Raw genomic sequence first — 72,089 nt, forward strand, 5'->3', positions numbered from 1 at the left:
ATGACATGAAGAAAACTAAGGCAAACATAACTATGTTTGAGCTTAGTAAATTAAAGCATCAGCAAAAATTACTTCTTAAAGAATTGAATGATGTTCCCTCTATTCCCCTTCCCAGTGAAAAAGCTGCCAACGATTCAGGCCAACCTCCTTCAGGTATGGTTGAAGCTACCGATTCAGTTCTAATTGGAGATAGATCAAATTCTCATACTCCACCCTTCCTGCTGACCTATGAGATTTATAACAGAAACCTGCACAACTGTTTAATTGATTCAGGGGCATCATCTAATATAATGCCAGCTTCAGTTTGCTCTAAACTAAACATTGGACCCCAGAAGTCTGCTATTCATATTGTACAGTTGGACAGGACCAAAGTGAAGGTTGTGGGAGAAATTAATTCCGTAACTATCAGGTTGTCTGCCGATCCCAGGATTGTACAGAGGATTGATATCTTAATTGCTGACATACCTGAATTCTACGGTTTAATTTTGAGCAGAGATTGGTCTGAAAAATTGCATGGGTATATTTCCACAGATTGGTCACATATGTGGCTTCCCTACAAGGGAAATCCAAATCAAATAAGGATCGATCGAGAGAAGCATATGACCCACACAGTTACTGAATTTGAGCAAGAAAACCAACCTGTAGCGTTCAACAACAACATTTTGGGGAACTATTCATCAGAGTCATTCTTTGGCAACTTTGTTGCCCAACCATCTCCTTTTTCAGTTAATCATTTTACATCTCAGATTGAAATTTTTCACAAACTGATAAGTCTAGATGTTTTAATGATGCTGAGGAAAATGTAAATATTTTTGTTAATACTCCTTTATTTTGGTCTTTATATTTTGATGGCTCTAAGTCCAGCGAGGGCTCAGGAGCAGGTTGCATTTTGGTTAGTCCACAAGGAGAAAAGACAATGCTGTCTTGTAGGTTAGAATTTGACTGCACTAACAACACAGCCAAATATGAAGCTTTAGTCCAGGGATTATATAAAGCAATCGGCCTCAAAGTGCAATATCTAAAAGTATTCGGCGATTCGGAAATCATTGTCAAACAGGTGAGGAATGCAATTCATTGTCTTTCAAGTCACCTCAAGCATTATCAATCGCTAGTACAGGATCTTACCTCACACTTTTCAGCATTTAACATTTCTTCCATTCCTAGGTCGCAAAACTCGGCAGCCGACCTACTAGCCAATGTAGCTTCTAAGCTTTTACCTTCTGAAGACTATAGCCTTGATAGATTTTCTGTAGAATTACTTTTTAGGCCTTCAATTCCTGACAATGTCACTAATTGGAGAGTATTTAACCATGATGAAGATATCTTGCAGTTTCTAACTTCCGAAAAGTCCTATGACAATCAAATTATTGAGGAAAATGACCATGATCTACAGATGAAAGAAACACCTCAAGAAAATTCAATTCCTAAACCAGTGGTAAAGCTCGAAGATCTTTATGATATCAAAGACAGGTTTAAACCTGTAATTAATACAAAGCTTCAAAGTTCTACCCTTAGGTTTGAATTGATAAATCTAGGTACTGACCATGCTCCTCAAAACATCAATTTAGGATTAGGACTTTCTTTGGAAGAGAAGGAAGCATTTATTAAACTATTAAGAAAAAGCAAACAGGTCTTTGCTTGGAAGTATGATGATTTGAAGACATATGATACATCTATTATCTAGCATACCATTCCAATGCTTCCTGATCAGAAACCGATTCAGCAAAAGTTAAGAAAAATACATCCAAATTTGGAGAGCCAGATAAAGTCGGAACTTAACAAGCTCTTGAAAGCCAAGATTATTTTTCCGGTCCGACACTCAAACTGGGTCTCTAATATGGTGCCAGTCAGAAAGAAAAATGGCGACATTCGAATTTGTATTGATTTCAGGAACCTGAATAAAGCGAGCTTGAAAGATAACTTCCCATTACCTACTATGGAGCAAATACTCCAATCAGTAGCAGGCTCTGAATTGATGTCCTTTCTTGATGGATTCTCAGGATATAACCAAGTTCTGGTTCATCCTGATGACCAACTTAAAACCACATTCAGAACAAAATGGGGAACATATGCATATCAGAAAATGCCTTTTGGACTTATAAATGCAGGAGCGACATTCCAGAGAGCTATGGATATAGCCTTTAGAGGGTTGATTAATCGAACAATAGTCGTCTATCTAGACGATATTACTGTATATTCTAAGAAGAGATATAATCATTTGCATGACTTAAATCAAATCTTTCAGCGATGCAAGAGATATGGTATTTCTCTGAACCCAAAGAAGTCTTTCTTTGCTCTTGATCAAGGAAAACTCTTAGGCTTTATTGTATCCAAAGATGGCATTTATATCGATCCTGATCGGATCAAGGAGATTTCTGAAATCCCTTTCCCACACAATAAAAAATCGATGCAATCATTTTTAGGCCAGATTAATTTCGTTAAACGATTTGTTCCAGATTTTTCTCAAATTATATTACCACTTCAGACAATGATTAAGAAGAATTCAGTCTTCAAGTGGGGATCAGAAGAAAAGCAAGCTTTTGATGTAATCAAGCAATCAATAATCAATGCCCCAGCCTTGAATACTCCAAATTTTTCTAATCATTTTACATTGTATACCATTGCATCCGATGTGTCTTATGCTGCAGTTCTCACGCAGCCAAATGCTCACAATGTAGAAGCACCCATATCATTCTTCAACTCAAATCTTCAGGGTGCCGAATTAAATTACTCCGATGTAGAAAAACAAGCCTTTGTTGTATTTAAAGCGGTAAAACATTATAGACCCTTTCTTTTAAAAACCCATACAAAAATAATAGTTCCTTTCCCGGCAGTTAGGCAACTATTAATCCAAAAAGAGCTGGGTGAAAAAAGGGCAAATTGGGTCACAGCGCTTCAAGAGTATGACCTAGAAATTAAGCTAGCAAAGATTGTTAGGGGCCAAGGTTTTTGCAGGATATTGGCAGGAGCATCCAACATTCTAGAATCAAGTGACACAAATCAAACTCAAGAAATTAATCAGATAAGTGTTACTGATTCTGAATCTCAATATGCAGATTTAATCTTTTATCTAAAGAATGGTTATGCACCTCCGAATTTGTCTTACAAAAACAAAAGGGCCATTAGATTAAAAGCGAAGAATTTTACAATCATTGATGACGTGCTTTTTAGACAAAATTATGATTCTATCTTGTTAAGATGCCTTGAAAAACCTGAAGCTCAAAAGGTTTTGCAGGAGTTACATGACGGACCAGCAGGAGGAAATTTCGGAGCTGACACAACAGCTCACAAAATTATTCATGCTGGTTACTATTGGCCTACTTTGTTTAAAGATGCTCACGAGTACGTAAGGAAATGTCTAAATTGTCAAACTGCTAGCGGAAGACAACGTAAATCAGCCTTCCCTCTGCAACCAATCAACATTGAGCAGCCATTTGAGCAATGGGGATTGGATATCATTGGGGAGATTACTCCAGCATCTTCCAAACAGCATAAGTATATCCTTACTGCTACTGATTACTTTACAAAGTGGGTTGAGGCAATCCCTTTAAAGACAACAAATTCTGAAGCAATCATTGAATTCATAGACCAATTCATTATTACCAGGTTTGGTGTCCCAAATGCTCTTGTTTTTTATAATGCATCTTATTTCTCAGGCAATGCTATGTTTGATTTCGCTATTAAAAGAGGATTTAAGTTAAAATATTCTGCTAATTATTATCCCCAAGGAAATGGTTTAGCAGAATCTACTAATAAGAATCTGATTAAAATCATTAAGCGAACCATCGAACAAAATCAGAGAAATTGGCACAAATCCTTAGTGTTTGCATTATGGGCTGATAGGATAACACAGAAAGCTTCTATTGGAACTTCTCCATTTAATCTTGTCTATGGAAAAGAAGCAATGTTACCCACAAATATTGTTCTTCCTTCTTTAGCCCTAGTGCAGTTTATTGAGGAAACTCCTTCCTCTTCTATTCAGCTTAGACATGACCAGATCCTAAAATTAGAAGAGTAAAGAGAAAAAGCCAAGGTTATCCATGGCAAACATCAGCAAGTCATCAAACCAGCTTTTGATTCAGTCTCATCCGGTTCAAAACAATTCCAAGTCGGTGATTTAGTTCTGAAATGGGACAAAGCCCATGAAGACAAGGGTAAACACTCCAAGTTCCAGAAGTTGTGGCTTGGACCATTTCAGATCTGTGAGAAGATAGGCCATTCAACCTTTATATTGCAAGATTTATCAGGTGTGAGAGATTCTCTCCCTGTTAATGGCCTTGTCTTGAAGAAATTCTTTCACTGAGGAGGTAACCCCTTCTCCTTTCATTTCAGTAGGATTTTATAGTTTGTAGGATTTTAAGAAATAAGGTTGTGAGATGTCTCCCATTGACCTTTTGCTGTGTTTGAAAAGTTGTCTCCATAGAACGAGAATGAACATTTGCTTTTAAAATGATAGAACTTTTAACCAAAAAGGATAATTTCTAGGAAATTAGATATCTTTGTATTCTGAAATCACAATTCAAATTTTGTCAACTCCTCTCAAAGCATGGAAATATTGTAAATCATTTTCTGTTTTTTAATTGGTCTCTAAAGGTTATCCATACTAAGATAGGAATCAATCCAATCTCAGCATCTTCAACTCTTACTCTGTCATCCATTACTCTTAAGAAGAAGATTGTTCACCCCATTCACTAAAGTTTATGATTATTCAGAGTGTAATTCTAAAATATAAGATATTAAAGATAAGAGGTCTTATCACAAGCCTGCTTACCATGTTCATAGAGAAATAGTTTATCTGACATTACCAATACTGCAAACCAAAACAGGGTAATGGCTTGAAATTACAAGACAAGGGGTCTCATCACGAGCCAGCTTGTTCGGTTAGACTACTATCAGTGAGTGGCATTTTCAACAGCTGGCCACCAAACCAGGACAATGGCTTTTTATCTTATCAATGACAAAGAAGAAAAAAGGAAATGAAATACAAAATATAAAAAAATATTTTGAATTCATTCTGTTAATCACACTCTTAATTGGATGGGACAATGGACAATCACATGGTTAAAAGGTATCCCTGTCGAAACTATAGATGTTTGCTGGCAGCAGAGGCTCTACCTATGACAGATGAGTTTACTATAAAAGGCTGATTTGGAAAGGTATTCTATTTTATCATTACAAACCAATAAAGACCTATTTCAAAGCTTAGAATGTTTTTATTTTCTTAGAAAAGAGGAAGTCAACAAAATAGTTTCATTTTTCTCAGAATATATTGAAATCTAGTTATATTAGAAATTTCCCCATTGATTGAAACTCTATTTTCTGAAAAAGCTTAAATGTTTCTATTTTTTGAAAGAGATAACTGGTTCTTCCAGCGAATCGCCAATTGTTGTGCTCTACAACAACCCCCCATTTCATATCATCTTTACTTATAAATATTAACGTATGAAATGGGTCCCTTGAAAATTTAATTGGTATCAATATTTTTATTGTTCAAAAGAGGTCCGATAATCAAAGGAACTCATTTCATAAAACCCTTTTGAAAAGACCCTAAAAAGAAATAAGGCAAATCTTTGTCATTGCGATAAAGCGATCGTAAGATCGCATATCGCAATGACATAAGAAATATAAATAAGCGGCACATTGATTACCCCCAATGCGATATCGCAATCGGCGATCGGCAACATTTCATACACATCTTAAAAAACACACATAACATAAGCCCCGACGTGATGCGATATCGGTGATCGGATATCGGCGATACTTCATATGCGGTCAAGGCAGTTTAAGTCATTTACTCCGATCCGATGCGATTGCGCAATCGGCAGTCGGGAACATCCCATGCACATTAATAAGGCGCTTAGGTCTTACCCCCGATGCGATGCGATATTGGCGATCAGGAAATCGGCAATTCACTCTAAATGCACCTTGTCATATTTCTTCGCGCTAATCCGATGCGACGTCGCAATCGGCGTTCGGAGGATCCTATGCTTATGATTATATAATGCCCATTCTCCCCATGCGATGCGATATCGCTATCGGCGATCGGAATTTCAAAAGGTATAGCTTGAAGATCTAAAGTGTTATTGATTTCCGATCAATAAAGCGCGGATTTCGAAAAAGGCGTTAAATGGAGGGATAAGGTGATGTATTCATATTTAAAGTTTTGCCCCTTCGATTAACGATCACCTGCGCTCAACCGCCAAATATCCATTGCACGCTTAAGGGAGTCATTCAACCGGATAATGGTGTAATAAGCATTTAAGGAGTAGCAAGCCTTAAACGACCATTTAATATATCTGCAATATCTGCCCATTGATTGGATCCGCAGCCATTTTTGAGAATTAATCTCTCAGCACGCTTCAATTGATATATCTTTCCCACCATGAGTCCTCATCATTATATTTCTATGTTACGGTTTTTCTTGCCTTTGTGCAGGATTCATCTTCTAACAGAAGCCTGAGCATGATGGGAAAGAAATCTAAGAAGACCGCGGGTTCCGCTGCTTCATCAGTTGCAGGACAAGCTGCCACAGATAAAAAGAAGGGCTTAATATCGGATACTACATGCACGGGCCTTACTAGAGCTACATGGCAAGGCACATATAATTTGATTGAAGCCGAACAACCAGAGAAGGCAGTGACAGAAGCTACTGCGGATCCTACTCGCAAGTCTGAGTCCACTCTCAAAGACTTAGCCGACTCTTTCCTTCACAGGATAGCAGCCAGAGAACAGATTCTCCCCTACACAGACGTCGTGCGATGGGCAATTGAGGAAATTCCAATCCTCGACAGAACTCTTTGCACCAGAGATGGGAGGATTTTTGGATCGTTCAAACCAGAACATCTAAGGCAAATGTATCATTTGCCTGAGCCAGAGAAAGTCTATAACAAGACCTTCCTGGAGAAATTTGCAGCCGATAATGAAGTAGAATCCGAACCCATCCGGGATTGGAGGCAGAATCCAGCCAAACACAAGCACGAGTCTTCCGGTAAGTACTCAGTCGATTCTTTGGCTTCTCCCTATTGTTATGCAGGGATAATGATGTGTAGGCTATGGGGATTACATGACTCTGCTAATTTTACCATAGAGATGGTTCCTCTAATGGAAGCAGCAGTAAACAACATAATTATGGATTGGGCTACTATTCTCTCTGATAAGTTAGCCGTAGCTATTCGTGATTTTAGAAAAGGTTCTGTTGTTACTGAAAGGAAAATTCCCCCGTTTTATTACAGTGCATATATTTTAGATACGTTATGTTTTAATTCTGAGTTTCCCGTCCTTGGTTGGAGGTGGACTGCCCAAGACCCCTCACCCATTCATATATACCACCAGAAATTGTGGAAATCCTCTTACAAGGACCATTTGTATCAAATCTGCAATGGCTTTATGGTTCCCATTCATTATTCTATTTTTGATAAGCCCATTCCCAGGATCTCCTACCTAGCTTCCTTTGATTTGCCGGCGGTAGCAAGTTGGTTTGGAGAAGAAAGATTTACCTACATTAGAGTTTTTGGTAGCCAAGCCAGTCCGCATGCTCTCCCTTTGTATATTCCAGATAAACTGCTAGCAAGAGAGGTCTCCTATCAAATTATGGCAGAGAGTATTACACAGACTCTCAAGAAAGAAAAGAAGAGGGGCTGGCCCTCTTTTCCCTTGAGAATTGGTGTATATACTCTGCATGATCTCAAACACGTAGAAAAGGAAGCCACAAAGATGCAGTCTTTAACCCTGGCCACTATCCCGAATAGGCTATATGATCCAAGCAAACACGCCTATGCTGCATTAGAACAGGCCAAATTAACCAAATTTGACCATCAAGAAGATTGGTTTGACGACCTATTTGTTTCAAACGAAACAATAGGTCAAGCTAGAGAACTTGCTCGATTAAAATATAATGATCAAGGGGTAACTGAGTTCAATAAACTTAGGGAGCAGAGGTTGCAAACTCTGCCTCTAGATTTACTGGCAACAACCCCAGCGACGTCTTCAAGCGAGTCTGGTCGGCAACAGTCAAGCCAGCCTCCTGTTATAACAAAAGATCAAAAGAAACAACAGGAGGAAAATCAGAAGAAGCAACAGGCAGAAATGCAGAGAAAAGAACAAGTGGAAAGGCAAAAGAAAGAGGTAGAGGAACAGCAGAAGAGGGAACAAGAAGAGAAACAGAAAAAAGAACTGGCAGATAGGCAGAAAAGGGAACAAGAAGAACAACAGAAGAGAGAACAAGAAGAACAGCAGAAGAAAGAGCAGGAAAAAGAGCAGCAGAAGCAAACCACCGATGTCAATGTAGACACTACCATAGACCCCAAACTATTTCAAGAATGGCAGCAATTTCATTCCATCATCAGTGGATTGGAATGTTCAAAAGATGGGGACACTTCTAAGACAAATGATACGCAGGACATCACTTCTCCTCAGGTTCTAAGTGGAACCAGCGGCCCACCCATTTCCCAAGATGTTGAGGTAATTCCTAAAGACCCTTCCGATCAAATTGTCCTCCAAGTGGAAGATATTCCTCCCTTGGACGTTTTCTACAGCCCACGGCATAGAGCAGTTGTGAAGCGATCAAGGAAAAGACGAAGGATTGATCAACCTTCTACCTTTCCAGAACAAACAGTCACGGGTAATGTAGTATGGAAGGAGGAATTGGACCCCTCCGATGACCTAACAAAGCTGTCACAGTATGCAGGTGCCTATTCTGCAGCAACTATCGACAAGGCATCGGAGGTAAGTCTTCTATTGAAGACTAAGGACCAAGATATTTTTGCATTACAGGCAGAGGTGACCGAGGCAAAATAGAGGGCAGCGCAAGCAGAGGAGCAGTTGCTGGTACAACAACAAATGAATGATCAATTAACCCAGCAATTGCAAGAAGAAATGCAGAGGATCGACCAAAGCGCGATCCAGAAACAAAAGGAGTTATCGGAGGCATTGGCACAGTTGAGGACAGCAAATGAGCTGATGATAAAAACGAAGGACGAGCAAATAGCTCAATTATCGTCACGGCTCGAAATCATAAAAGGCACCCAAAAGGTGGAGGATTTCAGAGTAGAGGCATCACAAATAAACAATGCTTTAATATCACAGATCAGAATCCTGTGTAATCAACTCACTGAGGCATAACCATTATGCGAGCTAACCACATCCATTAATCAGCAAGTAGATAAGGCCAGGAATGAGTTGGACCAGGCCGATGAGCTCATAAGTGGATATCTTGACTGGCAAGATTCTGATGTGGGAAAAGCAGCGAAGTTGCCTAGAATCCAAGAAACTTATAAGGACATACTCTTTACAGAATGGCACACTCAAATGATGAAAGCAGAAAGGGCGGCTTCAAGATGCAAATCCACTGCAAGAAATATGATTGATCTAGTCAACAACACCCTCTACCTGGCAAATATGATCTCCCAGTGTACACCTGGAAGAATAACAACAGCAAATGTGATTGAGCAGACAAGTTATCCTGACTTAGAGGAGAAGGGGAGATTAATCGCTGGGGTTAATACTTTGACTTTCGATGCATATTGGCTCTTTCTGATCAAGCCACACACACAAAGGTCTGCCCTCAAGTGTTTAACTGATGCACTCGGGTGTATAATTCCCGATATTCAAGATGCCACATATGCTGCTCAGCTCAGTTCGCGCCTCAACAAACCGCCTGAAGTAGAGCCAATGCTGGCGATAAGTCAGTTCAGGTTTAAAGGCAAAGAGCCTACCCGATGAATCATTGCCGCCGATTGCCAGATCGCTCCAAGAAATAGGATCAATATTCATTGATACCAATTATGTAGGATTTCTGTTTATTAGATATTTAGATTAGCTTAGTATTTATAGACCCTTTCATTGTTTTGGAAAGGGTCGTAAAATTTTGTAATAGACTTAAAGACTGAAGTTTGCACTATTGTGCTTCAGCCTATATTCTTTTATGAAACTCGACCAATCGTTCTCAATTTGACAAGGAAGTTTCTTTATGCAATTGCGCACTACTGTCTTTTGTTGGGGATGTTTTCTGAGTTGAAGGAAGAACTGTGACATAGCGATTGATATACGAGAGTGTTAATCAGCATATATGGTACTATTATCTGTATCTGTATTCATTCCTTTTGTATGAATTGTTGTGTAATTATTCTTGCTATTGTTGAATACATGTATGTGCTATAACAACAAATCTCTATCTCATTCCACTATTGGATGTATTGCGATATGCCTTTTTCTTTAATCATGCATGTAACAATGATATAAATAATGAAGTGTAGTAATTTCGTTGTTATCGCTTTGCGTAACTATTTATGCACAACAGTCTTGAATGATTTAATATCTATGTTTTAGAGATGGAGTCATCTATATGCCTGTCTTAAAAGCACAGACCATCAAACGCTACGCTTTAGAAAATCGATAAGTTCCCGGGATAGATTATAGTTATTATATTTTATTGATAGTTTTAGTTATTCGTTTATCGCCAACATATTCTATAAGCCATTCATCCATCCAGTTTACCTATAATTTTTGGGAAACTGGTCCCATTATCCCCAGTCGGAGCCACTATTCCAAACGGAAAAGGAGCTGTATCAAGGTCCGGACCGGGTGGTTTCCCCTATGTTGTTGCAGCGATTTTCGAGGCTTCAACATGTCCCTCCAAACATCAGACCTTACAAGTATCCCTATGCCCAAAAGAGTGAAATTGGACATATGGCTGCAGAAATGCTAGAGGTTGGTATAATTCAACCTAGTCAGAGCTCTTTCTCTACTACAGTAGTATTGGTGCACAAGAAGGATGGTTAATGGCATATGTGTCTGGATTATAGGGAGCTCAACAAGCTCACTATTAAAGATAAATTTCCCATTCTTGTCATTGATGAATTGTTGGATTAATTACATGGAGAAATTTACTTCACCAAGATGAATCTTCATTCAGGATATCATCAAATTAGAATGAAGATTAAAGACATTCCACAAACAAAATTCAGAATGCACGAGGGTCAATATGAATTTTTGGTCATGCCTTTTGGCCTTACTAATGCACCTTCCACATTTCAAGGTTTGATGAATTCCATTTTCAAACCCTTCCTTAGAAAATTTGTGTTAGTATATTTTGTATGATATACTAATCTGCAACATGTCTTGGAAGGATCATGTTCAACATGTTGACAGGGTGCTCAAACTATTGGAGGAGAAAAAATTATATGCAAAAACCTCCAAATGTTTATTTGGAGTACAAGAGGTGGAATATTTGGGTCATATTTTTTCTCATGAGGGTGGTAAGTTAGACCCTAACAAAATTAAAGCCATTGAGGAATGGAAAATCCCCACAACCATAAAGCATCTTCGAGGATTTCTTAGGTTGACAGGATATTATCGAAAGTTTGTTAAGCATTATGGGAGAATAGCAACACCTCTAACAAAATTACTAAAGAAAGATGCAATTTCTTGGACTCCAGAAGAAACTAAGGCCTTTGAACATATTAAAGAGGCAATGTGCCAAGCATCGATCCTAGCTACGCCAAACTTGAAAAAAACCTTTATTGTGGAATGTGATGCCTCAGGAAATAGAATTGGTGATGTTTAGTGCAAGAAGGAATACCCATTTCTTTTGAAAGTCGTCCAATCAAAGGGAATTATTTTCATAAAACTATTTATGAGAAGGAAATTTTGGAAATACTACATGCAATAAATCAATGGAGACCTTACTTAATAGGAAGACGCTTCAATATAAAAGAAAATCATGATAGTCTTAAATATTTTTTGGAACACAAATTATCTTGAGAAGAACAATAAAAATGGGTGACAAAGATGTTGGGTTATGACTTTGAAATCATCTATAAAAAAGGGAAGCAAAATGTTGTTGCAAATGCACTCTCAAGAAAGGATGAGGATGTGGAAGAATTTCTTTGTGTCATTTCTATTATCCAACTTGATTAGATAACCAAAACAAGTTATGAATAGAACAATGACGAAGAGCCGTGGACACTCATTCAAAAGCTACAGCAAAATCCCAATACATCTTATACATTTAGCTGGAAAAATGATTGCTTATGGTACAAAGATTGCTTATATATTTGTTAGAATTCCCAACTCAAGAAAAATATCTTTTTGGAATTGCACACCTCCCCCATAGGAGGGCACTCAAGATTTTTAAAAGCTTACCACAGGGTCAAGAAGGAATTTTTTTGGGATGGCATTAAATCTGATATTCAAATGTTTGTGATAGAATGTTTGGATTTCCAACAAAATAAAGTTGAAACAATTAATACACCAAGTCTGTTACAAACTTTAGCCATTGCAAGTTAGTGTTGGGAGGAGGTCTTAATGGATTTTATCGCAAGTTTACCCAATTCTAAAGGAAAATGATGCCAATTACTACTACATTTATGGAAACAATTCAAAAGCTACATGGGAACCCAAAGATTATTATAAGTGACAAAGATCCCATTTTGATTCGAAATTTTTGGACGAAATTATTTTCTTGTCTTGGTACTCAATTATCTCATAGCTCATCTTATCATCATCAATCTGACGTGCAAACTCAGATAGTGAAAAAAGGTTTGGAAGGATATCTTCGTTTCTTTGTATCTGATAAACAAACACAATGGGTCAAGTAGTTACCTCTAGTTGAATGACGGTATAACACTTCCTTCCATACTGCAACAAAAATGACCCCATTTAGGGCACTTTATGGATATCATCAACCATCCATCACATCATATCTAATTAAATAAATCACTAATTTCCCAATAGCTGGTTTCTAATGGCTAATTTTGGACTCTGGTGCATCCTTGCTATTTATTCATTAGGATCTATGGATTTTTCACCTTTGTCCTAAGGATGAACCAAATTAGTTGGTTTGAAACTCCGACCAAATAATATTGATGCTTGCTACATTATGAATCACAAAAGTCTAAGATCTAATATTTATATCATTGGTAAATGTTTTGTAGAATATTTTATTATAAAAAATTAGAGAAAGAAAAATAATAAGGTAATTTAAATTTCATGTTATAGTTTTTTAAAACTTAATGATATATTTAATAATATATTTATACAATAAATCTAATTTATTTATTTATGTTGATGTAAGCATGTAATTGTTTTTATTTTATTAATTATGATGATGCGATAATAAAGGACTAATTTTTTTGGTTTTAACGTGTTATTTATCATCCTAATGAACATTAATCATTATTTAATTTTCTAAATATTCTAACTTTTAGTAAGTTTTAATAATATTATTAATTGTTATATTTTTCTTATTTGGTTTTTTTTGTTTAATTTAATGTTTTTTCTCGATACTTGTTTATAAACAAATTGATTTGGTCTCTTTTTTTTTTCTTGATGATGGATGAAATGTTCATAAATTGATTTGGTACTTTCACTTATGTTTTTCCTTTGACGATGAATGAAATGCTCATCTTAAATATTAGACTTTTCAACTCTTCATCGCACAATGTTATCCAAAAAAAAAAAAAACTATTCTACAGATTATCCAATTTCTTTATTAAAATAAAATTTAATAACAACGTTTTCCAAAATATCATTATAATGGTTAATGTGGATTTTTTATCACAATTTATTTACTTAGAGTTTAGTTTTATTTAACTATTTTCATTAAATTTTAGTTTTGCAATTTTTTTAAAAGAGGAATTGATAATTGAACTAGTTTTATGCTCACATGATAAGGTTGATTTCTACCACTACTACTATAACATGACCATCACCAATTAAATTGTTCATAGAAAACTTACAATTTATTCCCTTTATCTAACACTTTATCTAATACTATTTTATATTGTTTATTTATTTTTCTTGCACTTATACAATTATCTTATAACTTAAATTATGCACATAGTTAAACCTATAATATTCAAATCTCTTTGAAAGATCTTTCATACCATTCATCTCTACATACATTTCAATATAGTTTATTATTAATTATCATGTAATTTAGTTTGTTAGTAAATATAGCATTAAAATTATATTTTAAATTTGTCATTATAAAGATGTCTCTTCACCTTAGTTGTTGTTAAACTTAAACTTCTCTTAGGTTGTCAACATCCTTATTAGTTCCCAAAGGATCATTTTCTTCTCATTTGTCACACAATGTGGCATGACCATATATATTAATGAGTTTGATAATGCATATTATACCCTATAGATTTACCACATATACATATCATTTCGCCCTGAAGAAGAAAGAATGATTCAATTTTCCTATGCGCTAAAAATCTCAACAAATAATGAGGTTGAATTTCTTGTGCTTTGGCAGGGTTTGGAAATGCCTTCCTCTAGATGTCTTCACCAATTATCACTTTTTGGAGACTCTATGATAGTGATCCAACAAGTGATTAAACTTCAAGGAAATAATGAGCACTTCCTCCCCACAAATCTACATCGAATCAAGCTAGCTATGGACAAATGTGATCGGATTGAATTCTTCCACATTAAGAGAAACCTCAATAAGGAAGTCGATGTCTTGGCCAATTAGGGAGCATAGTTGGAACAAGGAATATTAAAAGTTGATAATGTTGATTTTATAATCAAATCAATCCCATAATGATCAACATTTATATGAGCCTTAATATGTTTACGGGGAGTGGAGTGGTAAGCATTGGTTATTGATCCGAGTTCATTCCTTCAATCTAGTAGCGCATTATAAAGGATCTACATTAATTAGGAGTTTATGGAGGCGTGTAGTTGTAATGGAGAGATGTGTTGCAGAGGAAAATTTGGAAGCAAGCATCATATTGAGATCGACACAGGGAAAATGGAAACTAACTGATTTAATACCTAGAGCATCTTAGATGTGGAAAATTTCGTTCACTGCGTTTGGTCCTCAATTCATTGGAGATCTTCACATCGAAACTTGTTGTGTCTGCAATCTTTCCATAATGTAGTCTGCATATTTGGCATCGGTAGTCATATCCAGATATTAATGATGTTTGGAGTGGGAATGTTGCTAAGAGGGACAAGCCAAATATATTTAAGAGGGGTGAATTTGGAAGCAGTGGAATTATATTAAGGAATGCAATTTTTCATGTTCTCAATCATATTTAGTATAATATCAAAGTCATGGAGAATAATGTAGGAGATACAGAGGAGGATTTTGGGCTTCTACTCGCAAGGGTGGCCGAAACTTTGGAGTTTGTAATCACCCTAATTTCCCACCATTCTGAGATGATTTTGGCAGAATCCAAGGTTCAAATTGAAGTGCTCTCCCAACGTTTAGGTATGTTAGATCTCAAGATGGATTGTTTACAACTTGCAAATGAGATGCTTGAATTTCGTGTGGAAAATAAGGAATGAGGGAAGGCACAGTGGTCATGAGCTCATGCACGAGGATGCAGACCAATAGGAGTAGACTAAGTAGGAAGATCAGATGGATGAGGAAGAAGGCATCGACATCGATGAACATGGATTCATTCCAATTCAGCTCAAAGTGGCAACAAAGGAAGTCTAAGTCGCTCCTGGTTTGCAGGATCTTTATTTCTTTAGTCTTTTAGATTTTGGTCATGTTATGTATATTTGTAGTTTTTCATGGTGTTTTTTGGAGAGTATATGGGAGGAACCTATTTCAAAATGTACTTTGTAATCTAGGGGTTAATTTTGATAGATGTAGTAGAATATTTTGTAAAAGGATATGGCCTTCAAACCAGGTTTCTCTAATGCCATCTTTGAAGATGAATAAACTGTTGAACATGCCCTTATTTATAAACAATCAATGCCCAATTGATATGAAAGCCCCTGACTGCCCACTATTTATGTTTCTTCCCTATATTCTCAAACATTGAGATGAGTCAAAATCAGTGAGATTTAAGTGTCCAAGGACCAAAACCACTGCAAACTATTTTCACAACACAAGATGGAAAAGTAAATGTGGAAAGAAATTCAAAATCATTTTTCCTTGATAGACGCACAAACTTGTTGATTCTGTCAAACCTGAGGGAATTTAACCATTGATTGATAAATCAAGCATAGTTTGGCAGAGTTAAATGACAAACTCATAGTCCGAAATCAAATATGAGTAGTGACAATGAATTTGAATATTTTCATTAGTTACTCTTATCACTTTTAAAATTAGGGCATCACCCTTCCTAACTAAACAATTGACAAGGTCAACTCTTGCAATTAGGAATCCTTCTACTTTGTACAACAACCATTTTTATTTCAGATGAGTACTTTTTTCTCTACACATATATGGAATCATTTTACCCTTATGACATCCATGATCTATGATCAGGATTCAATCAATGGAATTTTACCTGGTGATTAATTAATAATCAAACATTGTTTTCCATGTTTACCTGATATGAGTTTTTGTACTTATGTATTTCTTTGTATTATGTTTACTTGATTTAAGTTTTTGTTTTTGTACCTATTTATGAGTCAGTAATTCAAATTATTCAACCCTTGCTGGAAATCCCTCTACACTATGTTGGATACCATGTTCTCTAGTAAACTACATCAAGAATATCATGACAATGCTACCTTTGCTCATAGTAGAAAGTCCCTTAGTACTATGTTGTTACCAACCTTCAAAATTTCTTAAGAATACTTTAGCTATATTTACATCATAATTTTTCATATCAAAGTTAATCTCTTTTTGTTGCCTGGACTTCTATTTTGTGCAGTTGAAATCTTCTTTGCAGCTTCATATTGATGGCACCAATCCTATAGCTGAAGATATTACCCGTAAGGTATAGCTTTATTTGTGACATGATGTAGAAAATAGACAGTACTTTTAAGAAGATATCAATTGACCCATGCCTTTGTCAACATTTATTTTGTATCGTTAATTAATTTTTAGTTCTCATTTTTTGAATATATCATTCCAAAAAAATTCCTAAACAACGCACATTAAGTGTCATATGGAGTGAACATTTGCAAAGAATTTGCAGAGTTTTTTAAACAATTTTCCTTTTGCAATTTTGTTATATTCTTTAAAAGATTCGTTTCTCCTATTTTGTAGTGAAGATTTGTTTCTATGTCAATCTGTTGTGTTCTAACATGAAATTCTCTATATTATCACATCTATTTCAAGTGATACAGTGCAACAAGCAGTGAATTCAACATTTCTTCTTTTCATTCTGTTTAGCCTCGCAAAGCCTTAATTTGGTGAAGTGTTTCACAATTTATGCTTTTTATTTTGCAACAAATTTATTTTAAATACTCCAGTGTGGAATAAATTAAAACAAGAATGAAGAATCACTTCAAAAGCAAGGATAGTTTCCTCAATATAAAGAATTATCTTTCAGTATATTTGTATAAAATATAGATCTTTTGGATGAACAATAAGATCCTTGGAAGAACCTCCAATTCGAGTGAATTTTGTAGTACAAAAGGAAAGTTAAGTTTTGGCTTATCGAATCGAGAGTCCATTTCTACTAGAAGCAGAATTGATTAAACATAATTGACAATATAATATTTTTTTCCTGGAACAAATTATTTGGTAGAATTCATTTGTGGCCTTTGCACTTGCAAGTAGCTTTTTCATTTGGCATTAACACAACCTAATATGTCTTGGGTTTGCGAAGTATGTTAGCTTTTAAAAACACAAATTTATTGACTCTTACCGTTTAGCTGGGAAGTTAACACTATGTATCCTTTTAAAGTTGCTTCTTGTAATACATTAGACAACATTATAACTGGCCTAGAAGGTTAGCCACTACACATGGCTTCCTTATGTCGGCAAAATGGCCCTTGAGAGGTTTGTCACTAGAAACAACTCTTTACAATTTAGTTTTAAAAATTAATACTTAGCATTTGTTTTGAAGCGCTTCCTTCAAAGTTAAGCATTATAAGTGGTTGGAGAGGTCTAAGAGGTGAACAATTGAGCACACCTCAGAGCATAGATTTCTCCAGATCAGAAATGCCCACTTATAGGATCCCTTTTAAAGTAATCATCTCAATCTTAATTTCATCATAAAAATAATAAATATTTAAACATAATAATTATAATCTTTGTGGAATAATCTCGAAATCCATTGGCCACCTCCAACAACTAGAAAAATTAAATCTTGCTCTGAACCAATTATCGAGTAGTATACATGCAACTCTTGGGAAATGTTTACTACAACTAGCCCTATCATATAATATGCTCATAGGGCATGTACCTCATGAAATTGGGGGTCTCCATTCACGTAGGCCCAAGTAAGCCTATTGTAAAGTTAAATTAATTTATTATCTATTGTTATAGGCAATAGTTTATGTTGCAAAGGAACAATTCCAAACTAGACAACATCTACATTGCATAACATATCACATCTCTCTTCATCTATGTTCTTCTTCCATATGCTACCAACTTATCATGTTTCACTGGAGAAGGCCTCTTTTCCTAGTTGGTTGTGAGAAGGCAAGGCACGTATTATGTGGATTAAAGTCTCGAGGAGTGGGAGCATAGGATAAGGTGGTTTCTGCTTCATATCATCAATCTTTCCTACTCCTCCCATTCCTATTGCCTTCACTATACATCCCTTCTTTGCAATCAGTCTCTGTACTAATCTGCAAATTTTGGATCTTAGTTTTACAACAGTAGATGATTTATGCTTGGCTATTATAGCAAGTGGTGCCAAAATGCTTAGGCATTTGAGCTTGGTAGGGTTTTTTGTGTGGTAATTTATTGAGATATAGAATGCCCAAATTTGATTTTGGTTCACTGATGCTAATCTTGTTACATATATGATTTTAACATGTTAGCTTCTACTATAATTTCATTCCATTCTTTGAATTAATTTTTATTAACCTAATATTCTTGGATTATGATGCCAATTAGTGTATATATGGTGATATCTGGTCTTAAGATAAGAAGTCTTTTACACTCAATAAAAATTTCATTATTCAATCATATAAGGAATGAAAAAGAACTTGTCACAAAATGTATATTGAGATTAATCATTCATATTTAAGATAGATAATGTATATTCAAATGATGAAACATTCAATAAAGTACTCTCTTAATTCTAGAGAAAGTAATTTTAGCAATGAACCCATCTTGCAATTATAATCCATGATATAGCTCAATTTTGCAAAGTTTAAATTTCAAAGTTTTGAACTTGCCACAAAATGTATATTGAGATTAACCATTCAGATTTAAAATAGACAGAGTATATTTAAATGATGAAACATTCAATAAAGTACTCTTTTAATTCTAGAGAAAATAAATTTAGCAAGGAACCCATCTTACAATTATAATCCATGAGATAGCTCAACTTTACAAAGTTTAAATTTCAAAGTTTTTTTTTTAAACTAACTAATTGTGAATAATTGTAAAAAAATGGGCTCTATATAACTTCTAATAGGACTCGCCCCCACTTATTTTTAATTAAAGTTTTTCTCTAAAACATCATTAAATAAATAAAATTGCATAAAAATTTTCTTATATTTTTTATGCTATTCTTTTTTACCGTCCTGCCTTATGACATTTCCTTTGCAACTATCCTTCTCGGACTAATCGGAATCCGAATCCGAATCCGAATCCGAAGATGAAGATGAAGATGAAGATGAAGAATCCGAAGAATAAGGGATTCTTGGCCATATCAAATCTTCAACCTCCTCCCTCTCTTCTTCCATAGTTTGTTTCCTTGTTTTCTTCAAATTCCTGCTCTCTGTGTCGGTGGAACAAGTTAGCTCTCCGCCTCGGCGCTTCTTTCCAGTATCATCTCTCACTTGCGGCTGTGCAAGTGATTCTGGAGAGGGCCCTTTCTGTTGTTCAGTAGCTGGGAATCCAGTAGACATCGTAACAGAATAAGACGCACCCTTGCGTGCTGCTTTCATTTGCTGATCTACATCTTCTTGAGCAGCAGGCTGCATGTTCTCATGGCTACTAATTGGGTGCTCCTTCTCTGTCTCTGCAGTACTACCGCTCCTCCTCCTGGTATGAGTTGGATTCCGATCATGAGCAGCACACTCTATGTTCTCATGGCTACTAATTGGGTGCTTCTCCTCCTCCTCTGGAATCTCGGCTCTGGTCCTGGGGTGTTCCTCTTCCTCTGGAACATTAGATTTGGTCCTATTAGGACCTCCACGGAGCCTAACCATGATCACTAAAAAAAAATGAAATAAGTACAGAATCTAAACGAAATAGGTACTTTTATCTGTAGCAGCAGAGAGCTCTGGAACCTGGAATCTTAGCTCTGGCCCTCCTGAGCCTAACCATTGTATTGCTATCTCATGTTTAAGTGAAGAGCAATTGTATGTGCGGCAGCGGAGAGCGATATTGACAAAATTATATTTACTTTGATTTACTTTGACGTTCCCTTTCCCCAACCCCCTCCTTATATGCAGAGGTGGTTCATCTTTTCGAGAAAACAAGCTTATTTATTTATTTATTTTTATTTTTTTAATTTCTTTTATTTTTTTAATATTATTATTATGGTATTTAATACCAAAAGTCAATATTATCAGTTATTTTTTTTTATATAGTATTATTTTAATTTTATTTGACTAAATTGAAATGTTTACATTACATTAATTTTTTTATCTAATTTAATTTTTAATTTTATGTAATTTGATTTATTCAAAATGTTAAACACTACATTACTATATCTCTACTATATTGGGCTAGAGAGCACCTCTTGATGTAAATATATGTTGTAAGTCTAGATCCATTTTAACCCAAGATCTACCAAGCTCTGAGAGGGATCAAATCTTTTTTCACTCTACAAGAGATTTACCCCTCAAGATATTTGATCCCTATGAGAGCTTGGTAGCTCTGGAGTTAAAGATGGATCTAGACTGGTAAACGTTAATTTTTGATTAATAGAATACAAATAACTACATTTATTTATATTTTTAAACTAATTTATTATAACTTTAATTTATTTTTTTCCAAAAAGTGGTACAACTCATCAACTTATTTGCTAACTGCTAAAAATAATTGTTATCTATTTTTCCTCTTGGTAATGTAAACTGACTCATCACTATTGTTCAAGAAAACCACATCAACTAAAATAATTCACTGATAATATACAAAAAAAAATATAATTTCATTTTTAAAGGGCTAACTTATCCATTGATTTCCAAAAAAACATACTCTTAACAAATTAAAAATAATTTGAAATATTCCTATAAAATTAAAATATATTTTTTAATTAATAATAATTGTAACAAAACCAATATTCCTTGCAAACTACTTTTATTTATATTTTAAAAGTAACAAAATACATTTTTTTTTTTGTCGAATATGGTAAAATTTATCATAACTCATTGGCTAAAACTAATTATAATTTGTTATTACTATTGATGATGTAAATTAACTCATCACAAAACCATTAATTTACCATTTTATTTTCTCATTTGTTTTTTCAAAAAAGTGGTAAAACTGATCATAACTCATTTCTTAATAGGTAAAAATAGTTGTTATTTGTTATTCCTCTTGGTAATGTGAACCACATCAACTAAAATAATCTAATAATAATGTACTAAAAAAACAAAAAAAATCACTCTTAAAGGGCTAACTTATCTACTTATTTCCAAAAAACACTTAACCAATTAAAATAATTTGAAATATTTTTATAAAATTAAAATATATTTTTTAATTAATAATAATTATAACAAAACCAATATTTCTTCAAGACTATTTTTATTATATTCTAAAATATACAAAGTAAAAATTAAAAACTAATATTAATCACAGATGGGTAAAATTGGAGAATTGTAATTTTTAAAAACACTATGCACCCATTTAAATAGGCTACATTAGAGAATAATACCATGGGAAAAACCATGGGTTAAGAATATTGTGGGAAAACCATGGATTGTCAAAATAATAATAATAATAATTTTTTATTACTTAATTTGACCATGTAAAAATGTTAAATATGATAGGACAAAACATTACAACATTTTTTTAAAATTATATTATATTTTTATTTTTATTTTTATTGTTATCTAATTTGACCAAGTCAAAATGTTTACAATTGTAAAGTGCCAACATATCCATAAAAACATTTTACCTTTACAACCTACATGGATTCAATGCCATCATTTTCTATGACTAATTATGTATCTAAATATAACATCAAGGGAAGATGGATATAGGTTATTTTAATTCCCCCCTTAAATGGGTTATATTCCACATGAATACCATGAGTCATTTTTATTTATTATTATTATTAATTTTTTTAAGTTTATTTTTATTTTATTATTTTTATTCTATTTTCACCAAGTTAACATGTTTACATTTACATTATATTATATGATATTTTTAAATAAAAATATTATATTCAAAATCTAGATCTTCTCTAATATTGAATTCCAAAGGCTCTTATCAGTAGATCCTCAATAATATGAAATGTCTTTTATTCATTTTATGCCTATCGTCCCTTATCAAATAAAACCTTTGCAACGAATCAATTTAATTGCTAAATTCTACCAAATAAAATCTTTGCAACCAAGTAATTTAAATGGTAAATTCTACCAAATTTTCACCAAAAATGTTGAAACTAATTAATGAACTTCAATGAAGATACCTAGTGTTTTCACATTTTATTGTTTTGCTTTTGATTATTCTTCTGATTCAATGTTTAACCATGGAACATGAGTGAGGAAAAATCATTATAACTGTGATTTTGATTCTAATTATTTTTCAGATTTAATGTGTAACACTCAGTGATACACCAACAATTGTTTTTACCAAGTTTTATTTACCATGGTTAATTTTATTTTGTTTACTCTGAATTGTTAATAAACAATTACCCTGAAAACCCAGAACAAGTGTTGTTAAGTATTAATTAAAAGATTTTGATCACTTTGTAAAAGAACCGGAGAATCACTTAAATTAAATTCTGAAAACAGTTACAAACAATTCGCTCATCTTCTCCCTTCAAAAGGAAAAAGGATAGAACCTTGAAGGGGTTGGAAAAAGGAGGGAAATGAAACTGTACTGTGATTATTTTCCTAGAGCTGGGCAATTTAGCTAGTGGGAAAGAAATTGTGATAATAGTTGTGGGGTAGGAGACTTGAGGCTGGCCATAGTCCTCATGCCCAAGGTACTAGACTGTTTATCATTGTCATAAGTTGGAAGAGCTCGGAGGGGGATCTCGGAAGTAACTGCGAGATCCGAGGCTAGGTGGAGAGACCTTCCAAAATAAATGAGTTACATGCATAAATCACACTCAACATAGGAAAACAGATAAGTAATATTACTGTGTCAATAATCATTACTAGGAAAAATAGACTGTTTACTTTTACAATAGAGAGTAAGTTAACATGCTAGATTATATTATTAACGTTATTTTGTCACTGATAAGATTAGAAAATATTGTCTCTAGATACATTTCATTGCTATCATATTTCTACATGTAATCAGAGCATACAAGAAATAATGACTGTATTTATTTACATAGCAGTGATTATTTACAGTAAACATTCTAAGCATTAGCAATGAAGGATTTAGTTCAGAGAATCAATATTCTTTTCTTGTCTTTCTATATTTAACTGTATCACTAGATTTTACATAGTCCTTTGGAAAACATACACAAATATATAAAATATCAATTTCCAGAATTTACATTGGTACCTTCCTACCTATTTATGACATAAGAAACCTATATAAATTAATCGACCGAACCATCCTAGGGCTTTGGATTGTAAGTAGTTGATGAGCTAGGGTTTATTGGCTCTTGGTCGAGTTCTGGAGAGAACTCACTGTGAGCCAAGTACCCAGGGCCTGTTATAAACCCTAACCCTCTAAGTTATTAACTCGTAACTATAACCGAGCAGGACAGAGATGATTATATGTAGAGACAAAGTATTAATAGCCATAGATAATATTATCACAATTGACCCATATAGATAATAAAAAATGAAATTCAGTCCGTGAAATTAAACTGACATAGAAATGAATCAAAATCTCAATAAATATCTGAAGCCGAGCTATCATGACAGATTAGATATAAACATTTAATATATAAATACTTATACCAAGAAATGTACAGTTAGGCTTCTCGCAAAAACCTTCATGGAACCAAATAGCTCAACCGAAGCTATCATGTTGATAATGCAAAGGCCAACATGTTAAAAATAACTAATTACATTTGCTAGAAACAACATCATTCCAGCCACAAGGCTTAGGAGATTAATTCATTACACTTCTTGAAATCACGCCTAGTGTGTCTCCTTGGGGAGCCCCTGTGTTGTTTGTGTGAAATAAGGATGGAACCTTAAGATTATGCATTGATTATCGTCAGCTAAATAAGCTGACCATCAAGAATAAGTACCCTTTACCTTGAATTGACGATTTATTTGATCAAGTGCAGGGGGCCAACGTATTCTCAAAAATTGACTTAAGATCTGGCTACCACCAGATTAGAATAAAGGATGAAGACATCTGCAAAACAACATTCCGAACTCGTTACGGTCATTATGAGTTCGTGGTACTTCCTTACCAATGCTCCGACCACTTTCATGAGCCTGATGCACGACATTTTTCAGCCATTTCTAGATAAATTTGTACTAATTTTTATTGACGATATACTAATCTATTCAAAAAATCAGGAGGAGCATGAGCAACACTTGAGAACAATATTGCAGATTTTGTGAGACAATCAGTTGTATGCAAAGTATAGCAAGTGCGATTTTTACAAAAGTCAAATCCAGTACCTAGACCATGTCATATCAACAGAAGGAATAGTGGTGGATCTAGAAAAGATCAAAAATGTTATGGAATGGGCCACTCCAAAAAGTGTTGCAAACATTAGATCTTTTTTGGGCCTGGCAGGTTATTACCGCTGATTTATTAAAGGATTTTCAAAATTAGCTTTTCCTATGACCATGCTACAGAAAAAGGGACGTGCCTTCCACTAGACTGTAGAATGTCAACAAAGTTTTGAATAGCTAAAGCAACTACTTACTACCACACCGGTACTAAAAGTAGCAGATCAGGAAAAATCCTTTGTGGTATGTACAAATGTGAGTAAGGAGGGTGTCGGTGGAGTATTAATGTAGGAAGGGAAGGTCATAGCCTATGAGTCATGCAACCTGAAGGATTATGAGCAACATTATTCTGCATACGATCTGGAGTTCACCGCAGTAGTGCACACATTAAAAATGTGGTGACACTACCTTTTGGGAAAGAAATTTATGTTATTAACTGGCCATAGCAATCTTACAAATTTATTTAACTAGTCTAGTTTAAATGCTCAGCAGGCCAGATGGACCGCATTCTTGAGCGAATTCGACTTTGACATGAAACACCTCAAAGGGAAAGAAAATCGGGTAACAGACGCTTTAAGCAGAAAAGTACATTGCATTTATGAAGTGCAATATAGTCAAGCACAATCTAACCTACCAAAGGTCATCCAAGAAACATCCCTCAAATACACCGAATATGTATTCCTTTGGCAACAAGCTTCAGAAGCTCAGGAAAAAGGGGAAAAATCTGAGTATGGAATTACCCCCGACAAAATGTTAACATTCAGAAATAGAATTTATATTCCTAACCAGAACTCTGCCAAGAAGCTATTATTAGATGAGTTTCATAGGAAGCCTTACACCGCTCACCCAGGATACCAGAAACTATTTTCTTCCATCAAGAAAAGTTATTTCTGGCCGGGCTTAAGAAAAGATGTGGCTGAATATCTATCCAAATGCTTAGAGTGCCAATTGGTGAAGGCGGAACATCAACATCCTGCCGGTCTGTTGCAACCATTACCCATTCCTGAATGGAAATGGGAGACGATCACTTTAGACTTTATCACTGGGTTACCTCGTACTAAGAAGCAACATGACTCAATCATGGTTGTGGTGGACAAGCTGAGCAAGACCGCTCATTTCATTCCTGTAAAATCCACCTACAAAATGGTGGAGATTGCAGACATATTTATGAGGGAAATCTTCCAACTACACAGGATACCCCGAGTGGTGATCTCCGACAGGGATGTAAAATTTACATCCGCATTTTGGAAAACCCTCTTTGTGGGGTTGGGTACTCAGATTCAATTCAGTACTACCTACCATCCACAGACAGACAGTCAAACAAAGCGAGTGAATCAAGTCTTAGAAGACATGTTGAGAATGTTTGTAATGCAACAACCGCATAAGTGGGAGGATTACCTCCACTTGGTAGAATTCGCCTACAATAATGGACATCATGAATCATTGGGTATGAGCCTTTTCGAAGTACTGTATGGAAGAAAGTGTCGGGTACCCACAGACTGGAATAGTCCAGATAATAAGTTAGCATTGGGTCCTGATATGTTAGCTGAAATGGAGGCCACCGTTAAGAAGGTTCACCAAAACTTAAAAGTTGCTTAGGATAGGCAAAAGGTTTATGCAGATAAGAAAAGAAATCATAAAGAATTCCAGTTGGGAGATCACATATACTTGAAAGTTAAACCGCGGAAAAAAACTTTACAATGGAAAGGTTGTGCTAAGTTGGCACCCCAGTAATGTGGACCGTTTTAGATTTTGGAGCAGATTGGGCCTGTGGCATACAAGCTAGCACTTCCGGGCCACATCCGAGTCCACAATGTTTTTCATGTATCTTTATTAAAAAAAATGTGTATGACCCTCGACATATTATTAACTGGGAAAGTATTCAGGTAATGAAAGAATAAAGTCAATAAATTAAGAATTGTTGTTTTGTAGGAATTTTCTAACAACATATTATGAATGTGCAGGTAGAACCCGAGGGATAATTTCTAGCAGAGCCTCTTTGTATCCTCGATCGAATAGAAACCACCTTGCAAAGGTGAGCCATCACCCAAGTTAAAGTGCAGTGGAAGCACTTTGGCCTGGATGAGGCTACTTGGGAAGAAGAGGAAGCCATGCAGAGAGCCTATCCTACACTGTTTACTTAAAGGAAAGAACACCAGGGACGGTGTTCCTCTCAAGGGGAGGGAGCTGTAACACTCAGTGATACACCAACAATTGTTTTTACCAAGTTTTATTTACCACTGTTAATTTTATTTTGTTTAATCTGAATTGTTAAAACAATTAGGCTAAAAATCCAGAACAGATGTTGTTAAGTATTAATTAAAATATTTTGATCAGTTTGTAAAAGAACTGGAGAATAAGTTAAATTAACTTCTGAAAACAGTTACAAATAGTTCTCTCATCTTCTTCCTTCAAAAGGAAAAAGGATAGAACCCTGAAGGGGTTGGAAAAAGGAGGGAAATGAAATTGTACTGTGATTATTTTCCTAGAGCTGGGCAATTTAGCTAGTGGGAAAGAAACTGTGATAACAACTGTGGGGTACGAGACTTGAGGCTGGACATAGTCCTTATGCCCAAGGTACCAGACTGTTTATCATTGTCAGAAGTTGGAAGAGCTCGGAGGGGGATTCTGGACGTAATTTCTAGATCCAAGGCTAGGTGGAGAGACCTTCCAAAATAAAGGAGTTACGTGCATAAATCACACTCAACACAGGAAAACATATAAGTAATATTACTGTGTCAATAATCATTACTAGAAAAAATAGATTGTTTACTTTTACAACAGAGAGTAAGTTAACATGCTAGATTATATTATTAACGTTATTCTGTCACTGATAAGATTAGAAAATATTGTCTCTAGATAAATTTCATTGTTATCAGATTTCTACATGTAATCAGAGCACATAAGAAATAATTATTGAATTTATTTACATAGGAATTATTATTTACAGTAAACATTCTAAGCATTAGCAATGAAGGATTTAGTTCAGAGAATCAATATTATTTTCTTGTCTTTCTATATTTAACTGTATCACTGGATTTTACACAGTCCTTTGGAAAACATACACAAATATATAAAATATCAATTTCCAGAATTTACATTGGTACCTTCCTACCTATTTATGACAGAAGAAACCTATATAAATTAATCGACCAAACCATCCTACGGCTTTGGATTGTAAGTAGTTGACGAGCTAGGGTTTATCGGCTCTCAGTCGAGTTCTGGAGAGAACTCACCGTGAGCCAAGTACCCAGGCCCTATTAAAAACCCTAACCCTCTGAGTTGTTAAATCATAACTATAATCGAGTAGGACTGAGATGATTATATTCAGAGACAAAGTATTGACAACCATAGATATATTATCACAGTCGACCCATTTACATAATAAACAATGAAATTCAGTCCGTGAAATTAAACCGACACAGAAATAAATCAAAATCTCAATAAATATCTGAAGCCGAGCTATCACCATAGATTAGATATAAACATTTAATATATAAATCCTTATACCAAGAAATGTACAGTTAGGCTTCTCATAGAAACCTCCATGGAACCAAACAACTAAATCCAAATCTATCGTGCTGATAATGCAAAGGACAACATGTTCAAAATAACTAATTACATTTGCTAGCAACAACAACATTCCGGCAGCAAGGCTTAGGAGATTAATTAATTACAATTCTTGAAAACCCTCTGTCAATTGAAGGCCTGTTCTAGAACTCGAAATACCAGGAAAGATCTGAATCAAAAACCCACCTGGAAACGAAGACAGTAAGCTTCAATAAGAGAGTTGTTGTCACCAAAAACCCCATGCCAGATGCAGAGTTTCGAACCATCGATACACGTACCTACACAGAGAATTCTTGGAATAAGGACCAGAATCGAATAACATCTTGGCTATCAATACGAAACCTTGCAATAAAATGAAAGAATTTACCTGGGTTGAAGATTACCATCCCTTGAGCTGCGAATGAAACCTGTAGATGCACAGTGAGCATTAACGAAAAGATGGAGAATAATCTTAAACATCAAACCCTATGAAAACTATAGTTTACCTCATGCTTCCGCGCGGAATCAACCCACTCCACCGGAATCTCTGAGTCCATTCTTTAGTAGTTTCACCTATACACAAGGGCAACATTAAACCCTCAACAGTCATCCATCAAAGCTCATGATGGGATGCACAAAGGATAATAGCAAGAGAATCCTTAAACAGAAAGACTCCAAAGTTATTAGTTAGGAGGGTTTCAATATACCTATAGGGTTAAGGACACAAGTGCGACAGAGCAATGAACCAAGTCGCCACTCTTTCACCTCTGTCACACTCCCTGTGGCAGAGCCAAAGAGCCGAACCATAACACAACCAAATGACCCCAATCCATGTCTGTTCAATGAATTAAACTGTTAATTAATTCCGACTTGTGAGGGCCATGGATCTCACACCATCGAATGGTGTAGAGCAAGTCCCGCCTAACCCATCCCCTCAGCATTAATGGTATAGCAGTGGCATCGGTAGGAGGACATCAGAACTCCCTCCATCAGCATGGTGAGATGTCGCCACGAGTGAGCTAGTAGGGAGGGACTTTAATTCTTGTAGGGATGACTGTGGCCGGTCATTTACTTCAGTTGTCAGCCTACCTTGGTAACCTCATCTGGAATATTAATAAAAAAAAATTATTGCCATGTTTAATTGCGGATATATGTTACATAATGTTTAATTACAGAACATGAGTTGGAAATGACTATTATAATGTGTGAGGATAAGCAAATAGAGACCACTCAAATCCCCAATCAAATATTTTTATTTGGAGAAATAAAAAAATCATGCTTTTAAACAACCTACATTTAAGAAGAATACCATGGGAAAAACCATGGGTTAAAAATACATTCATAAAAACCATGGTAAATGCAATGACTAAAAAAAATAATTTTATTTTACTTTAACGTGTTAGTATTTTTATTTTTATTATTTTATTTATATTATTTATAGAACATGCCAACATCTATTCAATATTGGGTTTAAAATATTATATACAAAATCTAGAATCCAAAAATGTACCAATGATGATATAACATCCTCGTACACCTATATCTATATATATATATATATATATATATATATATATATGTATGTATGTATGTATGTATTCACAACAAAAAATTTCTTCTTAGCATGCACTGTGTACAACAATAATCAAATATTTAATTAAAATTGTTCCTACACTTTTGCTTCAAGGAAAGAAATGTGGTGTCCAGATATAAAAAAAGGAGAGTGTACTAGGTTACATGGTATGTTGACTGTCAGATTGCTACAGGAAGCCCAAACTAGAATCATATATCTCACTAATAAACTTAATATTATTAGTTTTGGGGAATGCTTAATACTTAAGCGTGCATGTATATATTTTAATTGTTGTATGATTTTTACCACAAAATCAACTCTCTTCTATAAGTTTTGGATTATGAGTTTGTATCTATAAAATTTGGAATTTTTTTAGAAACCTTTCGATGTTAGCTACTCGCCCATCTCATGAACCTGATTTGACACTCTCTCATGCCACAAGATGGGAGATTTAATAGTGTTGGTATTAGGGCTTTGGATTTGACAGTCAAGGAAGAAGGATGAGTTATGAAGGTAATTTCCTCCTTCGTTTGCACACCATCATGACTCATTTGCATCATACCTTCGAAGAGAAAATTGCTCTGCAACCTAATACTTTCCTTCCATGGATGAGCAGTTGTATTAATACTGAAGGTAGGGTTATGTCGTAGGTTACTACTCACTAAATAGTTCATTTTCTACTTCTTTACCACAACTTGAGCCTAGTGTTTTTATTTTCCTTGCATTTTATTTTAACATCGCTTTCTTTCACAAATATTATTTAGGGTCGGGGTCCTTACTTGAATTTCAGCTATACCTTTGCACTAATCACTATCGACGACATGGCAAGGTAACAAATCTTGATTATTTTGGCTTAAGTGTTAAAAGGGTTGATGGTTCATTTTCTTTTTTTCATGAATGATGAATTTTTCCTTGTGGTTACATGCAGTACATATAGAAGCCTTGGAATGCCTCGACTCTTTATGGTACTGATTCTTGCAATCCTTTTGATTTTCCTCTTATTCCTTCTTACCTGTGCATTTTGGTTGAAAACTATTTTTTGTTCCATTCAACTTTGAATGCAAGTTTGTTTTGCAACCTTAGGAGCTATGATTACTACTCCTTTTACTCGACCGCTACTGGAACTATAATGAGTCCAACTCCTATTTGTAGGCCAACCTACGTTGTAGCCCAGTTATGCCCGAGTTCTTAATTTTTGTTTTTCTTTTAGAACTCTAATAGGTTAATTTATCTCGACATGATCACACATACCAATTCTAGTCTAGACCATCGTGCCTTTAGAAAAATTACCCCAAAATCTGGGGTTTGTGGGTGTCGCTTAAGTTATGAGCAGATACCCTGCCCTTGACAGGGATTGTAAAATAAAATTCGATGAGAACTTGAACTGTGTAAATGTTCTATTTTATTCAAAATTAGAATGTTCCTCAGTAGGGTGTTATGTGAGGAAACCTACAAATATTCTAATTTTATGGGACATTCTCTTTAATCTTCGTTGTGCTAGTCTTCAAGGCTATGTTTGTGCTCAAACCCGCTTGGCAGATTTAAAACTTTAGACCATATTTGGCCAGTATTAAGATATATCTGTATTTTATTTGACTTGTTCTTAGTTCTCTCGCATGCCTGCCAATCGATGCATGTGTAAAGTCCGAGTCATTATCTTTCTTTACAAAGGGTTTATTTGATTTCATAAGTGTATATTTTAAATTCATTGGTTGCGGAATTTTTTTTGACTGTTGACTTTTACTTGATAAGAATGAACCCGTCAAAGTGGGCCTAAGTTTTTCATAGTGGAAATCTTAATCATTTCCTCACTCTCATATGAACTAAAAAATATTTGGGTCTATCGGAATGAATGTGAATAAGGAGTTCTCATTTTCGAGGAAAAGATCTTTTTGTTTAACCATTGCATATAAATTGTTTTCTTTTGGATATTTAAACTAACTTGATACTATGAGTGTACATGCATATACAAACCTAAATCGGTTTATACTAAACTATTATTCTGGTATTACGTTTATTTGGTTCACAAACTGTTTCTGTATGTCAATATGTCGTTTTTGGACACTTCGATTTCAAACAACTTTACATAATAGTTATTTTTTATACACAGTAGCCTCATAACTTGTCTTCCATTGTAGGGATTTCTCTAGAACTACTGGCAAGACCGTCTTGGCCTAAGAACTAACCTAGATTGAAGGAGTTTTTTTTTTTTTTTTTTTTTTTTTTTTTTCGTTTTCTTTGAAATCAACTCAAATCACGGTTACAGTTGGTAGATATTCATCACAGTTTCTCTATTCTTGAAAAATATTCACTAAAATAAAAAACCATATAATCATTAGATAGAAAACAATAATACAAAAAAAACTGAAATACTTATCTTTTCTTTAATTTGGTACAGACACAAAATCGCTAAGAAAGAGAGTGCTCCACCCAACTGAAGAGTACTGTGTCTGCACAATAGAACCTCCCCCGAGCCAGTTTCTTCCCAGAACGATTATTTTACAGTGACCCAGACAGGTTTATCCAAAGTCATCAAGACCTTTCTAGCTTAGCCCGGGAACTCAGACTCACAAGCTTGTCTTAAGGATCCCACTGGCAGCGTCTTGCCAACCTTCAACGACGTCCTCTTTCAGGTTCCAAAGCTTGAAACTTAAACTCCTCTCTTGGACCCCCTTCAACCAGGTAACAAGTCTCTAAGGTCGCCTCAGGTTTTCTTCCCTCTCACCCTCTTGGCTCCCTTGTCCCAATTGAGATTATTTATCTCTAGGGAGAAGAATATATGTCTTAACTGTCTGGTAAATGAAACTCTCTTTTAACACTTTTTCCCATAATTTTATGGTTGTCCATATTTTGCATTATTTACAAAAATAGATAAATTCAGTTACATAAAATAACATCTATGTTTTACCATCCACCTAGGCCTTTACCTGGGCCACAATTTTACCAAGTCATTTACGGTAAAACAAAGCATTTATAGATTTTACTGAGGGTTGTTACATCTTCCCCCTCTCAAGAAAAACACAATCTTCTGTGTTTTCTTAGTCCTCAAAATAAGCTATAATATGCCTCACTCATATAATCTTGATCTTCCCAAACGACCTTGTTGGCTTATTGGGGCCTGACCCAAGTTCAGAGTTAATTAGCCAAACAAATCCCTGTACTACTGGTCCTTTCGGCAACAGTCCATGGAGTGCGGATTGAGGTCTCACCCGAAGTAGAATGGGAGGGTGCTAGAACTAGCTTTCCACACCCCTGAAATGTCTGATAGGTTCGACTGGTCCTTTGGTTGTTCTTTCACGCAGGTGGCTTTGCGCACCTTCCGTTCCTCGCGGTCTGATACCCTGCCTTCACGCAGCCCTAACCAGGGGTTGTGCTGCACTTTGTGCTATTACTTGAGATCTTGTCCAGTATTATTTAAGTACCTTCACATACTTAAATGTCTTAAGTTATACTTGACAATACAAAACATTCATACAGGTTCGCACAGTAATAAATAGTATATTTGCAAATTATATCCAATCATGCAATAAACCAGGAAAAGATACACAGAATTATAGAAAAATTTCTCTTTATTGATTCTCTAATGGTTATAGACACGATTCGCCCTACGCACTCGTATGCAGGGGTTCACACACCTAGCTGCTGACTACTAGGCCTCTGCGCACTCAACTGCAGAGCCTTCTCCTACTCTACGACCTAGATACACACTTTTTACCTCGACTCAATCACTTAGACTTCTCATTCTTCTATTCTCTTCATTATCAGTTATCTTTTACACTTAGAGCCTCACTCTATTTATACAATCCCATGGTTCGTGGACCATGGGTAGGTCTATCCAGTTGATATTACGTTACAAAACTAGGGTGGACAACCCTGTGACTTTATTATACTTTCGCGCCCCACGCCCACAATTCGCGGACCTTTTACAACAAGATTTGGTAAAAACTTGGGCTTTAAGCCCCAAAACATGCCTTGGGGGGGTTCCATGCCCAACAAGCCCCCAATGAAAACATCGTGACTCGCCCTCGAGTCACTCTGTTAGCGCAGAGATCTTTGCACGGAGTCCCTCGAATGTTCTCGAACTGTGACAAGGTTAACAATGCACTGAGCTGTTGCTTGCTGGATCTGTTGCATAGGTTGTTCCCAGACCTCTGTGTTGGAAGTTCTTCTCTGCATTAATGCATGCATCCCCTACATCTGTGCGATCTTGCCTTCAATTTCTGCTATGATGGTGAAGGCCTCGTCGATCCAAGGCTGAACATGCGCCTTCAGGACTGCCTCCTTGTGTCGTGCCACGTCCACCTGCTCTTTCAACGCTTTAGCCTGCTACATCCGTGCAAGCCTCTGAGTGAGGGCCACCATCTGCACAGTTCCCTTGATGCTGTCATACTGATCTTGGAGTTCTCGCACCTCTGTCTCTAAGCACTTGATGTTGGGGTCCTCCTACAAATTTGTGAGGACCTCAAATTATTCTTCCAACATGCTAGTGCAGTCTCACGTTGCACTACCAATCTCATCCAATCTCGCTGTGATAGCGCTAACGTGCTGTTCTCAAAATTTTGGGGAGGTGGACGGCTGTGCCTTTAACCGAAGCTTGACGATCTGAAGGTTCAGCTCTAGCTGAACCTTTGTCATTTCTTCCCTTGCCTTGTGGACCCCTGCTGCTAACCTGTGGATATGCGCCTTTACTGCCATGTCTACTGGGATGGCCGGCTCCAGGACGCTTTGGCAAGTGCCATCTATTACCTATACGAGATGTTAGTTTTGCAACACCACTTCGTCACGCTGCAAGCTCAGTTGTTCCATATTGATTTTCTACTCACTGAGGACTTGTAGTGAGCGGCTCTCCCTAGCGCGTAGCTCTGCAATTATCCCATCCTGTAAAACATATAAGGTCTCTCATGGGAGTGCAGCCATATTAATACCGAGACCCTTCAATGCACTCACTGTAGGCCTGTCGGCCTCATTTGTTGTCACGAGTGCCCCTTTTGTCAGCACTGTGGTATTTGTCATTCACGTGCGCAACATCTGTTCTGCTGGTGTTGTTCCAACTGCAAGGCTGGTCGAAAGGGTACCAACTGTAGGAGGGCACGCCTGTAATTCCTGCAACTGTGCTCTGAGGGCCCCCAACACATTCTAGTTCTCCTGCATGAAATCTTGGAGAGCCTCAGAGGTGACATTATGCATTGTCTCACGGATGTCGTGTAGATCACCCTCGGTTAGGGTGATCGGGTCAATAGAAAACTTCGATGTCTTGACCTTCTTACGCGACCTTTCCTGCTCTATTGGGTGCTAGCGCTTCAACTGTGTTGATGCGGTTTGTGGGTCCGCACCTCCATTTTCTATCTCTTCTTCCTTTGTTTCCTGCCCCTGCAAAGGCATCATTTGGCCCTCGCCTGCCTTTGTGGCTGCCTCCTGTGCTGCTGCGGCCTTTTCCTGCTTTGTGGCTTTCTGTGCAGCATCTCGTGTCGCCCGCACTTCTACTACCATTGCTTCCTTCCTTTGATTTCAGCCAACTATGTGATGCGTAGCTTAGCCTCTTCTTTCTTCCTTTATGCCGTTGAATTATTGATCTCCGTGACGTCTGGGGTGTGCCACTCCGGCGGCCATGCCTCTGGTACATTAAAAATGACGTTTTCTGTAGCTATGAAGGGGAGCTTTATCCACTGTTTGATCGGATCCTTGTGTGCTCTGATATAAATGTTGTGGATGTCTGCTTTAAATTTTGCAAAACTCTGTAGGCTGTTGTAGACAGTGGGCGACAACCGCGGCTTGCGGTTGAACTTCATTCTGAGGTTCATCTCCATGAACACCTAGAATATTTTACTGTCGTGGATCCTCTTGGCATCCTTTGTGGCCTAGAGCGAAGCATACTTCACGGCCTCTAGCAGGTCCCTATCAATTATGGGGAATTGACTATCCTCTGGTAATTCCCCTGCCACGAGCACTATGGACAACAGAAGCCATGCATAGTGGAATGTTTTTCCCTGTTCCTGAGCTTCGTGTCAATTCTTTAAAAACTCCTTACAGAGGAACTCGAACTAGTTAAATTGGACCCCCTTCGTGCATTTCTCAGCCAGTGCTACCACCGGCGCAGTTACTTCATCCGCGCGACACTTGCGCATAACCTTTCTTGCCAGGATTTGGGTTTCCACACGTACTGCTTTGTCCTTGATGTTGGAGATGGAGTATCCCCTCTTCTTATTTTCCAGCTTGTACTTTTTCTTCATGTCCTCTGCGATGGCCAAGTCACTGCCCTTCCCCTCCGAGATGTCTGTGGGGTCCTCTCCTTTGCATGGGAGCCGGGAGATACGGTGAATCAAGTCTGCCGTGATGGGTATGGGCTCCTCCAACCACAAACACCCATCATGCACTCTCACCCATCATGCACTAGGAAGAGAAACTTCCTGATGACGAAAATGGTTATTGGGTGTTGGGGCAAAGTGATTTCCTGTCATTTAATTTTTCAACCCGGGGGTTTCGTAAACTTGTGAAGCATGCGTGCACTGTATGTGCTAGAAATTGTCTTTCAGTTTAGATCAATACAGCTACAAAATAACGAAAACCAATTCATCTAATCTATGAAATCAAATAATGAAAATGAAATTCAACTAACCTGTGAAATCAAGTAAAAAAAAGAAAGAAAACAAATTCAAAAGAAAATATAGTGCGCGCAATCACACTTGCAGGAATTAAAATTTTAATCTAAGAAAGAATTTCAAAGCATGTAAGAAAAAAACAACTAATGTATACTTAGTTACTCCAGCATTCAATTATGAAGTGTTATCTTCTTGAGATGATGTGTAAGAAACTATCTATACTTTAACTTCTAATGTCTTAGAAAAGCAAGTAAAGTGTGCAGAAAATAACTCAGTAATTGCATGTATTAAATATTCAACCATTCAATCTTGAAATATGATTAAATCAATTTCTTAGAATCATCTTTAGGAATATGAGTTAATGCAATTAAATGAGGATCTTAAAAGAAAATGTAAAAGCATGAAAAAGTAAAACTCAATGATTGCATAGGTTGAACATTCAATCACCCAATTTGAAGTCACCTTCTTGGCCTAATCTTTTATTCAATTATACAATGAATTGATAGTTTGATCTAAGAAAGTAAATAACATAACATGAAAGGAAACTAAATAACTATGAGCCCTTGCCTAAAACTTAATCCAATTGGAAATTACATAAATCTTTGCTATTGAAATGTTTTTAGAAAAGCAAATATTACATAGTCATTCTAAAACTAATACTAAGAAAGCAATTAAATCTCACACATTTTAGGTAGCTGATCTAAAAGTGTGAGAGATGGTAAATCGAGATGCTCCATATGTAAGCAAAAACAAGTCAAAATGAAGGAACATTCATGAGTAAGGTGCCACAATCTAATTCTGTATTCAAAGCTTGAGCATAACTCCAATTTTACACATGAAAATGATAGGAGAAAACTTCCCCTATTTATACAAAAAGATGAAGAGCTATCTCATTAATGAGATTCCATGAATCCCTCTCCATATCTCTAGAGTTACAATCAAAATAGGAAATGATAAGACACATGTCTTCTTAGAGTTTCAATACAAATAAGAAATGAGACACATATCCTCATGATCCCATGATCTTCTCCACTCAAATTCGAATTTGGTTTTGGGAGGCCACATAAGGGTCTTTTAGAAGCTTCCTTTTGACCTACACATGTCAACAATCTCATCCCACTTGTTAGGTATAAGCATATGCACATTATTTTCTAATTTTTAACCATAAATTCACTTAAAAATGCTAAGAATTAATAAAGTTTAGAAAAACATAAATGTGACCCAATAATGATAATGGTAAGGTAAATGTAATGAAATGGAGGTAAATTTAATGAAATAGAGGTGGAGTGAAGATGAAAATATGGAAATATAAGTGAAAATGTAATGGAAGTGAATGACAATTTCAAGGCCCAACATTGGGGCACGGTGGAAATGCGGCACCTAGATTAGATTCGGTAGCCCAGGCTTTTTCACTCCGCGCAACCACTTCCGCGGCTCTAATTCTGTCACCCCTGCTGCAGTGTTCTGCTTGGGCTTCATGAGGTGTGGGGTCTCCAGGTGAGGGAACTTCTCGTGGTCAGCGAGGTCCCAGTCTTCGAATTTAGGTTCGACAACCGTCCCAGGTGCGTGTCCTCAAACATAATGTTGTTTGGGAGGAGCGGGGTCTGGAGCGAGCTCTTGGTCTTGTCCAGGTCCATAAGCACTTTAGCCTTTCCTTTTCACCGGGGGACATAGGCAGGCAACTTTGTTGGGGGGTGCACCAACTGAGTTTCCTCCTCCATGCCTTCATCCTCACCTTTTGCGATGATTAGGTCCTCCAGGTCTTCCTCTTCTTCATCGGTATCTATGGTGATGGCTTCCCCTTCTCCTCCATTGGCAGCTTAGTGTGCAGTGGGTTCTACGGGGACACACATAAGAGGATCATTGCTTGTTTGTTCTTCTTGGGTCTTGGCATGCGCGGTGATTTTAGGATTTCTGCCACAATCCTGGCGCCTTCTAGAGAATCCCCCACAGTCAGGGTCTGCACGGCCTCTTCGGCGGTCATTTCGGTTATGTCCATAACGTCTGCAGCTGTTGCCATCGTGTTTTTCCAGGAATCTAGCACTCTCAAACTCAGGGTCTCAATCGACACTCGGATCACAACAATTAAGGCTCTGTTCAATGTCTCAATTCGTAAATGACTAAATGTTGTTTGTTGGGCAACCCTTTGTATTTTATAGCGCTTTTTGTATTTGAATTCAACCGTTCCCCCCAAATCTAGTCCATAAATGCTCCCTTGGCGGTAGATTTTTCCAAATCCTGCCCATAAAGCCGCCTGCTCCATTTGGCCTCAAGTCAAGCATCCCATCGTGAATAGTGACGTCAACGGTCACTTTCTAGCCAACCCGCGCAGCAGCGCTGCCCCTCGTGCACAGTGGTGGACCTTGTGACTTTTTGTTTCTGCGCGCAGCTCCCGAGCAGAGTAGTTTATAATCCCACGCTTCCTTTCAACTGCTTGGAGTGCTAAGACTGTACTTCCTTTGGCTATTCAGGTGGTCGCACCACCTGTGTAAAGTTTCATCCTGTCATCCATCATGTTGCTTAGAAAATACCCAGCTTTTCTTGTTACGGTCGACATCACACACTTTACCATCTGCAATGCGCTACCCTGGTCAGTTTGCTTAGTAATGTGCAGTCCAAGCCAAGGCATTAGACTAATCAATTCATGGCGATAGGTTTTAAACCTGTCATCGTGATCATACGCATCCTACCTTACCACCCAGGTCTTTTTTCCAAGAAAATATTCCTTTATCTCATCCTCCAGCTTCTTGACTTCCGCGTCCACCAGAGCGCTTTTCTTTCTTAATCGTACCCTTTCTTTTTCAAGTTCCTGGTCCCTAGAGTTTCCTAGTTGGATTTATTCTTCCAGGGTTCTCTGAACCGCCATATCTACCAGTGCTAGTATGCATGGTCCAACATTTCCCTGTATTATAGTATTTACAGTGGTTCCTTGATACTCGAGCCTTGGGGGTGCCTGCGGGGTCAATTTCTTGCACGTGGTCCTATAAACCCATAGAACCGTTGGTACGAGTAGGTCCCAGTCAGTCTGCTTCGTATTGTGGACCTTGTTCATCACTTCGCATACTTGGTTAAAGGCTTCCATGTGGATATCATTCTGCGCACCTGGTCTTTCCATACTTCGTGGTCCCAGCTGAAGGGGTCACTTGCACCATTGTCTTGCCCTCACCTGCTTACTGATTGTGTCTCCTACCATGAGTATTGTGTGCATTCTAGCAAGTTTCCCACCATATCCTTGTATCCACCTAGAAAGGTGGGCGCACAGGCTATTTCGTCCGTCATACTTGTCTTTTAACTGCATCTAAGGCTTCCCAAATCATAGGTGCATCGTCCTTCGACAGTCGCACCAGTCCTCAAAACTCTTTTGGTGCGTACCCCACCACCTTGCGGGCGTAGAACGCAGTACCCATTTCACAGTGTCGAAACGTTGTTGTTCCGACACTTCTCTTTCAAATTTGTTCAAGAACTCCTCCACTTCACCTAACCCGTCATACATAGGCAGATCTCTTCTCTCTATTCTTACACAGCGCAACGATCTCGTCATCATGTTACAGTTGAGTGTGGTTACCTCGTGTAACTGGTTCTACCATCGTTCTATATCTTTTTCAGAATCTGATGTACAAGAGCTTTTGTGCTCCCATGAGATTCGACCATCTGCAGTTGGATTGACCCAGTATTTCTCTCACACAGCTATCTTGTAGATGCAGTATAGATCATCGTCGATGTCGTAGTCGCACATGAGCTTTGTGTAGCATGATCCTTCCGTAGGGTCTAAAGGTACCACCATGCATAGTGACTTTTTCTCAAAGATCATCTTGAGCTTCTTTAGATTTATCACTCCATTCATGTCCGTGGCCTAATCTATTCCCAATAGCGCGGGGTAGGGATTACTATCATCAACAATCTCTATCAGTTTGAAATTTTCTAGCACGCTTGCTCTTCGATGTCTACTGTGATTCCCTGCAATCTCCCCATAGGTAGGATCTTTTGCTGGTTCACCATTCTCAGTTGGATAGGATACCATTGCAGCACGGGCCTACCCGTGCGCTTCCATGTTTGTTTTGGCAGGACGTTCACGTCTGATCCTAAATCTAGAATCACTTGATCCATCTCATATTCCCCGATCTGTGTGGTCAATCTCATCTCCCTTCCTGTTCACGTCGTGTGCTTCCCAAGCTGCCAGACTATGCGCGGTTCTCTTGGCGCGGTCCCATCGCATCTAGTTAGGAGTCATCTAGTTAGGAGTTCTTGCAGCCCCTTTACAGCCTTGTTGTCGTGCAAAAACTTCATGCATGTCTCCAAGAACGTAGTGAGCATCGATGGGTCCATTTATGGCTCCAGTCTACCTTTACTTGCTGAAGTGGAGGCATCAGCGAAGCTCCTCTTAGCTTCCATGAAGGTCTCCTTAGCACGCTCCAAATCAAATTTTGGTTCCTTCGTTGGAGCCTTGTGAACCCATGTACTTTCTTGAGGCTGCTTGCCTTTGTTATCCCCTGTCATAATACTACTCCAGAGCATGATATTTACATGAGGGTCTTCCTCGCGCAGCTCAGACCTCATCATTTGTAGGTTCTGAGTCGAGGGAGGCTGGAGTGCTCCTTTATCACGCAACCTCGCTATTAGTGTGGGACAATCCTCCATCTCATGATCAAACCATGTGCAATATAAACATAATGGTCTCATTGGATTTGTACAATCGTGGGCATAATGCCCCGACCCTCCGCAATTGTAACATATCAATTCTCCGCGACCTCTTCCTAGTCCCATTCCACCTCAACCTCGTCTGTGCCCCTGAAATCTAGTTCGTGCCATCCCTGCGTTCTGGTCAAGGGGCCATGTTTCAGACTGAACTTTGTAGGTAGGAGTTTGATCCATCATTAGCTCATTACTTCTACAGGTGCGCTCATCATGGCCTACTGATCTACAAACATTACAGAACAACTACTATGACTTATACGTATACTTCTGTAATAGATGGCAGTTATCTGTAGCATGCTTTCCTTTTATCTAACAAATCACGCACCATAATGCAGGTGCTGCGCTTGGTCCTACTTGTGCCTCCGGTCTCAATGGCATTGGTCCTCCTCCTGCGAGGTAATTTGCCAACACCGAGTAGTGGTCCTTGTCGTGCCCTTGGCCCTTGCACTTTACACACCATACCTCTCGCGCATTTCTGGACAGGTTGTCCTATCTTGTTTCAAGCTCTACATCTCAAGGCACAAGTTTTTCAATTGTGCGTGAATTTGTTGGACTCCCAGGTTAGGATCTTGTATCAGAGTCTCGTGCAATCTCATTGCAACCTCCAAAGCCTCAACCTAAGTGGTTAGCCTTTGTTGCAACAGCGTGTTCCGTAGATGTGGTGTTAACGAGGCTACAAACCATTCGCGGTGTTGCCCATCTGTTAAGGTCATGTTTTCTTTGTGAATTGTGCACTTCAGTCTTTGATCCAACTCCCACGGGGTTTCGCCTGGTAGCATTGTGATTTCCTTGAATCCAATAATCGACTGTGCCTCCGATTTTGGTATGCTAAATTCTTTGTTTAGCGTAGCTTGGATATCTGCTATCCCCACATTCGGATTGTCATTGGAATGCTTAATGTACCAGGTCAGCGTGCGATCCTGCAGAGCACTGACCAACATTGCCTTCTTTATATTTTCATCTATGACACCCTGTGCTTCCCATACAGCTTTTACCACGAACCAAAATTGGTCCGGATCTTCATTCCCTACTCCCTTGAACACTGGTAGCTTTATTGCACTGGCCATACTGCTTCGTGGTGGTGGCGGAGGTGGTATGGGCGAAGTCAGGGGTGAAGATGGTGAAACTGGTGGTGGTGTGGGTGGGGGTGGTATGTGTGGAATTCTCTGCCTTATCAAATTGATCACACTTCTTGTTGAGACCTTCATGAGCTCTTCTTCACCTCCTTGTGGAGGTGAAATCAAGGGGCTAGTCTCTAGTTCTGTGCTACCTTCGTTTCTGTAAATTCTCCCACTTCGCGTAGCCCCAAACATCAGTTTATTTGCATAACCCACTTTTCACGCAGTAGCATTTTAATCCAAGTGTTCAAAGATTTAAAGTACTTACCTCGCGGGCCCTTGAGGAATTGTCATTCTACCTCACTATAGCTGACTGAAGTATCTACCGTGAATTTAGTGATGAATCCTGCTATGATTCGATCGAGCCAGTGATTGATAATGCACACAATCTGATCTTCCGATGCTTCCAGTGTGCACACCAATTTTGGAGTCTACACAATAGGTTTGTCGAGTTTACACCTTCCTTGGCTATTTGCTAGCTTCGGGATCCACTCGTACGACTCAATAGGGAAGGATGCAAAGAAAATTTTGTGGATCTCTATATACAAGTAGTAATCTAACCACTCTTCCTTTGATAATCGCGGATTCCTATTTTCCTGCGCCGCGAACTCGCGAATCTTTCTATCCAACCACTCTTCAATTCCTTTCTTTGTCGGATTCTAGTGATACGACATCAAACATCTCTATGTAGATCCCGGTCTCGACAACGGAACCATTTGTTGGCTTATTGGGGCCTGACCCAGGTTTGGAGTTAATTAGCCAAACAAATCCCTATACTACTGGCCCTTTCGGCAACAGTCTGCGGAACATGGACTGAGGTCTCACCTGAAGTAGTATGGGAGGGTGCTAGAACCAGGTTTCCACACCCTTGAGATGTTTGATAGGTTCGACTGGTCCTTTGGTTGTTCCTTCGCGCAGGTGGCTTTGCGCACCTTCTGTTCCTCGCGGCCTGATACCCTGCCTTCATGCAGCCCTAACCAGGGGTTGTGCCGTGCTCTTTGCTATTACTGGAGATCTTATCCAGTATTATTTAAGTACCTTCACCTACTTAAATGTCTTAAGTTATACTTAATAATACAAAACATTCATACAGGTTCACGCAGTAAATAAATAGTATATTTGCAAATTATATCCAATCATGCATTAAACCAGGAAAAGATACACAGAATTATAGCAAAACTTCTCTTTATTGATTTTACAATGGTTACAAACTCGAATTTCCCTACGCTCTCAACTACAGGGGTCCGCGCACTCAGTTGCGAACTACTAGGCCTCTGCGCACTTAGATGCAGAGACTTCTCCTACTCTACAACCCACAGACACACTTTTTACCTTGAATCAATCACTTAGAATTATCATTCTTCTATTCTCTTCATTATTAGTTATCTTTTACACTTAGAGCCTCGCTCTATTTATACAATCCCATGGTCTGCGGACCATGGGTAGGTCTATCCAGCCAACATTACATTACAAAACTAAGGTGGACAACACTGTGACTCTATCATACTTTCGCGCCCCGCGCCCACAATTCGCAGAGCTTCTACAACAATATTTGGTCAAAACTTGGGCTTTAAGCCCTAAAACATGCTTGGGGGGGGGTTCCATGCCCAAAAAGCCTCTCCCAGATGAAGTGCCTCCACTACACTTAAGCTGGGTGATCCCTCACCTCTGCAGCATGATTTTTTTTTAGTTAAGAATACATAGAGGTTCGATCAAGAATTTTTCATTCGATCTGAACTACATTCATCGTCATCAAGGTTGTCGTTAGTTTCCATTAATTATTATTTAAGACACATGTATATGAATATAATCATTTCAAACGCTATCACAAACATAACCAATTGTTACTTGTATATTTAGTAAGGTCTTCAACACGCTTCACCAGTCCACAAGGTTAGCAACCTGCACTCAATAAGAGACATAATTATATCTCATCATGATATCTTAATCCTTTTTACTTAGCTAATGGTTGTGCCAACTACTAAGGATCCCACCATGTGGTTCTATTATAAAACCCAGTTCATGGAAGTATCATCTATTTACATGGTAATAATATTGCAAGAACCTTTTTGTTATTTTTTGTTTCTTTTAAATGATGGATTACAACTAGTGGATCATCGTACTAGGTAACATTGTTATGTTATTATGCTTTTATACTACATATGAATTAATTATGCTTCAAGTAAAGTTTGTGACAACTTCCTTTTCTTTCCATATTTAAGATGGTTATATTGTTGTCCACCTATCCAAGTAGCTCCTTTATTTCTATCTTAGATTTCTTGTTGTCTTCTTCCATTGCAAGACCAAAAGTTAGAATTCCCCCAATTTTGGCCTTTCCATGCTGCATTATAGGTGATGATAAAATTTGTATGCAATGTTCTTCTATGTGTGGTCATGAAATTTCTCCCTTTCACATTTACACTTATCTGTTAGTATAGTATAGTGTTTCCTTATATATATTATTCCTTGGTATGTCATTTACTTCATTGAATCAATAGGTTACTTTAATACATTTAAAGTATAGGGTCCTAGGGATTGTTAAAAGAAAAGAAATAGTAGCCTTAGCTCAAATGGGATTTACTATTCATTTCACACTAGCCATACTTGTTATCATCATCATTTTTTTATTCCATATTTTTTTTTTTAATTTTTTTAATTTTGAGGGAGAGTCCCTACTTTATCCCTATGATGGCTTGCAACTAAAGGTTTGTTCTTTAGACACCATCATTATTCCAAAATTTCCTAACAACACGTTATCAAGGCTCTTGGAAAAAAATTTCATTCCACCATTTCCATAGCAAGTGCTACCTATGTTCTTGTTAAGGTGGACTTGATTCCGTCCACATTGTTTATATATATATTCCCTATCTTTGTTATTTCCAAGTACCACCAAGATTTAAAATCACATGATACTATTAATGGAGTCACTATGATGATATAAGAACACAACTCATAATAGTATGGCATACTTAGAATCAATGAAAGAAGACAAGAAATTCATGTCAGCAAATCTCGTAACAGTATTTTGCACTTGCCTCACTTATGAGTTCGTCTTAACCCTCATCTTGGTCTTTATGTCCTTTGGTTCTACAACTATTAATTAGGGTGTTTAGGAAATCCTTTTTCTTTCAATACGTCATCTTCATGTGGTTATTTTGACATGGTAATTTTGTAAGCAAAAAATTCATTCTAGTCAATCACTTAACCAAACTTCATTTGTGTCTATTAGAATCATATTTGAGGTACTTAATCAGATAATATTAACTGGGGGAATGTTGCCCTTTCCATGTCATAACGCTTCTATTAATGTGCTATCAACAATTTTTTTAAATTCAATTTTTGTTAAAATTAAATGTCATATTTCTTATCTTACTCAACTATCAGTTCATTTCTAATCATCATTTTAATTGAAACCTCTACCCATTTTCCAAGGCATGCTAGGATACCCATTGTTTTTATGTTGTCCTTTTCAATTTTATGATGTCGGCCAAAAAATTTAAAGCAAAGGTATTAAATTAGAAAGGACCATAATTTATGACTGTATCTTTTGTTGTTAATATAATTTCCCATAGTTCCGCTAAATAGCCCATAAAATTTAGCATGCATTTACTCTTGTTCCTTATTGTTTCAATTTATCTCAAATATTTTAGATGGCATAACCATTTCAACTAATCAAATTTCTATTGTCATCTTGTTTTTCAATCACACCGAGCCTTTCCAATTGCAGGGTGGTTATACGATAGACCATTTAGCGAGTCATTCTAGGATTAGTATTCACAGAATCCTTAAGCTCTCTGCCCACACAAAGGGCATGAATTTCAAAACTATTTGGGTTCCTTTCCCATGTTTTAGAGCCATTGTACTCAATTAATTTTTCATTGTTTGACTCTGATCTTACTTACTTTGTACTTGATAAATTTTGATATGATGTAAACATCTTTTCTAGATATCAATAGCATTGTTTTGATGTACTTCCACATTTATTTGGTATCGTGGAATAACCTAGGTATAATTACCATGATCCTTCCAACTTAAAGGTTCCAATTATATGGTTCTCTTATTACTTCTGAGACTAATCTCATTCTATCATACCTTTCAAAACTTATCTCTATTTTGTTGGTTCTTGAGCAGGTATCTTGTCCATCCATTCTACCACCACTCACGACCACTTAACTATTATAATCCTCCATGCTACTAATTTGTGCCAACTACTCTACTATGGTAACCATTCTCTTTATGCTCCCCTTACAAAAAGGCTCTCTAGTGCAAAATTTCATTAATTCCTTTAAATTCATTTATCAATTTGGACAACATTTTCCATTCATCATGAAATATACACTAGCCATTATGATTGCATTGGGCGTATTTATACATAAGATATACTATTGACATTTTGTTAATATTTTATTTTCATCACTGGAAACATCTGCTATATTAGTCAAAAGGATTCCAACCATCCCCATCAACCACCCACCATGGAATCATATTTGTGCATATATTTTGTTATCATGAGCATCCTACGTCCTCATTCAACTTGGACAAGAATTATCCTTAACTGTGCTCGACTGGCTTACTTAGGTATATCAATATACCCTACCTTTTGCTTTATATTTAACAAGGGTTCTTGATTTTCCATTTATTTGAATGCATTCATCATGTTGAGTGTATTATTATTATTATTATTTAATGTTTCTATAGCTATGGGTGCAATATATCAGAGATAATAGTTAAATGTTACTTACTTGATGTTAGTAGTATATTTAACATTTTTTATACCTACCTCCTTTCTTGACCAAAACCCTTATAAAATTGTTCTTAGGAATATCAATCTTATAAGCTATGCATGGAAATGCTTGTTATGTGAATTAACAAAATAATTTCATAACCACTAATAGGTAGTTGTCCTACAGATAACCTCGACCTTCTGAGAATGATCTTACAAACAACACCCATATTCCTTCTCAGACATACCTTACTTTACTTAGTTTATCCATATTCATCTTTTGATTTTTTGGTGCATACACTTCCTCATCATTTTAGATTCATGATATTTTCATTACAATTAGTAACGAAATATGGTATGATTAATTATCATTCAATGCCATATAAATATCTCATGCAATTTCTTGTTCTCTTAGGCATTCAATAAATCAATCTTTGTAGATAAGGGTGGCCTCTGTGATGAGTCAATTAATACTTTGATAACTTAACTATGTAATGAAACTACTTCAATGCACTCTTAACAACATAAATTTACGCTCCTCTTTCCCTTAATTAGGCCACAATGTTGAACCCTTCAGCACTGATACCACCTATAACATCCCATATCCCGATTAAAAAAAACATTTACAAATTACTATTAAGAATGTATTCCCAACAAAAGACTCCTTCTTGGCATGAAATGCTTACAACAATCATCGAATATTTATTTAAAGATTATTGTAAGTGACAAAGATCCCATTTTGACTGGAAATTTTTGGACGAAATTATTTTCTTGTCTTAGTACTCAATTATCTCATAGCTCATCTTATCATCCTCAATTTGACGTGCAAACTGAGATAGTGAAAAAATGTTTGGAATGATATCTTCATTTCTTTGTATCTGATAAAAAAACACAATGGGCCAAGTACTTACCTCTAGCTGAAGGGTGGTATAAAACTTCCTTCCATACTGCAACAAAAATGACCCCATTTAGGGCACTTTATGGATATCATCCACCATCCAACACATCATATTTAAGAGAAAATTCTAAGGTTCAAGAAGTGGAAGTTCACATCAAGCATCAACAACAAGTTCTCCAACTCTTAAAGGATAACCTAGGTATGGCGCAAAATCTAATGGAATAACAGGAATATCAACATCGCAGTTGAAGAAGTTTTGATGTAGGTGAATGGGTATTTTTATGGCTACAACCATACAAACAAATTTCCCTCAAGCAAGCTAAAAAGGATAATAAATTATCACCCTAGTACTATGGCCTTACAAGGTGCTGTAAATTATTTGTGCTACAACATATAAATTGGAATTGTTTGCATTTTCTCGAGTACACCCTGTTTTCTATGTTTCATGCTTAAAGAAGATTATCAGTGACAAGCTCCCAGTTCAAATAATGTTTCCAGAACTTGAAGAAGAAAGAAAAATTATATTTGAGAATGAAGCAGTCACAGAAACAAGAACCCAACAACCACGAAATTGATTAATTTCACTGTATCTCATTAAGTCGAAGAACTTACCCATTGAAAATTCCACATGGGAGGATGAGAATTTTATACAGAAGCATCTGGAACTGCTCAAGCATTGAGGAAAATACTTTTTTCAAGGAGAGGGACATGCTATGTCCGTATAATACTATTGTATTACCCCTATTGTTATAATTAGTGTAGCCCCCTAGTGTTATTTTTGTGCCCATGTATCCCCCATGTTGTTATTGTTGTGCCCATAGAAGCTCACTATTGTTATTGTTGTGCCCTTATATTATTATTGTTATGTAAGCTCTGATTATATTGTGACCCCTTAGACTCCTATATATACCAAGGAGGCCTTACCATTTGAATCATCTAAGAATTGTTCATTTATGTAATGTAATGGAGGTTGCGCCATCGTAGAGGTTAATTTTTAAGTCGTTGATCTATCTTTTCTTCTATTTTGTGAGCTGGTTGCATAAAATTTTTGGACACTTCACTTTCAGACAACTTTACACATGGTTATTGTTTATACGCAATAATCTCACAAGTTGTCTGCCATTGCAGGGATTGTTCTCAGACTACTAGCAAGACCGACTTGGCCTGAGAACTAACCTAGTTTCAAGGTGTTTTTTTCAGTTTTTTTTGAAATCAACTCAAATCAAAAGTACAGTTGATAGATATTCATCAAAGTTTTTCTATTCTTTAAAACTATTCACCAACAAACATAACCATATAATTATTAGATAGAAAATAATAATACACAACATAGTTAAATACTTATCTTTTCTTTAATCTGGTCCAGCCACAAAATCACCAAGAAAGAGAGTGCTCCACCCAACCATTGAGTATTCTGTTTGCACAACAAGGCCACCACACCCCCCCCCCAGTTTATTCCCATAACAGTCACATGACAGTGACCTAGTTAGGTTTGTCCATAGGAATCAAGACCTTTCTAGTCCAACCCAAGAACTGAGACTCACAAGTTTGTCTTAAAGATCCCACTGGCCACCCACCAGCTCAAGGATACCCTAACTAGCAACATCCTGCCAACCTTCAACAACGTCATGTGTCAGGTTCCAAAGCTTGAAGTTGCAACTTATCTCTTGGACCCCCTTCAACCAGGTATCAAGTCTCCAAGGTCACCTCAGGTTTTCTTCCAAGTTAAAATTTTCCATGCTTCCCTCTCACCCTCTTGGCTCCCTTGTCCCAACTAAGATTGTTTATCTGTAGGGAGATGAAAAGTTGTCTTAACTCTTTGGTAAATGAAACTATCTTCTCCATAGTTTGTATTATTTAAAAAAAAATAAAGTCAATTACATAAAATAACATTTATGTTTTTCCATCCACCTAGACATTTACCTGCCACAGTTTTACCAAGTCATTTATGGTAAAACAAAACATTTACAACTTTTTCTGAGAGGTGTTATCGTGAATAAACTATTATACTTTAGTGATTAATTTAATTTAATTTTTATTCTTATGTAACTTGGACCAAGTCAAAATGTTAAACATGAAAAGACAAGACAACATCTCTAGAATATATTTTATTAGGATAGTGTCAATATTGTAAATTTACAATTGATAATTATTTATCAACTTCCTAAAAAAACAGTAAATCTTCTTTTACTTTTAAGATACTTCACAAATTTTATGAATAAATAATATTTTAATTATTTAATTATCTTTTAACAAAAATACTCTTTAACTATAGTGAATTTAATTATTCATTATATATCTTCTAAAATTTAATTATTCATTATAAATCTTCTAATTTCTTTAATAATGAATAAATTACCCGCCAACACTTGTTTCAATATTATTTCCCTACTTTTTAAAACTTCCATTTAAAATTAATTATTTTCTAATTCTAGTTCTATAATAAACTCACTAATTTGTTTAGTTTTCCATCTAGACAATCAAATATTTAACATTTTCTTTGTTTTATTAAGATGACACATAATTTCTCCCATTTGTTCATTGTTATATTTGGACTTCAAAGGTTTCTTGAAGAGAGTACATGACTCATTTGAATTTCTTTCGAATAATCAGTTTTTTTTTTTGTTTTGTTATAGTGATAGTAATAGTAATAGGGTAAGCAACCAAACTATGTTGGAAGAGAGTATATGACTCACTTAATTTTCTTTTAAAGTAATAAACATCTTGTTATTTCATTTTTTTTTATAGTGATAGTAATTGGTTAAGTAAGAAATTACTCAAGTTGTGGGATTAGGTGGATATAACATACGTCCTATATCATATCAACAATTTGTTGATGATGTAGTCTTATAAGGGTGTTGTGGCCACAACCACCACCCTATTAAAACATGCTCTGGTAGCAAATATGAATGGGTCCCCTAGAAGTTTGATCTTTCACTTCTCTGAATGATCTATTTTTATCTCAGGGATTTTAACTCTGTGCCGAGTCAAATCTTGAATTCTTAATGGTCAAGACCCCCCTTGAATAAATCTCTGCAGCATGATTCATTTATAGCCCAGTCTAGCCCTTCATTCATATCATTCATCGGGACTCTTTCAATCCTCGTAAACCTTCATGGTGCCCTATGCCCACACATATAACCACCCCCACTCTTTACCCCTCAAAACCTTCCATCACATATTTATTCCTATTATAACTCTTTTATAATAGAAATGCTTTGCAAAGCACGCATGACTTAACATCTCCACACATCCTCGTTGCATACCTTTATTGTACATCGCAAGTCACATTGATCAAGGGCAAGGCCTATATCTCATGAATAAATGCGATGCAATCAGGCCTCTAATCGCAAATTGCAATCGCACTTTGCTAAGATCCAAAGCCCAAGCTTCAACATTCTGCGAATTGCAGACCCGCCAGGATTATCAAGCATAATACATATATTTTCGGGTTCGCTTCCCCAATCGCATATCGCAATCGGCGGAACCCAAGGTTTATATATAAGGCGCACTACGATATACTGGACCCACCGGAACTATTAAATGTAGCATATATATTTTCGGGTCCGACCTATCACATATCACAATCAGTAGAGCCCGAGGCTTATATATAAGGCGTGATGTGATTAGCGGACCCGACGATAACTATAGACCCAGGTGCATAATATTTGAAGTTGGGCCTTATGGTTCGGCTGTGGGTTTTCCTGTGTTTCCCCGTGTATTCCGATAAAATGTTATGGTCCGGGTTTTTAAAGGAAAATCCCATATGGCAGACCCGCTAGAACTATTAACCGCAACGCATATATTTTTGGGTCTGCTTCCCCAATCGCAAATCGCAATCGGCAGAGTCTAGCGCTTATACATAAGGTGCGATACCATATGGCGGACCCGACAATAACTATAGATCCGGGTGTATAGGATTTGAAGTCAAAACTTATGGTTCGGCTGTGGGTTTTTCCGTGTATTCCGATAAAATGTTGTGGTCCGGGTTTTCAAAGGAAAATTCGATAGGGGTGATGTTGCATGTGATTGCCCACTGCGATGTGTGATTGCGACTTATCGCATCACAACCTTGGCTAAACCAGGGGCCAAATCTTTCACACTCACTCCTTTTGACTTCAATATGTCTTATCAATTTATAAAGTTTTAATGAGGGAAAGATTTGTTCTTAGGCATTTCTATCATATGTTTCATAATCATAAAGCTAATGTTAATTATCTCTGCAGGCGAGGATTAAAAGATGCATGAGCGGATCCAAAGAGTTCATATATGCAGGTGTGTTCTATTTAAAGATCTGGCCTTAGGTGTTCTCGGTCAGGTTTTCCACGCGTTGCTTGTGTATTCCAAAAGTGAAGTTGTCTCGGGTTTCATCATGAAGAGATGACACACAGTCATTCTCCTTTCCATCAACATCTGTTCATTCCCCCCCAAGAAGTAGAACGCTCCAGCAAATGTAACCTTGACATGTTAGTGGTTACACCAATTGTTCTATGTCTGTATATTTTGATTTGTATATTGAAAAGAGAAGGGAGGTGAAAAGTTTGGGGAAGACCGAGGGTCAGTTCCTTCTGCATAAGTATTACCTCCGGATATGAGGGGAGGACCTTTTTTTGGGCAGAACATCTTTTGATTTATTGTGCTAATAAATAAGACTATTTGGGTCAAGAAGGAGCCTTTTTCAGATTCATTTTCCTCTTCTTTCATGTGTTTGGAATCAGGGTGTTGTTGTTGGCATAAATATAAATGTGTTTTGTTTTGTGCATATTGATAATGATACAGCTTATGACTAGCCTTGGTTATTTGAATGTAATTCTTTATCATAGTTAATTCATCAGCAGTCCTTGATTTGAAACTATGTTAAACATCAGTTGCAAGTTTAGTTGTAGGAACAAGAATGTGCATTCTTGTGTGAGTAATTAGATTGCAATTAAGCTTTAATACAACCTTGTTCATCTGTGAACTCAGTAATTGATTCATTTGGACTTGGAATCTATGCATGATGTTTAATCTCTTCTTTTATGCTCCTACAGGATAGATTAGAATAGTTAGGACTAGCATAAGTATTTAGAATTAGTGTAGATAGGATTTGATACATATAGGTTAGCTGTTTCTTTTGTTGATTTACTTGAAGTCTTCCTCCAAGAAGCAATCTTTCAACATCTATAACATTTTACGGGATCCTTTAAAACCTGTTGGAGCTAGCCACTCCAAACGAAAGCAAATCTAATAGGGGTCTGCGGTCGGGTTAGTTCCCCTTGTTGGCATAGCGAACATTCGTCGCGTCAAGAAATTGGCGCTAGAAGGAGGGCCTGAACCGCCGTCCACAACTTTTCATAATTTCATCTATAAATGTCGCACATCGATTCGAAAATATTAATCTATGGATCATAAAGATTGAAAAGGTCATTCTGTTCATTTGGAAGAGCCTCGTTTCGAAGAAGTAGAGATCCCTCTAAGTCTTGTGTTTGGGTCACCCAAAGAAGAGAGACTGTGGGAGTATCCTATCACTTAGGAACAACCACTCAGAGTACTTACTCGGGCTTACGTTCGTTCCCTCTCTCAACTCCCCATCTTTCACTCTTTACCTCCAACAACTAAAAGAAAGCCAAGGGTCTTTCCCATAAGCGAAGAGACATCTGCAACCCCTTATCTTGAAGATATTGTGCTAGAGTCCTTGCAAAATATTGACACTCCTTGGGAAGAAATTCCTGAGGATTCCCCCTCTAAAGGTAATCCCTGGCTTGATTTGGAAAATCCTAACAAAGAACTCCTCGAAGAAACCTTCAACCAGAACCTCCCTATCCATAATATGGCTAACGTTCCCCCTCCAGGTGGGAATCTACCTCTATCACCCCCTCCAGGTGGGAATCTACCTCTACTGCCCACTCCAGGTGGGAATCAGCCTCCGCCTCCTCCGGGAGCACTCCCTCCCTGGCTCGCTCAGGATGCCATAGCGGTACCTGGGCAGCAACATGCCTTACCCAAGAATGCAGAAAGAGTATTGCCTAAATTCGACCCTGAGCGGGGAGACATTGCTGATAACCATATTCACTCTTACTGCCTAGCTGTGGGCATGTTGGGGGTAGCCGATGAATATGTAGTATGTCGCTTATTCCCTTTTACTCTGATTGGTGCAGCCTCCACATGGTACTTTAGCTTGAGAATAGGATCGATCACCTCATGGGGTGCCTTTCAACAGGCCTTCTTAGACAAGTTTGGCGATGACAAAACACCTGCGGCCTTAGTTTTAGAACTATCCCGTTTAAAAATGGAAGCCAAAGAAAAGGTCAAGGATTTTAACATTCGGTTCAACACTTTGTTCAACAGAATCTTGGCTAACGCTAGACCTACTGATGAGGTGCTCATGGAATTCTACATCATTGCTCTCCCTGTCCCTACTACGATGTGGGTCAAGAGAAGTAACACACAAACCTTACAAGGTGCTATCAATGAAGCAATAAAAGTTGAGAATGAAATGATCAGTCTCACGACATGTCATCATATGACCGAAGGAAAGAAAGCCTCTCAGTCATCCAAGAAGAATAATGGGAGTGATAACAAAGTGGTTGAGGTCAAAGAAAGGGACACCACAGATGTGGAAGGTTTGCATCGGATCATTAAGAAATTGACAAACATAGTCATCGATATGAAAAGGAATTATGGAGAGAGTACAAATGGGAATGGAGGAGATTATAACAACAGAAAATCCTTCAAACCTTTCTATCGTAAGAAGATAGAAGGTGGTCATGTTCAACTTGTGTTGCCTGCTCCAACCAATGAAGAGAGTTTAAATATAGAAGAGCTGGCTCTTATCAAATCACTCCTTAACAAAGAAGAACCTATAGTGGAGCTAGAGCCAGAACAAGAAAATGAGGAAGAATGCCAAGTAGAAGAGCCCTTGGATGAATAATCTCAAATCAATGTACTGTGGGATTTCTATACAAATGAGAATGATGACGACGAAGGAGATAGTATGGTAGAAATTCACACACAAAGTAAAGGGCCACTTGCTGGTGTGATGAGGCCTGTAGACCAGACAAAGAAATATGTTCGCCCTTTGAAGGCATCCACTCCTAAAGTTCTTGTTGAGAAGGGTAGACCTAGTGGTGATTCGAAGAGTACTCCAATTGTGAACTATCCACAAAAAGATAATACATTTCTAACTAAATTGAAGGTGACTCAAAATGGTAAAATCCGACCTAAGAATGGCAAAACTGGTATGTTTACTCTGCCCTACCCTGTTTATAACATTGATTACAACATTATGGATGATCTTAAGAAATCTCGAGCTAATATCACATACTTCGATTCGTTAAAGTTAATGCGGCAAAGGGATCTGCTTTTGAAAGCTATGAATGAACAGGATTGTAAATCTCCCACCAATCTGAGTAGCCAAACCAAGAAGTCAACATCCAGACCTGTTAGTACCCCTAGTATAGCCCAAACGCCACCAACCATGGAAGCCATTCTGTAAAAAATAAATCGAATGCCCCAAGATGTCAGTGCAGCCATGATAGGAAGGAAATCAAAATCCATGACTCCACCTTTCCTTATCACATTTTATATCTTCAACATGAAAGTACACAATTTCCTGGTAGATTCCAGTGCCTTGTCCACTATTATGCCTTACGTTATTGCTAAAATACTTCATGTGATACTTGAGAAAACTGGGACTCGAATTATGCAATTGGACAGAACGAATGTGAAAGTAATTGGGGAATTGAAAGATGTGTTGGTTTGAATGGCTACCAAACCACAGTACACAAAAAACATTGACATAGTGGTAGTCGACATACCCGAGGCTTATGGAATGCTGCTTAGCAAAATTGAATGGATATTTCTCAACTGATTGGTCCCATCTCTTGCTGCATCAGAAGGGAAAAGGTGATATGTTGAGGGTTGATCGAGAAAGATACATGAAGTATGTGGTGACGGAACTAAATGGCCCCAATGAACCTGTAATGTTTACCAACTCTATCCTTGGGAATTATAGTTTCGACGTTTGTGCCATCGAAACTTGTTTTAGAGAATTTCATGCAGAGACAGTTGAAGAAACTGTGACAAAAACATAGTTGGAAGCTCTCCCCTCTAGTCCAACTAATGAGCCACCCTGTAAATAGTAGATGATAGAACCACTTTCGTAGGAAACAGTTCATTTAATGTAACATTAGATTCTATTTCTAGACACTCTACTTTGATGGCTCTAACTTCCTTGAAGGTGTAGGTGCTAGGAGCATTCTCATTGACCTGCAAGGGAACCAACATCTGATGGCCATCTGGTTGGAGTTTGCGTGCACCAACAACACGTAAGAATACGAAGTCTTGCTGCAGGGCATGAAAAAAGCCATTGATATGAAAGTAAAAAATCTGAAAGTTTTTGGTGACTCATAGATAATTGTGTACCAGGTAAGGAAAATGATACACTGCAATTTTCCACACCTGGTAAGATACCAACATGAGGTATGGAGCTTAATTTATAGTTTTGATTCTTTTAATATCACATACATACCTCGAGGGCAAAACCGAGATGCCGATCTGATGGATAGTATGGCTTCAAAACTCTTGCCTGACCTTAGATTAAACAAGAATAAATATTATGTTGAATTGATTTTCAAACCATCCATGCCTAATAACATCTCGAATTGGCAGGTATTCTAAGGTGACGAGAAAATCCTTGAGTTCCTGCATTGCGAGAAGACATTCAAAAATGCACTCATTGATGAAAAGGAGCATGACATGCTTATGAATGAGAGTGAAGATGAGGAAAAATATCAATCCAATATAATTCCTAACTCAGTTGTCAAGATGGAGCACTTGTATGATGTGCATGATAAATTTAAGAAGCCAACTAACTGCAAAACGCATAGCTCATCCATGAAGTATGAATCAGTCAACCTTGGAACCAAAGAAGACACAAAAATTGTTAATTTGGGCTTGGGATGCTCTCCACGAGAAAAGGCTGCATTTGTTAAGCTGTTTAAAGAGTACAAGGATGTCTTTGCATGGACATATGGTGAATTAAAAACCTTCGATACCAGTGTTATGCAACATGTGATTCAGTTGGAGAAGGATGCTAGGCCATACCAACAAAAGGTTTGCAAGATGCATCCAAGCCTGGAACCGTTGGTGACGAAAGAATTAAACAAAATGCTGGATGCCAAAATCATTTTTCCTATCAAGCACACCTTTTGGGTAGCCAATCTCGTGTCAGTAAGAAAGAAAAATGGAGACATCAGACTATGTATTGATTCTTCTATGGAACACATTCTTCAGTGTGTATCTGGGTTTGAAATGTTATCCCTATTGGATGGATTTTCAGGATATAATCAAGTGTTGGTATCTAATGGGGTTCAGCTTAAGACAACCTTCAACACTAAATGCGGCACTTATGCATATCGTAAAATGCCTTTTGAACTTATTAATGCGAGCGCCACATTCTAGAGAGCTATGGATATAGCTTTCTGAGGATTGATTAACAGATCAGTAGTAGTGTACATGGATGAAATTACTGTATATTTGTATCACAAAAGGGATCATATTTGTCACCTGAAATAGATTTTCAAAAGATGCCGAAGATACAGAATATCGTTGAATCCCAAAAAGAATGTCTTCGCAGTTATAGAAGGGAAACTACTGGGTCATATCCTCTCTAAAGAAGGGATTTTTATTAATCCTAAAAGAATAGAGACCATCATGAGAATACAACCCCCTGCAAATAAATAGGCCATGCAATCTTTCTTCGGGAAGATTAATTTCATTAGGAAATTCGTTTCAGGTTTCGCAGAAGCAGTGCATCCCATGTAGCGAATGATGAAGAAAGACGTTGTGTATAGGTGGAGCGATGAAGCTAAGAAATAATTTCAACGAATTAAGGAGGCCATCGCAGAAGCTCCTGTGTTGGTCAGCCCAAGTTTTGACAAGGAATTCTTCTTGTACACTTTCACTTTTGATGTTTCATATGCCGCAATCCTCACCCAAAAAATGATGATGGCAACGAAGTCCCTATTTCTTATATGAGCTCTAATCTTCAGGGAGCAAAATTGAACTACCCAGACGTGGAGAAACAAGGTTTCGCAGTTTTTAAAGCCGTAAAACATTTTTGCCCTTATTTATTAAAGACCAAGACTAAAGTAATTGTTCCCCACCCTGCTGTAAGAGCCCTCTTCATGCAGAAAGAAATCGGTTAACAGAGAGGGAATTGGATAATCGCGCTTCAAGAATTCGACCTTGAGATTAAGCCAGTGAAAATAGTTCGAGGGCAGAGATTGTGTAGGCTAGCAGCAGAAGCCTTGGCGGATAAAGAAGGGGCGTCCGAAGAACTAGAAGCACATAGCTTACAAAATGCACAAGTAGAATTTAGGGAGGAGCCCCTATGGATTAATGAGACGCTGATGTGTGAGTGCGAAACGTTGGAAGTCCCTTTGGACCCTAAGTCATGGTACTACAACATACACTTTTATTTAACACGGGGATCATGTCCTGAGCACATGGATGCATCACAAAGGAGAGCATTCAGATTGAAATCTAATTAGTATCACCTGGCCAATGACACATTATACAGAAAAAATTATGATGGAGTCTGGTTGAGGTGTTTGGAAAGGATGATGTCGATCATGTCTTGAAAGAAATGCACGACGGCCCAGCAGGTGGTCACTATGGAGGAGAGACCACTGCTCACAAAATATTAAGAGCTGGATATTATTGGCCCACAGTGTTCAGAGACTCACATGCCTACGCTCGGAAATGCAAGGTATGTCAAACTGCCATAGGATGAGAAAGAAAGCCAGTCGTTCCCCTCAGGCCTGTTATGATTTATCACCTGTTCTAGCAATGGGGCCTCGATGTCATAGGTGAGATCACTCCAAGCTCTTCACATCAACATAAGTATATACTCATGACAATTGACTACTTCACCAGATGGACAAAGCCATCCCACTTCAGAAGGTTAATGAAGATGAGGTAATATATTTTATTTAGAAACTTATTATCAATAGGTTTGGCATCCATGATGCGCTCATATTTGATAATGCTTCTTACTTTTCATCACTAAAATTGACTGAATTTTCTATCGATAAATCAATTCACGTAACGTATGCATCAAACTATTACCCCCAGGGAAATGGAGTTGCAGAGTCCTCAAATAAAAACCTCATCCACATAATCCATAAATCTGTCATCGACAACTAGAGGAACTCGCATAATGCTTTAACAAACGCCTTTTGGTTCGATAGGGTCACCCAAAAAGTAGAATTAGGAAACTCCCCATACTTCCTCGTCTGCGGACAGGAAGCCATCTTGCCTCCTAACATTACTCTTCTCTCTTTACAGTTCTCCCAAGCTTCGAGAGGGACCCCTTCAGCCTTACTTCAAAAAAGGATCAACCAACTGGTGAGGTTGAGGAATTGAGAGTTAAAGCCAGAAATAAATTTAGAAATCACCAAATGATTGTGAAGAGATGGTTTGATCGTCATCTGGCAGGAGATAAATATTACCAAGTAGGGGAGCTAGTCCTGAAATGGGACAAGTTGAATGAGACAAAAGGTAAACACACGAAATTCCAATAGTTATGGCTGGGCTTGTTCCAAGTTGAGGAAAAAATTGGTCAGGGAACTTACAGATTGAAAACTTTACAGGGAGAAACTGAAAAACTCCTTGTTAATGGCCAACATCTTAAGAGATACTTCCAGTAGCCACCACATGGTGGTTACCTCCTGAGTAGGTTAGAATTCATTTTATTTTACTTTTAGCTTAGTTATATTTTCGTCCCTTTCGTTCTTGTTTTTTCCACAAAGTTTATTTTCCTTCTGTTTTGAATTTCAGTCCTTTTAAGTGAACTGATTTCAGTCCTCTAGTTTTGTTTTCACCTTTTATGACTCTCTTCAGATTTCCCTCATTCTCCACCTTTAGCTTTTACCTCCCTCATTAACTTGTTGATGAGTCTGTCGATCCTAAATTCATCGTTACCTTGCAAATCAAACAAACTTTCAATGAGCCTCTGAGAACTGGAAAATCAGCAGTGGAATTCAAATCGAAGCCACTCATTAGCATCTACTGGGAACTAGGTAGAATTTGTTGATAACCTGGATACCTGGAGCATGTAGGGGAATCTTTATAAAACGAAAAAATGTGTAATCACAGCTGGATTGGCATGGCGGAATGCTGAATTTTTAAAATCCCACTCAAACCTAGCTTATACTTCCCTGTAAGGTTTGCAGTTATTCTACATTGGTCCCGTCCACCACACTAAGTTTTCCAATATCTGTCTTCTACAAGTAAACCTCCTTTCATGGGCTAAGTTCACTGTCATATACCCTATGGAAAATCCAATTATGCTCTAGTCTTTGTGCCTGAAACTGGAAGGACTTATTTAAAAGAAAATGAAATGTCGAGTCCTTGTGCCAATCTGGAAGGACAGGATGTTTGGGAAGCCAGTTGGAGTAGGGACTGTTGTTGGGCTCAGAGTACCAGTTGACACAGCGAGCCCAAACTTTCTTAAGCGGTTTAAAAATATGGCATGATCCATGACTGCGCCCCATTCAATCATATGAAAATATAACACTGAAATTCTTACATAAAGTGCAGATAAACATTATATCTACATCATGTTTGATGAGCGATAAAGCGCTGAGGTACACACCTAAATAGGTATTGAAAGACTAGTGATGGCCCCGAAAGGATTTTTAAAAGTAGAAAATAGGTAAATGAGGGTCAATAAATCCCATAATACTACCATTGGAGAATGCCTGTCAAAACCCTATCACTAAGTAGAAGCTATTTGTATTTATCCCGCTTGAAGCAATTAATGTTGAAGTGGAACCCACGCCTGTCCATCTATAAATTTTTCATTTGAAGTTTATCTTAACACCCTAATGTTATATTGATCCAAGATTTATTTGGAAATAGAGATAACTAGTTCGCCCAGCGGTTCGCCATTTGTTGTGGCCACAACCACCACCCTATTAAAACATGCTCTAGTAGCAAATCTGAATGGGTCCTCTAGATGTTTGATCTTTCACTTCTCCGAATGATCTGTTTTTATCTCAGGGATTTTAACTCTATGCCGAGTCAAATATTCAATTCTTAATGGTCAAGACCTCCCTTGAATAAATCTCTACAACATGATTCATTTATAACCCAGTCTAGCCCTTCATTCATATCCTTCATCGAGACTCTTTCAATCCTCATAAACCTTCATGGTGCCCTATGCCCACACATATAACCATCCCCACTCTTTACCCCTCAAAACCTTCCATCGCATCTCTATTCCTATTATAACTCTTTTATAATAGAAATGCTTTACAAAGCATGCATGACTTAACATCTCCGCACATCCTCGTTGCATACCTTTATTATATGTCATAGGTCGCATTGATCAAGGGAAAGGCCTATCTCTCATGAATAAATGGGATGCAATCAGGCCTCCAATCGCAAATTGCAATTGCACTTTGTTAAGACCCAAAGCCCAAGCTTCAATGTTTTGCGAATGGCGGAACCGAAAGGATTATCAAGCATAAAACATATATTTTCGGGTCCGCTTCCCCAATCGAATATCGCAATCAGCGGAACCCAAGGTTTGCACCACAATATATCAGATCCACCGGAACTATTAAACACAACATATATATTTTCGGGTCCGTTCTATTGCATATTGCAATCGGCGAAGCCCGAGGCTTATACATAAGGCGTGATGCAATTAGCAGACCCGACGATAACTATAGACCCGGGTGCATAATATTTGAATTCTAGCCTTATGGTCCAGCAGTAGGTTTCCCCATGTATTCCGGTAGAATGTTATGGTCCAGGTTTTTAAAGGAAAATCCCATATGGCGGACTCGCTGTAACTACTAATCGCAATGCATATATTTTCGGGTTCGCTTCCCTAATCGCAAATTGCAATCGGCAAATTCCAGCGCTTATACATAAGGTGCAATACGATATGGCGGACCCGATGATAACTATAGATCCGGGTATATAGGATTTGAAGTCCGGACTTATGGCTTGGTTGTGGGTTTTCTCGTGTATTCCGATCAAATGTTGTGGTCTGGGTTTTCAAAGGAAAACCTGATAGGGGTGATGTTGCATATGATTTCCCATTGCGATGTGCAATTGCGACTCGATCGCATCACAACCTTGGCTGAACTAGGGGTCAATTCTTTCACACTCGCTCCTTTTGATTTCAATACGCCTTATCATTTTATAAAGTTTTAATGAGGGTAAGATTTATTCTTAGGCATTTCTATCATATGTTTCATAATCATAAAGCTAATGTTAATTATCTCTACAGGCAAGGATTAAAAGATGCATGAGCGGATCTGAAGAGTTCATATATGTGGGTGTCTCCTATTTAAAGATCCAACCTTAAGCGTTCTCGATCGGGTTTTCCACGCGTTGCCTGTGTATTCCGAAAGTGAAGTTGTCCCAGGTTTCATCATGAAGAGATGACACAGAGTCATTCTCCTTTCCATCAGCATCCATTCATTCCCCCCCAAGAAGTAGAATGCTCCAGCAAATGTAACCTCAACGTGTTAGTGGTTACATCGATTGTTCTACGTCTGTATATTTTGATTTGTATATTGAAAAGAGAAGGGAGGTGAAAAGTTAGGGGAAGACCGAGGGTCAGTTCCTTCTGCATAAGTATTACCTCTGGGGATGAGGAGAGGACTTATTTTTCGGGCTAAACAACTTTTGATTTATTGTGCTAATAAAGAAGACTATTTGGGTCAAGAAGGAGCCTTTTTCAAATTCATTTTCCTCTTCTTTCATGTGTTTTGAATCAGGGTGTTGTTGCTGGCATTAATATAAATGTGTTTTGTTTTGTGCATATTGATAACGATACAGCTTATGACAAGCCTTGGTTATTTGAATGTAATTCTTTATCATAGTTAATTCATCAGCAGTCCTTGATTTGAAACTATGTTAAACATCAATTGAAAGTTTAGTTGTAGGAACATGAATGTGTATTCCTGTGTGAGTAATTAGATTGCAATTAAGCTTTAATATAGCCTTGTTCATCTGTGAACTCAGTAATTGATTCATTTAGACTTGGAATCTATGCATGATGTTTAATCTCTTTTGTTATGCTCCTGTAGGATAGATTAGAATAGTTAGGACTAGCATAAGTAGTTTGAATTAGTGTAGATAGGATTTGATACATATAGGTTAGTTGTTTCTTTTGTTGATTTAATTTAAGTCTTCCTCCAAGAAGCAATGTTTCAACATCTATAATAGTTTATGGGAGCCATTAAAACCCGTTGGAACTAGCCACTCCAAATGAAAGCGGATCTAATTGGGGTCTGCGATCAGGTTAGTTCCCCTTGTTGGCATAGCGAACATTCGCCCCGTCAAAAAAGGCCTACCCATAATGAAAGAGGCGATAGTTATAAGAAAAATCATAAATACTTTCATGGATGTGTCTGACACATTGATAAACATAGATAAAATGAATATTTTTTTGTTCAATTCCCAGAGGTTGTTCAAGCACAGTTGACCTGAGTTTTAGGTTTCAAGAAGGACAATATTATTCCTTCCAAATACTTTGGGGTACCTCTCATCATTCACTCTAACCAAGTGGCATCTTGGGAAGAACTCAGAGAAATGACCTAGAGAAATATCAACAATTGGACTTTCATGGCTCTTAAATTACTGAGTCATTTAGTGAAAGAAGTATTACAAGCAATCTTTAATTATCAACTAGTGGTCATGCCTTTACCCAGATCATTTAGTTAACATCTTCTTTCACTATAGAGTGACTTCTTGTGAAGGGGAACTGCCAAAATGTGCAAGTGGGCATTGGTAGGATGGGACCAATTGAGAAAACCTAAGGCCATCGGGGGCTTGGGTCTATGGGATCCACAAATAGTCAACCAGGCATATGGTATGAAATTATGATGGCTCTGGGTCCAGGGAGTCCCTCAAATTTGGAAGCAAATTAGTCTAAGGAAATATTTTCCTCTTCACAATCAAGAAGAGCGATTATGTTTCGATGGCACTATCAAAGGATTCGGTCTTTGGAACTGGGCTATGGAAGGCAAGGACCTTATTAAAAGACATGCATTCTAGGATATCAAAGATGGTACAAATGCATCCTTCTGGGATGACTCTTGGAAAAATTTACCTCACTTGGGATAATTTAAGTAGTTTCAACCTATAATTTCAAAAAGACATAGCACTAATAAGTTCATAGACTTCTGGAAACCTTTAATGGAGAAGCAACTGTTATCACTCAGGTTGTAGTAAAGGGATACGGCCGAGGTAACCACAAACCAACTTTGGATTGCAGGTTCTAGCCCACCTGCAATCAGAGAGGGCTCTCTCTTTCTGATTCAGATTTGTTGAAATTGATTTTAGGCTAGGTATTGGGCTTGAGGGTTTTTGTTTTGATTTTGGTGGGAAAATTGATATCTTCGGGTAGAGAGGCAAAGCATAGTCTGATAAGTTTCAAACCATTGGGCATGGAGTTGAGGAGGAAGACTGGTGGTGCATTTTATTGATCACATGAGAGATATATGGAGCAAGGTAGCTGCACATGAAACAACGTTTCAAGTTTAAAGGATGGAATGAATGCTAAGGAATGAGAGGCAATCAAGAATCTCTCATTCAGCTTAACAGAAGGAGATAACAGAGCTCTACCCAGGGGCAGTAAAGAATCCCTAGATAATTAGCGAACACAGGTGAATTAGGGTAAATATGAGCCAGAAGGAATTCATATTCATTACCAATTCATTCAGATGAAAACATACAGAAACAACAGAAATTGAGCATAGAGTGCTGTAAACAAATTCTAAGCTAATCTTTCTTCCTGCTATTTAGATAGTGGCTAACAATAAAACAGAGGTAAGATGCACTTATTGTTCCAGGATACAGCACAGGAATTCCACATGTAGTCTTTAGAAATCAACACATCAGACAGTCATACTCCAAACTCTTCAGCAGTCTTTGATTATAGAAAAATTCTCAGGCATACACTGCGGGTCTCTAGTGAGAATTATCAATCGACCAACCCTTAAAACAGTGCAAAGGGTGGTATATATAGGGAAAACTCTTCAAAATTGCTTATTTACAGTTTGACCTAAACAGGTCTGGAGGAAAGATGATTACTTTAACCTAATCCCATCCAGAAATAAATGCATAAAATATCTTGAGCTGCGCTGAGGGCCGCCGTATGGGGACTGAGTGAATGTGTTGTCCTCGGTGGCTTGGTGCAGTTGTCTCTGCAATAACTGTGCATGGGTCTCTGCTCCATTGTAGTTCAGTGTCCTTAAATGCTTCAACTGTGATTTGAGAGGAGGGATGGGCTTTCACCACCTGATTTGACTTTGTTGGCGGCCATTAAATGTTAACCTGCTTTGGGAACTGAAGGTTTCTTTTAAACAATTTAACTGGTACACTTTGCTGCTTCTCTTTCCTCTGATACTCTCTGACAAATGAATTGGGTCGCTTCTCTCCTTTGCTGTGGGTCTAATAAAAAATTAATGGCCACTGTTTAGCCTCTATTTCCTCTAAAACTGTCTTCTGCTCCTTTCTGCATGCTTCGCGAAGAAAAACAGGTCATTCGGCGCCTTTCGGGCTTGCTGGGGGCTGCATGATGAAAAGCTTCCCCATTTAGGCCTATTTTATCTAGCGATGCGCGATTTTCACTAGGCGCAAATCGCGCATCAAAAACTGCCTCAAAAACTGATTCCGGGATTTTTTCCCTTCGTGCTAAAATTGCTGATGATGTCAGCATGACGGGACTTTGTACGGCGGATGACGTCAGCGGGATGATGTCATCACGTACGAAGGTGACGTGGTAGTACGACAGGGGACACGGTGGCAGGACACGTGGCAGGGTGACTTGGTGGTACAATGGCAGGAGGCCACACAGGCAGATGATGTATCATGGTGACTGGGCAGATGGGGGTGACGCAAGTAGGTGACGTCACTGGGCAGGAGGCGGTTTCCGTTTTTGGGGCGCACTGCCTTTGGACAGAGGTGGTTTTAGGGGAGGGGGCTCCACCACGCCCGGGAAGGTGACGCATGGCAGGAGTACGGCGGCAATACCACCCATCTCCTGGACGCTAACCTTCGGGCGCGTTGGGGGACGGGAAGGCCCGCCCACCGTAGATCTGTGGGGCGGGCGATCTAACGGTTGGCGGCGAATGTGGAACGACGGAGGTATAAGGGCGGGATTCCGGGGAATATTCCCATTTAAATAAAGCGCGGCGGGGTTTAAACTTAGGTTTTGTGGGTTTGGGGGGTTAATAAGCGGGCGGGATATGTTTTTGTGAATGAAACTTTGGTATAAGTGCGCCAAAGCGGGTTTTTAGAGGGTTTTAGGGCTAGGGGAGAGGTTGTTAGCATGACCAGGTGTCATCTAACTCTTGTTGTGACTCGGATGGGCTAAAAACAGCCCCAAATAAACTTCTTTTTCCCTGACTAAGAAGAAATATGGCTATATTGCCAGGGAGGGGATATTTACATAGGGGAGTATTATATACATAGTTTTAGTAGGGGAAGGGAAAAACTGATAGGGAGTTATGTACTAGAGTTAGTGGTTGATATGGAGATGATCAGTGGGCGCCAAGGTAGGGGACCTTAGGCTAATTTTTGGGGAAAAGAACTTGTAAATGAGAAATAAAGGATCCTTGAGTGAAGGAAATATTCACCAAGGCAAATGACATGGAGAGTGATGAAACTAAGAGGAATCAAGCAGATCTTGACCTCTTTGGGGAAATTAGTAAGTGACTTGGGGAATTAGAAGAAGGGGCAGTTAGTGATGTCTAGCTTGAGCTTCTGCAGATGAAAATTGCCTGATAACTGTGATCTGGAAAAATATACACTTAGAAACACAAAGTTTGATCATGAATCATTCTGCAACCACACAGCTACTTACCCAGCCTACTCACCTAACATTTTTTCTTCTTTTTGGTTTGGGTGCACTTAGACTTGCAGACCCAGCTTTACAATTTTTCTTTTGAATGTTTGCTATCTAAATCTACACTTATTTCTGCCAGGGCCCAGATTAAGCAGTTGGGTCCCTTTGATTCTCTACCTATCTACAAATCTGCCAAGATTAAACTGTTTGGACAGATACATTCTCTATATTCTAAAACAGGAAATTGAAACCTAGGGAGACCAAGATTAGACTGTTTGGACCTCCCTTTAAAAACTTTTCAAAACTGGAACAATTCATCAAAATTGGAATTCAGTAGTGGCATTTGGACTGGCACACTTCATGGCTTTCTTCTTTGGTCTCTTCTGGAAATATGGAACACTGCAGCTTGCAAAGTATGACATATTTGGCCTGTAAAAATGTCAATCATGAAAAATGAACACCTGTTGCAACAAGAGGCTAACAGTGGCTCCACTTGGGGATGGATTTTCCTTGTGAAAAGCCAAGAACAGCAGGTCAGATTGCCTTGATTCTCTATTTGTTGCTGTAGACTAGAAACATTTCTTTGTTCTGGCTGCTAAAAATGTAAAACTTTGAACTGTGAACAACCTCCTCCTCAACTGAATTGCTGTGAACTGTGCAGCATCGCCTGCTTTCTTCTGCGTGCTTGATAATTATGTACAATGACTGCAAATAGTTCTTTTCTACCATGATTTGCTTGTAATGCGACAGATTTCCTCTTGCTGTTTTGCTGAAATTGGTGTAGAGACAGAGCTTTTAGAACTGGACTACTTGCATCGGCTGTAACTTTACAAAACTTACTGCTGTTCCTTAAACAATCGGCCTGATTATAAATAAAAACAGAGTGCTAATATATACAAATAAGACTGTACAAAGATAAATACAAGGCTGCACCGTATCCCTTAAAAGGGATCATGGTAATGTTTCAGCATACGGCCATTCACAGGGCCTTCTTCAGCAGTTCCGTCCTCTATAGATCTGAGAAAATAAGTGTTATTTCCCTGAACAGAAAAAACAACAAATGGCCATTTCCATAGGAAATCAAATTTGGCATGTTTGCCTTTGTCTTCCCTTCTTGAGTCCCATCTTAGAACTTTGTCACCAATATTGAAATCCTCGGCCTTGGATCTCTTATCAAACATCTTTTTAAGCTTTTCTTGCAAAATTTGAGCTCTGTCATAAACTTGTTCTCTGGTTTGCTGAAGATGAATGGTCTGATTGATTCTTCTTTGAATGTCATTTGGTTCAGCCTGGATTTCCTGTAACAACTTGATAGAAGGAATGCCCAAGGATGAAGGAAATTTGGCCTCCATGCCATACACTAGCTCATAAGGGCTCATTCCAATGGATTTCTTGCTTGAAAGTCTGTCTGCCCATAGGGCATTTACCAGATTTTTGTGCCAGTTCTTCTTATTTTCTTCTAGCACTTTCTTTATGATGTTGATGAGGCTTTTGTTAGATGATTCAGCCAAGCCATTACCTTGAGGGTAATAGGCTGTAGAGTGGCCCAAGGTAATATGAAATCTGTGGCAGAAATTGATCATCTTTTTGGACTTAAAGGCAGCGGTATTGTCAGTGATGATTTTCTCAGGGCAGCCAAATCTAGAAAGGATATTGCACTCAAGGAATTGGATAATGATGGTATCATTGGCCTGCCTACAGGGGATGGCTTCAACCCACTTGGTGAAATAGTCAGTGGCTGTTAGGATCCATTTGTGCTGGCCTGAGGAAGAGGGATGGATTTCTCCAATGAAGTCAAGACCCCATTGTTGAAAAGGTTTTTCTGTTGAGATAGGTTTAAGGGGCAGGGGTAACAACTTTCTCTTGCCCTCAAAGATTTGGCATTTGTGACATGACATGGCAAACTTCTTTACATCTGCAAAAAGAGAGGGCCAATAGAAACCAGCCCTTAGAATTTTATCAGCAGTGGAATTCCAATATAGATGTCCTCCACAATCACCTGCATGGAATTCTTTCATGACATTGTTAGTTTCATTCATGGTTAAACAATTAAGCAATATACCTTCATGATTTCTCCAAAATAATGCACCATCTATAACATAAAACTTTAAAGCCTTCATTTTCAAAAATCTTTTCTTGGTCCTGGACAACCCTGGGGGAGCACACAGGTTTAACAATACAAAGCAAATATCAGTGTACCAAGGGCATTGCAGAAATATTTCACTGATCTGTGGAGTCGCCAGCTCCGGTTCATTGTCCAGCTGGTTAATGTCTAGGGCTTGAAAGTTTGTTTCGGACATCAGTTTAGCCAAACCTTGTCCCTTTATCAGCTTGGTTGGTTTTATTTCTATGTCATATTCAAGGATGTTTGCAATCCACTTGCCTCTTTTGCCTTCTAATCCTTCTTGGGTCAATATGCCTTTTACAACAGCGTGTGGAACATAGGCAATCACGTGTGAATACAAAATGTAGACTCTGAAATCCTTGATGGCCTTAACAAGAGTGTAGGCCTGTTTTTCCATGATTGGGTACTTCAAAGGGGCATCTCTTAAGGCTTAGCTGAAAAAAGTGATTGGATTTTCAGTCCCTTGTTCATCCTTTTGCAGCAGGACAACTGCTATCGTGTGGTCAGATGCAAACGAAAAAATGATGAAATTTTTTTCAAACTGTGGGCTGGTTAGGACAGGGGTTTGGGTTAAGGCAGACTTGATACTCTCAAATGCTTGTTTGGTTTCAAGAGACCATTTTACCTTGGCATCCTTCTTTAACATGTTGCTTAAAAGTCTTATCAGTTCAACTAGATTTGGAATAAATCTTCTTAGGAAGTTGATTTTTCCAAGGAATGCTTGCAGCTCTTTTATGTTTCTTGGATATGGGATTTGGAGGATGGCTTGGATTCTTTTAGGGTCAATTCTGATCCCATCTTTTGATATGATGTGGCCAAGTAATTTGCCTTCTTCAAGGCCAAAGAGAGACTTTTTGGGATTCAAGGAAATGCCATATTTCCTACATGTCATGAAAATTTGCCTAAGATGCTTGAGGTGCTCTTCATCAGATTTGGAAAATGGGGTAAAGTCATCAAGATAGACAACTAGGAAGTCATGTATTTCTTTGGCAAAAGCAATATCCATTGCTCTTTGAAAGGTTGCACCAGCGTTTTTAAGTCCGAATGGCATCTTCACATACTTAAATGTTCCCCACGGTGTGGTAAAGGTTGTGTTGTCCTGGTCGTCCGGGTGAACAAGTATTTGGTTGAAACCTGAAAAGCCATCTAGCAAAGAGATTCTAGATGAACCCACTACTCTTTGCAGGATGTGGTCCATTTTGGGCAAAGGATAGTGGTCTTTTAAGGAGACTTGGTTTAAATTTCTGAGATCTACACAACATATAATCTCACCTGTCTTTTTTCTTGTAGGAACAAGATTGGACACCCATTCAGAAAATCTGATGGGTGCTATTATGCCTGCTTCAAACATCCTCTTTACTTCCTTCTCAATCGGGGGAAGAAGCATAGGGTTAATTCTTCTAAGTTTCTGCTTGAAGGGTTTCCGGTTGGGTTTTAAGGGAATTGTGTGTTGGATCACCGAGGTGTCATAGGATTTCAAATCCTCATAGCTCCAAGCAAATACATCTTGGAATTATTTGAACAAATCAATGTACTTGGGCTTTTGATCAAGAGGCAAATTTTTGGACAGTTTAATCATTTTTGGATTTTCTGCTGTCCCAATGTTGTGTTTTTCTATATCAGTGTTAATGGGTTGCAATTTTGGCTTTCTGGATACATCATTGGCGTCAAACATGTCTCCTAATGGGGTTAGGCCAGCAGGCAGAAAGTTATCCTTTAAGTCAATGATCTCTGCCTCTATTTTGGCAATTTCTTCCAAGTGCATTTGTTTCAGCTGTTCTATGTTTTCTTTGTCAAAAATAGTTGGTTTCAGGATTTGCTTGGCTGTTGCAGCTGTTACATCTTGCAGATTTTCAGTTGTTTGCTATTTTGAATCTGTCATAGCGTCTAAGTCAATGTTGATATTTGAAAATTCATGCTCAAGGGTAAGAAAATTATTAATCTGGGTATCATTTTCGAACACTTGCCAATCCTTAACGTTATTTGGGACAGCAGGCCTATGTTTTATTTCAGCTGTGAAATGATGGTTTGGGTCAAAAGGAAGCTTGCATGTACTAGCAAAGGTGGCTAGGCTGTGTGCATGAATGTTATGTTCTCTTGAAATTTTGGCCAGCTTGAATTCAGTGAATGCATTGAGTATATTAGTGGCAGCAGTCCTATAGGCTCTCATTCTGTTGTCATTGGTAACAAAGTTACCTTTCATCTGTTGTATGATTAAATCAGAGTCACCTAAAATAGACACCTTTGCAGCTCCTAGAGCTTTGAGGAGTTTAAGGCCTAACAGCAGAGCCTCATACTCTGCCATGTTGTTTGTGCATTTGAAATTCAGTTTGTAGGCATGACCTTCTGCATGGTTGTTATACGTATTGTGAATCCAGACACCTGCCCCTGCTCCTAACTTGTTAACAGAGCCATCAAACTATAGATACCATGTGATTTCTTGCTTGTGGTTGATGCCTAAAGTGTCAGCCATTCTTGCAGCGGGCAGATTTGAAATTTCCATTTGAGGAGTTTCTTCTTGTATGCTGGTTGCATTATCTGTTGTGACAGTTTCATGAGTATATGCAGCCGATTCTTCATTGATTTGTGCTTGTTGTTCTAGAGTCAAAGGCTCATCCTCATTTGGAGAATTCGTGTTATCATTAAAAAAAGTAAAGGAATCCATATCAGAGTGGATTGAGTAAATGGGAAAAATTTCAGGCTTGCTCTCACTACTCACCACATATTTCATCAACGTTTCTCTGTACAGTCTCTTTGGTTTCCCAAAGACTGAAATAGTGGCATAGGAGAGGTCTAATTGAAGGGATCCTTGCAGCTTTGCTCCCCATGATCTTGATAGGAGCATACCGTATTTCGGTGGAATGTCAGCAACCACTACATCCATGAGGATGGTCTTATTTGGATATTGGACTAAGGAGACACATAGGTCTTTGATGAGGCCCAAACATTTCACTTGACTTGAGTCAAATGAGTATAAATCTTTGTAAGGTCTTGTAACATCAAGATTTAGTTTTTCCATAACTGCTTTGGGCATAAGATTGTGAGATGCCCCTGAGTCAAACATAACGTTGTGCAAAATCTGGTCATGTATATGCAAACTGACATAAAAGGGTGGGACAGGTCCATGTGTTGATTTTCCATTAACCTATGGGCCAAGCAGCAGTTCTGGGGTGTCATCTAAAACATTTACATCATCCTTAACCTCTGGCATTTGAAGTGATCTTTGAATCTGTTGCCTATATACATTGTGTTTGGCAAGTTCTGAGAGGGGAATGGATATCTTCAACTTAGCTATTTCTGCCTCTAAATTAAAT

This window comes from Pinus tabuliformis, chromosome 5_1, assembly GCF_031772625.1.
Source record: "Pinus tabuliformis cultivar Carrire ecotype Pingquan chromosome 5_1, CPIR1, whole genome shotgun sequence".
NCBI classification, from domain to species: domain Eukaryota; kingdom Viridiplantae; phylum Streptophyta; class Pinopsida; order Pinales; family Pinaceae; genus Pinus; species Pinus tabuliformis.